General features: G+C 35.7%; 1 protein-coding gene across 2 annotated transcripts; it reads left to right on the top strand.

The window, feature by feature from the left end:
- The first annotated feature begins 513 nt into the window (after window positions 1-513).
- Ccdc34 (coiled-coil domain containing 34) lies at window positions 514-32477 on the top strand. 2 transcript variants are annotated; one of them, XM_076844284.1, is made up of 6 exons: window positions 514-894; window positions 5925-6060; window positions 13051-13158; window positions 28832-28990; window positions 29540-29681; window positions 31682-32477. In XM_076844284.1, the coding sequence occupies exons 1-6, from the start codon at window positions 548-550 to the stop codon at window positions 31891-31893; spliced, it is 1104 nt and encodes a 367-aa protein (XP_076700399.1). In that variant the 5' UTR covers window positions 514-547; the 3' UTR covers window positions 31894-32477. The 2 variants fall into 2 exon arrangements, with proteins under 2 accessions (XP_076700399.1, XP_076700398.1); XM_076844283.1 differs by having other exon boundaries at window positions 5922-6060.
- The last annotated feature ends 28471 nt before the right edge of the window (window positions 32478-60948 follow it).

The following is a 60948-nucleotide window of genomic DNA, read 5'->3' as shown; positions in this document are numbered from 1 at the left end:
TTACCACTGAGCTACATCCCCAGGCCACCTAAACCTGCTTTCTTGGATACACTAGTAAAGTTAAAGTTACCCGCCCTCAAAAAAACATGACCTGTTCAAGGAAATCAAGATTGGTGCCTATAATCCTGACCTTATGTGTGTGGGTTGGGGGTCGGGGGTGAGGGCGGGGGATGGACGTTAGTCCTTAATTCTGCCTCTTTCCCTTTAAAAGGAGTTGCTTTATTCAGTAAGAACGTTATTTCAAATACCAAATGGTTTGCAACAAAACCTCAAAAAAAGGCCAGGCCCCCGAAGGTGTCAGCTGGAAGAGACGCAGAGTTAGCTGAACAAGTTCACAAGCAACAGGAACCTTCCAGACACAGGAAGAAGGGCAGACGGAGAGGAAGCCACGCTCTACAGGCCGGGACAAAGCCCTCGCGTCCTCCTCGCGTCGCCATGGCAACGCGGCATCGGGGCCGGCCCGGATTGGCCGGGCCTAGCGCGCGCGGGGCCTTCTGGGAGAGCACGTCCTCGCCGCAGCTCGGCCGGTTTGAAGTTGGCGGGCCAGATGCGGGCTGTGGGGCGGTGGAGTGTTGCTTCTTCCCCTCCCGGCATCCTGTTCTCCGCGGACTGCAGTTCCGAGTCGCAGCCCTCCGTGGCCTCCTTCTCCGTCCTCATGACGGGTCCCCGGGGGCAGAGGCTGGGGGCGGTGGCGACGTCTATCTGTTCGTCGCCGCCGCCTCAGAGCTGCAGCAATTCTACCATGTCACTGTTGTCTCCCCTCGGCCACCAGAGCTTCTCGTTTGACGATGAACATGGTGACGGAGAGGATGAGGAAGATGTGGACGAAGATACCCATGACGTAGAGGCCGAGGTGTTGAGCCTGAGAGGAACGGAGGTACCGGGGCGCGCCAGGTAAACCTGAGGCTGCCCGACCGATACAACCGGTCCCAAGGTTCCTTGGACCCTTCCAAGTGCCTTCAGCAAACCAAAACAATCTGCTGTCTTCCACCTTAGAGGCTGAGCAGGCGCCTGCATCCTTAAGTGCAGCCCTTTCTGCAGAGAGTCCTGGGCCATTTCTTAAAGATGACGTGTTTTCTGATTCTTAGCCCTTTAATTGCTGCTATCTCAGTTTCCTTAAAAAATGGCCCGTATATAGTCTCGAATACGCAAAACTGCTTCTATTTCAGGAGTTTTACGAATCCTCAGAAATCCAGATGGTGAACTGAAGAACTCTTGTCCATAATCTTAGTTCCAAAATGTGTTTTATGTAGTAGGTTGTAATAGTGTAAAGAGCTGAAGCACGAAGATTAGTCCAGCATGCAGAGGCAGGGTTGTGTCTGATCTGAGGACAAACTTTCAGTGGAATAGTTATTGTTGTATCAAAGAATATTTGAAGCAAAGGGATTATTAAAAACCATCATAATGTTTATTTCTACAGTGATTCAGTCAGCAAACATCTGTTTTGCCACATATTAGTTTAGATACTGGGGACCATAAATAAGATATACAAGATTTTATTAAATTAAAGCCCAGCTCGGTCCGCTCATTTTACAGGTGATAAAACTGTATCACAGAACACAAATAAAAAGTCTGACTCAAAGGCATACACCAACTTATTAGCAGACCTGGGCCTAGTAGTGAGGTAAACTGATCAGGTTCCCTCTTATACAGCATGACTATTTTTGGGTGTATAGAAATAGAAGCAAAAGGCCTATCACTGAAGGAATATGTAATAATGTAGGTCTGTTTTGGGGTAAACATCTTCAGAAGCCAATTTACAAGTTTCTAATCATCAAACTATATAAGGAACAATACAGGAGATCTAAAAAATGCAGACCAGAGAACCCTTATGTGTAAGTGACAAGATGGCCCCTCTCTGTATAAGGAATGAATGAATGGAATGTGGAACCATCTGAAATGACCCATACATGGTTACAAAAGTTATTCTTTTAAAGATGAGAGGTATGTTGGTGGGAATGGAAACCAGGAAGAGTAACCACGCAGGCTGTCCAGGCTGCTTGAAAAAACAAGAAAGAGGCCATCTCGTATTAACCCCATAGACTCAGTGGTAAGAGTTAGGGTTTTAGGAGACCATTTTCATCTATGCTTTGTAGGGACTCTTTAGGACTTAGTGGGTATTAGATATTTTTAAAATGAATTTTAAAGATGTGTGAAATACCTTCTGAGCATAATTAACAGGACTAAACAATGTGGACATAGTTTATCAACCTGAGGAATAAATGCCATGAAAAACTGCAGCTCAACTACTGAGACCCTGCATTAGCTTCCACAAGCCAAAATGCTAATCAAACGGATCCTGCCAAGGGAGGAGCCAGACCTATCTATGTCTCACCCAAAGCCTGAATGAGCTAATAGGGCTAAGGCTGCCTAAGCACATTTCATTCCCCATGAGTCAAAAGAATACTGAGGATATGGGTCTAGAAAGAGAATTTGTTAGGTCTTGTGTGTGGCAAGTGTCAGATTCTTAGGTACTCAATAAATGTGTGTTGAATGAATTCCTGTTTCTCCTTCCTGGAGAATAGTTAGATACCATGATTATTTTCAAATGGTTCAGAAAAACTAGCACTTCTTTTCTTTTAGAAGATTACTGTGTTCCTTTAGTTGTTGTTCTGGATAGCTTATATGGGATGAGATGAGGGAAGGCAGCCTGAGTCATAGCCCAGCCATTGTTTTGGGCTATCAGCATCCTCTGTAAAGAGAAACCAAGAGCTCTGGGATTTTATGCCTCTCTCTGTCCCTTACCAGCTACATCTGATTGTGGCATACCAGTAGAGTAAGGCTTCTTTGAGATAGACTCAGGCATTGGCTGCACATCTCTCTCTATGTGCTCAGATTTGTGTGTGTGCTGGGCCTCATATATGCCAGGCAAGCATTATGCCACTCAGCCACACCCCAATCCCTCAAGATAATTTTCAGTACAAATAGACTTATGCTTAAAAGATGGATTGACCTTCAAGTGTATTGGCTGGGATTGAGAAGATGATCAAAGATGACCTCAAGACAAGATAATGAAAAGTATTTTTCTGGAGTCTTTTATAATATGCTTTGGGCCTACTGCTTATCTATTTAGTTCTTTTCTGACTTTCATATAATTACAGTTAGGAAAGTTGTGCCCTAATAAGTTTCTTGTCATAAATAGCTAATTATGAAGCCTTTCTTTATTATGGGTATACCTGTAGTTTATATGTTATACATTTTGAACATGTTTACTAAAAATGTTAAGGCACGAAGTATTTAAAGTGTTATCTAAAAAAACCCAAAAAACTGATTTGACTAATTTCTTCTTTCAACAGTGTTTCATAATCTAGACCCTCAGTCAAGACCTATTTGGTTTTCTTCTTTCCTTTTTTTTTTTTCCAGTACTGGGGATTGAATCCAAGGTGCTTTAATCTACAGCCTACTAATCTACAGCCCTAAACCTTTTAATTTTTCCAGGCTGGCCTCAAACTTACAATCCTCCTGTCTCAGCCTCCTACATTGCTGGGATTACAGGTCTAAGCTATCACAACCAGCCATGTTCTTATTTATTTATTTATTTATTTATTCATGTTCTTTTCTTTAAGGAACTCATGGCCTGTGGCAGAGGGAGACCAGTGACAGGAAACCCAAGGCAGTTAATCCAGAAGTTTTTAGAAAGTTTCCCAGACAATATAGTATCAGAATAAAATCTTGAAGGAAGAATAGGAGTTAGTTATAGTAATAATTGTAATAAATGGCATACCATATACTTACTGAGGACCCAGAACTATACTAAGTGCTTTAGCTTCTTCATGCAGCTACTACTGTCATCTCCATTTTATAGATGAGATCTCTTTTTTAAAGAAATTTAAATATGTGCACAAGCTAGGAAGAAGCAGATACAGATTTTATCCCCAGGCTGTTTTACTCACAAAAGTAAGCTCTTAATCTGGCCCTATGTGGAGGTAGAGGAAAGGCATTTCAGTTTTAGGCGAAAGCTGCAGAGCCCAACACCATAATGCATTTACCAACCCATAGAAGTTCAACGTGACTGAAATGTAGAGTCTGGATCACCCATTTATGAAAAGAAAGACAGGAGTCAATTTATGGATGTCAGGCTAAGGAGTTTGGATTTCATCCTGTGCGCAAATGGGCCCCTGAAGAACTTTGAGATGAGAAGTTACATGATAAAAGGATGCATTGGAGGGGCAAATCTGGCAACAGGTTTAGAGAATGATTTAAAAGGGAAGGCTAGAGATTGTTTATGTTTGGAATGATTGAAAGGTTGGAGAAGAGAATCATTTGAGAAAATTGAAGGATGTAGAATTGACATGACTAGTGATTATATGGGCATGAGGAAAGGGGGAGTCAGATCTGGATTTCTGGATTAGGTAACTGGGTGGATGGTGGTAACATTCACTTAGGATTATAAGAGGAGTAAACTTTTTCTTAGTGGGGAAGAAAGAAGGGGGTGGATGCTGGAAAATGCTTAGTTTTTTTTTTTTTTTTTCAACTGACTGAGTTCAATATCATGGAGCTGTCTATCAAATGGTTGGAAATAAATCTGGAACTTAAGATAGAGATCTGGCCCAGAATAGCTGATCCAGATATCACCAGCATATAGTGATAGTTGAAGCTGAGAACAGATGAGATCATAATGCAAGACAGAAAAGGAAAGATGTGCCTAAGAAATAATATATTAACAATGTCTCTTTTCCACTTAGAATACAAGTTCTGTAAAGACATGAATGGATGATTAAATAACATAACCCCTGCCAAAAAATTAGGGAAACTGAATCTATGAGGTAGAAAAAGTCGTACAAAGCAGTTGTAAGGCAATTGTTTGTTAGAAGGAACAATGTTGAAGATACACACACCTGAGTCTATATAATAAACTTGCCCCTGGAGCTATGTTGGGTACTGAACAATCTTCCTATCAGTGAGTGCTGATTGTTAAGTTTTCCATAAGTTTTGTGAGGCTTTTTTATCCAGCCAAGTCCTTTTGTTCTTTATTTACTCATATAGTTAATTTTCTGTATACCCGGAAGAGTAGACTGACAGAAGGTACAAAGTGGAGATGAGGACAATAAGAGATAACCAGATTGGAGAGTCTTGTATACTCTAAGAACTGGCAAACGGTCGTCAAACAAAATATTAAATGTTGAAGGAGAGAAGGGCCACAGCAGTTGTGGGTGTAGTTTAGTTGGTACAGAGTATACTTAACATGCATGAGGCTCTGGCTTCAATTCCCAGCACTGAAAAAGAGAAGGGTATATTTTTTCTATAGCTTTCTATTTCAAAATAATTTCAAATTTAAAGAAAAAAGAATATAAAAAACTTCTGTTCATTCTTTACCCAGAATTCCTAATTATTAAATTATCTGCTTTTCATCATTCTCTTGGTATATATGTACACATTACTTTTTTTTCTATGCTATATAAGGGAGAGAAAGGGAAAGGTCTGCCCCAGGATCTGATTAAAGTTATGTGTGTATGTGTGTGTGGTAGTGGGGCTGAAGATATAGTACAGGGGCATGTCCAAGGCCCTGGGTTCAACCCCTGGTACCACACACACACCTACAAAAGATTATGTGTACTAGTAATAATTAGTGATTACTTGTATAGATAGAATTTTTAGGAATAAAAAAAATAAAATTTTAGAAATAAATAATTTCCTCAAGTGACCTTGAGGCACATAGGTTGGGCTCAGGTTATTCCATTGGGGTTTTAAATAATTTGGTTTTTGAAGGGAGTGGCATAACTAAATGAGTAAAGTCATTCAAAATTAGATTTCCTTTTCCTGATTTTTCATATTTTTGCTTTATATAATTGATTCATGTTTTTAAAATAACAGTATTGAAAATATGATGTTAGATTTTGTTTTCATTGTATAGTTAAATGATTTTTGACTAGTAGAGAAGTATTTCGTGTACAAGTTCTACAGTATCCTTTCTTTCATAGCAGTAAAGTTGAATCAGAAGATAACCAAGAAGAACAGAAACAGGTGCACTTAGGAGAAAGCAGCCTGACACCATGGGAGGTGTGGTTTGTTGGCAAAGAAAAAGAAGAACGTGACCGGCTGCAACAGAAAGCTCTAGAGGTACAACTAGACAGTATTCTTTCTATTTGATTCTGAGCTCACAGAGTAGAGTTGCTGTTGTAAATTAAAATGTTAATCTTGTTGTTCCTGAAAATAATGTGTGTGCATTTGTTTGTATTTGTTTACTATATCAATTTTAATAAATCTAATTATAGAAGCAGTATGTTCATTAGAAGAACATTCAGAAAATATAGCTAAATATAATTAAGAAAATGAAAAGCTCTTTTAATTTCACCACCTAATAATAATCTTTGTTAATATTATGGAATATAGCCTTCTAGACTTTCTTCTATGTAAATTTTTAAAAAATAAAAACAGTCATCCTAAGTATCCAAGAGGTTTGGTTCCAGGACTTTCTTGGATTCTAAAATACTCAATGCTCAAGTCTTTCTATATAAAGGCATTTAACGTATATATCTCCCCATCTACTTTTAATCTTTTCTAGATTACTTATATCACCTAATACAATGTGAACACTACTTAAGTAGTTATTATACTGTATTGCTCACAGCATAATGACAAGAAAACAATGTGTCCCTGCTCAGTATAGGCACAGTATTTTTTTTTTTTTTGGCATATTTTCAATCTATGCTTGATTAAATCCATGATTGCAGAACCCATGGATACAGAGGGCTGATTATATGTACAAATGTATACCTAGAGAGACATATAATAGAATTTTGCACTTAACTTAGGTAAATTCAACTATATACTCAGGAAAAGTTTTAAGAAAGAAGAGAAAAATTGAAATAGAGACAGGAATCTATTCTACCTACCAAAGAGCATGTGCCCTAGCAAGTAAATAGATTTGGGTAACTTGCCATATCCTAAGCTCTCCCTATCCAGACTCATTCTCTGATTTCTTTTCATCACAGAAATGGGGAAAGATACTTCTTGTTTTTAATGAAATAGTTTCAATCTTTTTCAATCTGTTTTTTTTGCCTGTTATATTATTAATATATTTCCATGTGATTTTATTTTTTGGAGTGGCATTGGGGATCTAACCCAAGGCTTTGTGCTTGCTGGGAAAACACGCTACCACTGAGCTATACCCCAGCCCTCAATAAATATTTTTCAACATCACTTTAAAATGATTGCTTATTTTTGGCTGGGGATATAGCTCATTTGGTAGAGTGCTTGCCTCGCATGCACAATGCCCTGGGTTCAATCCCCAGCACCACAAAAAAGAAAAGAAAAGAAAAGAAAAAGATTGCTTATTATTAAAGTATATTTAAAATATGTTAATATATATTAAAATATAGTAAACTGGTATACTATGGTTGGATATTTTAGTTTATTCTAGTCTGTTAGTAACCATGTTATTATAAAAAATCATGGGGACTAAAGCTTTGTACTTTCTTTGCCCTTTATGATCTTCCTTGAAAATTTTCATATTGCTTTTGAAACTAGTTGTTATTTTTGTGATGGGTTTCTACCAGGTAGGCAATCATCTCTTCAGGAGACTTGGAATTATTGTATAAATTAGTATATTCTGGCATTTCCCTTTTACATGAAACTTTGTATTCTAGAATACAAATTTATTCCTGGAAATGTACACTGTGAGAGCAGTACTTATTTCCTCTTAGCAAGCACAGGGCTTGAAAAAGACTTTGTGGTTTGGTTTCAGCCAGGCTTAATAAAAGCTCTAGTTCTAGTCTTTTTACTTGCTGGGTGATCTTAGCCAAGTTATTTAGACTTTTATACTTCACTTTCCCCATCTGGACAAGGTGGGAAAAATAGTACCTATCATAGGATTTTTGTGAGGATTAAATGAAACAAAGTATAAAGATAGCTGATTTTGTTTTTTATTGGTATTGGCATTTCTATCATTGCTAGTCATAGCCTTTGGAAAAGGTTTTTTTTTTTTTAATTTGTTTTCAGAATTAATGTTTATTTTTGAGATCCCAAACTCTTCCCTTTACCTCAACTTTAGATTTTAACATTACTAATTCTTTTAACATCACTAGTTCCAATGTTTAGTGTGGCTTTTATTTTTCCTGCTTCTTTTTTTCTTGGAGTGCTAGGGGTCAAACCTAGAGCCCTGCACATGCTAGGCAAGGGTTCTACCACTGTTCATCAGTCCTTGTGTAGTGTTTTTGAAAAATATTTGTTCACAGTGAGAAATCTATTTTTTTCATGTTGAACATAAATATAAACCTATGCATAGGTGTATATATACATATATATTTGAAAAAGTATCTTAATTTATTCAAAACATAGTATTCTTTTTTATGAAAGTCAATTATAATCTGTTAAATTGATTTTAGACTCACAACTTGGAAAACACTGGTAGAGTAAGTTAGTGGTAAAGCAGAGTTCATTTGCGTTTTTTTCTAGCTACTATAGAAGTCACTTGTAAGGAGAGTCACTTTATCAGGGAAAGGGGGAGAATAATATTTACCTCTTAGTGTTATTATGAGGTCTAAATGAATATCAGGATATGGCCTACTATATAGAAAGAACTCAATACGAGTTAGTTATTACATATGAAAGTATATAATAACTACTCTGAAGATTTGTTTCAAGAACAGATTAAAATAATAAATATAAAGCCCTTACCACAACCATTAAGCATATAGAAGGGTATAATTATTTGTATGGATTAAAGCCTTTTCATGTTTTGAGTAATTTGACATTTCTTATGACTACTTCATTATTTAACTTTGAAGCAATTTAAGATATTTTTGAATGAATCTTGCCTAACAGTCATGCCAAGGAATTGTACCTATCAATCATAACATATGGGTCATCTACTCAATGTTTTCTTAGCTTATTTTGAGCTGTTATGGTCTTTATATTTTATTTCTTTTGAGTGAAAACTTTAATTTTTTTTTTCTGTTAAAGAATACTGCTGAAAACTATCATAGCTTTCTGCAGAAATAATGTTTAACTTCTGTCATCCAGAAAGTGTAAATTGGAGGTACTTCCATTGGAAGTAGGATCAGTTTGCTTTGCAGGATATACGAGAGACATTTCATGTTGCGGGACTGATGATATTGGTAGAAAACAATGCAGAATTAGAAGATGGCTTATCATATAAACTTCAGCCAAAATCTATTTGGCTTTTCATGCCTTTCTCTTTATTTCCTAAGTCATGCTTTCCCTTATTTTTCTGTCCTTATTTACTCTATTCCCTAATTTGCTTACAAACCATGTCATTAAAAGCACAGATTTTTTGACCATAAGGAATGGTTCATTTCAGATCCTTATAAAAGCTAAGAAGCATGAAGGCCAGAGAAGTAACTTTGCCAAGGTATTGGTTAGTGGCAGAGCTGGAACTGGTATTAAGTTCTTTAGATTTCCAATTTATGTGCTTTTTCCACGATATCAAGAAATATTTTAGAAATAAATAGATCAGACTTAGTATTTGCTTTTGGACTTATTCTTGCTTTCTTATTTTTTTCCTTTAATATTTAAAGGAAATTTTTTTTTTTCAGTACCACGCAGTGGCACTTAACCACTGAGTCACATCTCCAGTCCTTTTTTGTAGTTTATTTAGAAACAGGGTCTCACTAAATTATTGGGGGCCTCACTAAGTTGCTGATTGCTTTGAACTAGTAATCCTCCTGCCTCAGCCTCTCGAGCTGCTGGGATTACTGGCAAGTGCCACCGTGCCCCACTTAAAGGAAAACTTAAAGGATAGTTGAATCATTAAAAAGCTTATTTCATTCATAAATTTGATTTCAGTAACAGACATTTAAATTTGTTTTAGACATCTCTGAGATTGAGTTAAAAAATTGTTTTAACCCTTTATAGTTACCCTTATAAAAATGTTATACATTTGTAATATTGTTGAAATGATAAACATGGTAAACACTGAAAATTAACATTGACATTATGCAAGCTAGCACATTGGTTTTGTAGGTTATTAAATATATTTATGTTTTTATTATTTAAAATAATTGTTGAGAGCCACAGCCGAAGGGGCCCCAGCAAACTTTCAGACTGCCAGCTGATGAGCTGAAGGGGCCCCAGCAAACTTTCAGACTGCCAGCTGATGATTGGCTCACAGCGGCCCCAGCAACATCTAGCTGATTGGCTCCTCTGCGGTGATGCTCATTGGGCTGTTTCCCTGCCCTTTCAGACCACGGAGCTGCTCATTGGAGGACTTTTTTGGCTCCGCCCATGGGACTCAGCCAATCGGCCTCAAGAGCAGGAGGATTGTGGGAGGAAGAGGCTGGGTTGGGGGGTGTGGCTTGTGGGAAGCCGGTGGTGGCAGTTGGGCTCTGAGGGTTTTTTTCCTGAGGAGCTGTTTTGTTTATCTTGCGTGGTTCTAAAAATAAAGTTAGTTTCTTTTGACAAGTGGCTCCTGAATTGTGCTCAGCCAGACTGCGGCAAATAATTCTTTAATTCTTCTAAGTTCTCTGTGGTCTTTGGCTAATTCTAATTTTTAACATTTGACTTAATATAATCTGTTCAAAATTATTAAAATTATTTATTTTGTGACTAGTCCAGGTACTTTTTTCCTGTTTTTTTTTTTTTTTTAACCTCACCATTTAATCTTCAGCTATTTAATTTATCAGCCCTTAAGGAAGGAATAGAGTAGGATATAGAATTGGTGAAACTCAAAATTGTCAGTTTGTTTTTTGTTTTTGTTTTTGTTACCTTTAATAGCAAAATATTATTTGAAAATAGGCAAATGTATTGAAATAATGATGCATGTTTAGGACCCTCTTTGGAGTTTGGTTTTCCATAACCAAATGTTTACTCTATGGGAAAATAGCTATAATCCTGTTGAAATTCAGTGGTGTACCAGAAGACCACGCAGGGGCTTTTGGAAAGAAGACTCCTGCTGTATCCTGGAGGAGGCCTGCCTCGGTGGTGAACAGATGGAGCCATTCAGCATGGGAAATTCTAAGAGCTAGCCTTGGAAGAGAGGGTAGTGTCTGAGAATGTGATGTATATTCTGGGTAGGCAAATACTTAGACATTCTAAGAATACAGTACTATTCAGGTCAGTGGTAGCATTTTCTAGGTACTTTTGGATCTTTTCTTTGTTATCCCCTATATCAACATTAACTAAAATTTGGCATTCATAAAATAGTAATGCAACATCTTAATTTTCCCCCTTTTGAGTTACCGGAAGACTCTTAAAAAGTATATAAATATAATCAATTATGCTTAATCATACATTTAAACTTTTCTTTAAAAGAAAATTTAGAACTAGTTTGGAAAATTTCGAATGTATAGTTGTCAGATTTATATCTAGCCTTTTACTATATGTATATTTATACACATGTATATACACATACATACACACATGCATATCTGCACACCCACACACACTCTGTGTGTGTTTCTCCTTTTACTTGTTTTCTGGCACAAGTCCAGACTGTCTTCCCCTTATAGAGTATATTGTAGTAACCTTCTAGTCAATCTCCCTCAAAATAGTACTGATCATTTCAAACTCAGCCTTCAGTCTTAATAAGAGCTCTAAATCATCTCTTTTGACTTGTATTCTTCATCATAGTGTTCAATTTACTCTGTCTTCAAAAAACCTCTTTCTATCTAAAGAGGAAATTAGTACCACACTTTAAATTAATTATCATTCCCACCCACATCTTTCACTTCTTTTAAAGTCTTTTTCTCTCACTATTTTAAGAAACTGCTCATTTCTGACTATCCTGGTTCAAACCATTTCTCTTTGTCTTCCCTTTTTCTTCTTTTCTCCAAACTCCTGTTTTTATACCCAGTAACTCACAGTGTAGCACTTTATTCTTTGGTATACAGAGAAAAGATTAGATGAGAGACTTCTACGATTTCATCTGTGTGTGTGTGTGTGTGTGTGTGTGTGTGTGTGTGTACGTACACAACCACAGTTCTTGTTAGATCAATAGCAGGCACTCAATTAAAGTGTATTGAGTGAGTAATGAAGGAATAATAGCTATGAGGTAGTGAAGAATCCTATCAAGGTGGATATTTGTTTTGTGGGATATGGTATTTCAAAGTTTGAAGATTTTCTAAGTGAAATAGGGCAACTATTTTCTTTGCAGTGGAATTTTAAGATCAGAAGTCATGGTAAACAAGTATCTTTTGATTAGTTATTCTAAAGTGCAAAAAAATATGTCTTGGTGTAAAGTTTTATCTTCATTTAAGACCCTGGAATTAACCTGAGAGTTGGAAAATTGCCCATTGAGGTAAGTGTTTGGGGAGAAAGGAAAGATGGGAAGGAGAAAGGGGGACCAATGGAAGATTCATAAATGTATCTGATTATTAGTATCTAAGGAAGGAAGAAAACTAACCAGTAATTATGATTGTAGAGTCCTAGAGAAGTCTAGTTTGAACAGCTTTCTCAACTAATGCCATAATTTAGCTGATGAGTGACAGAGTGGTGGCATTCAACTTGCAGTTTTATTTGGCCATACCTTCCACATTCTTTCTCCTGAGGAAATGCCCAGACGTGTAGATTCTGGTGACAGCAAGGCAGTTAAATAATCTGGGGTATGAATGTGGTTTTGTTTTATATCCCAGCAGCTATAAAATCTGTGAAGAAAACTCTGATTCTTTTTTTCTCTATGGAAAACTGAATACCTTCTTTACATTTCTTCTTTGGTGTAACTCTGAATTAAAATTTTAATTTAGGGATTACTTAATTCCTATTCTTTATCTTCAGCAAGAATCTTGAAGCTTTTTATAACTGTAAAATAAAAGTTGCAATTCTCTTGAGCTACTGCCAATAGCTTACAGTGGTGCCAAAATTTATGTGTGGGAAAGTTGATTTCAATGAGGGTAATTTAGCTGAAGTTTAGTCTAAGAAACTAGTGTTTTGCAGCCAAGCAATTATTTGCATTTCTAAAAAATGACTTATACTTTTTACCAATGCTTTCTTTCATTGTAGACTAGTTACTTAAGTAAGTTATTATCAGTAGTGGTATATATTATATAATGGAAACTATATTCTTGTTTAATTTGGTTAAGGTCAGCCTTTTTTAAAATATGTGATTTGGGTACTTCCATTAAACATTGCCTTTTGTTTAAATGAAATCCACAGGAATTAAATCAACAACTAGAAAAAAGAAAAAAAATGGAAGAACGTGAAAAAAGAAAGATAATTGCTGAAGAAAAGCACAAGGAATGGGTTCAGAAAAAGAATGAACAGGTAAAAAGGAAAAAAAATGCATATACATATCCTAACATCTCTTTTCAAAGTCTTTCTTCCAATTAGTCCTTAGCTAAGTTTTTCTTATATTTCTCTTAGGTTCTTTCTTCTTTGGGGTTTTGCTTTTGTTTTTCACCCCTACCCTCATGAATATTTATCAAGTCTCTGTCTTCTGCCCTTTGCCCTTTACTCTTCTTTTGTTTTTGGTACTAAGGATTGAGCCCAGGCATGCTTTACCACTGAACTACATCTCTGCCCTTTTTATTTTGTTTTGAAACAGGGTCTCGCTAAGTTGCTGAGACTGCCTCTAACTTGCCATCCTACTGCCTTAGTCCCCTTGAGTCACTGGGATTAAAGGCATGCACTAAAGAGCCTGGATGCCCTCTAATTTTGTTCTTTTCTGTTCCTGTGACCTCTACTAGTGTCTGCCTGCATTCAGCAATTCTAAATATTTTTTTAAAATATTTTTTTAGTTGTATATGGATACAATACCTTTATTGTATTTATTTATTTTTATGTGGTGCTGAAGATGGAACCCAGCACCTCACATGTGCTAGGCAAGTGCTCTACCACTGAGCTACAATGCCAGCCCCACCAAGTCTGAATCTTTAGACTTGAATTTTTTGAGTCTTGGATTTCTATCCATTAGATCAGCAGGCAACTCCAAATGTATACACCTAAAAAAAAATATCTTTGCCCCATTCCTCTTCATAGACTCTTTCCTATTATTTCTTTATTTCTATTACTTCTACTGTCTTCAGTCACTTAAGAATAATAAGAATTCTGTTGCTCCAAAACATCCCTTCCTTTACTATATATAAGTGCTGCTTCTCTTTTATTTTCTGAATGGTCTCATTATTTCCTTCAACTTTATTGTTTACTTCTCCACACTAGGATATAAGTTCTTATAAGATCAGGAATTTTGCTTCCTTTTTTCAGTTCTTCAACAGCTTATCCATTACCACACATTAGAGGTACCCAGGAATACTTGTTAAATGAATAAACCCTTCCTGTATGTCTCTGCCAGATTAATCTCTGCTGAATAGATCTGACTGTCATTCCTTAAGTCTAAAAAATTTTTTTCATGTTCCACACCTGTACTGTCTTCTGACTGAGATTTTAACAACTCTAGACTGACTGGTTAAAGAGCCTCCACTCTATTCCCTGAGCCAAAGTACCATTTCAGCCATGTCTATTATCTGTTTTCTCTTTATTCTATGCTGATTCTTTTTACTGGGATTATTTAGGGAGCACACACAAGATAATCACAGCCACCTCCCATCTTCTTGGAGTATTAGTTTTACTGGAAATTTTTTGAGAGGAAAATGTTATATTTTTATAGTAAAGCAAACATAGGTATATAAAGAAGTAGACTGTAAGTTTTATTTTAATTTTATTTTTCAAAGTGTTGATGATCAAACCCAGGGCCTTGCATATACTAAGAGAGCACTAAATTTTTTTACGTTATTTTTAAGATACAAATAAATTTCCTAGAAATCTTGAGCTTTCGGCTGTACTGCCCAGGCCTCAAGAGTATGTATTCTTGAGAAATTTTGAGAATACTTATCTTCTTACTATTTTTAATTTCCTAATTTTTACATATGGTATTTTATCAGGATGGAATCTCATCCTCTGTTCTACTTTTCCATTTGTCATCTAACTCAGATTAATTCCTACATGCAGATTGGCTGTTCACATGTTAGAGATTCTTTCCTGTGAATCTTTGTTCAATTTATATTAACTTTTATAGCACTTTATCATATGATGCTTTGTATTTTGTGTATGTTTTATAAAAAAGAAAAAAATGGCTGTTTTGTAGTATGTACATCCCTTTGCTTTCCTTGTAATTTTAAGATCCTTAAGAACAATAATTCTTTTTTATATTATTTTTTATCCATTACAAGGTTTATAATTCTTTGTATATAGTAAGCATTTGTTAATTGAATGAGTGAATGAATTTTCTTTTTTCTTTTTCTTTTTTGCAGTGCTGGGGATCAAAACTAGGGTTTCACTCATGCTGGGTTTTACCACTGAGCTATATTCCTGTTCTTCCTTTCTTATTGTTGTTGTTGTTATTATTATTATGATTATTACTTTTTAATTTGTGGTGCTAATTGAACCCATGGCCTTAAGCATGTTAGGCTAGCATGCAACCATTGAGCTATCCTTCATATCCCTACTTTCAATTTTAATACATTCTTATTTGGATCACACATTAGAAATTTTTTTAAAAGGTCTTTATTTTGTTTATTTTTATATGGTGCTGAGGATCGAACCCAGTGCCTCACATGTACAAGGCAAGTGCTCCGCCACTGAGCCACAACCCCAGCCTGATACATTAGAAATGTTAAAATAGCTGGGCATGGTGGCACATGCCTGTTGACTCCAACTACTTCAGAAGCTGAGATGGGAGAATTACAAAGTTGAGGCCAGTCTGGCAATTTTCTGAGACCCTGACTCAAAATGAAATGAAAAAAGGTCTAGGGGAGGGTGTAGCTCTGTGATAGACTGCTTATCTAGCATGCATGAGGGCTTGAGTAGAATTCCTAATACTGCCCCCCGACCCCCATTTAAAAAAAAATTACTCTGCTATCATTTTGTTTTTTATTGTGATTTTATATGTTTAGAATGATACCGATTTTATTATTAAAATATAACTATGAATTTAGATAAATGCTCAAATTATAGGACAAAGTTTTAAATTTTTAAATATAGTTTTTGTCCTTACCTATTGTTGATGCCAAGTGATATTATTATGAGTATCAAATAATTTCAGTAAGTTGAAGATAACATAACCTTCATCATCCAGGCATCAGAAGAAGGAAATTGGTTAGAGAGGTGTCTGTGTGTATGTGTGTGTATGTATTATAACCATAAAAGTATTTGATCCTTACTTGGATTGTGTTTGTTTAGAAATCAATTACTATGGATTGTGTTTGTTTACTTCATCCCCAAAAGAGTACTTTGAATAAATGTCACAATCAAAATAAGTCTATATGACCATTACAAAAATTTGGGTGATACTTTTTTGAAGTTTATATGAAAATAGTTCTCCATGTGTGGTATGCTCTCTCCTCTAGAAGCTTCTCTTATCTTCTAACTTCATTAAGCTAATTTTACCATGCCAATCAAACATAATTGTTGTTTTTCTAAGAATGTAAGATACTACTGAGGGATATATGATATATATTCACTGTTTTAGTTAGTGGTAGTAGACCTAATCCAATTATTTTTGAGGAAAAAATTCTTTTGGAGTAAGTGGCTTGCCATGACATAAATCACTAATTATTGAAAGCAAGATTTCATAAGGTAGAAAATGATTCAGAGATGAACCCTGAAAAATTAATTTACCTATTCTGCAGCATTCTTGTTCATGTTAAAGAATAATTGATCCCTCCTTTTTTTTTTTTTTCCTTAATATCAGATTTCTTATTCAGCCATAGTTACATTTACCTGTATTTGTAAAGACTGCTCTCCTGGTTCTTCTCTTCCTGTCTGGCATCTAGCTTTCTGTTTACATTTCATGGTGTGTGGTCCTCTGCTGCCTCCAGCTTCATTTTAGTTGTATCTTGGGCTGCTATTTTCTCTAAGTCATTTTCACTGTGTTTTATCAAAAAATCAGACAAAAGAATTTATGTATACATTAGCAAGATTGCTTTCTTCTAATAAGACTGTAATTGTGAAATCCTTTTAAAACAAATGGCTTATCTCATTGAGTACACTTAATATTTGTGTTGCTATGCTAATTTATTTTCCAGATTAATTTTTTTACACATTAATACAAATGTTGAAAAAGGCCTCTACTTTCAGTGTTTTAAAAAGTTATTTAAAAATAAAATTGTTTTTAATTCTCAAAACACACTGATATTTTATTTGAAAGACTTAATTCAAATCAACAAGGTGTATGATTGATAGCACTGTTATCAGTGGTATCATTCATGCTTTCAACAAATGTTTACTTAGCTTTTTCTGTGTGCCAAGTAGGCCCTATTAGAGGAATTAAAGTAAAAAACTTAAAGTAGCCAGTTGTTCATTTCTTTTACTTGTAAGAAACAAAGGTTCTTTCAGGGCACCATTTTAGAAAAGGAAGATTAATTGTTATCCTCTGTGATATAGAACCAGTGTGCTAGAAAATCCGAAGCCACTTAATGGCTGACTGCTCTCTCAGTAGCAGTGACAATTCTGACTGCCTGCTGTGCAATAAAATACATCTATTTTAAGTTTATGAGTTTGACAGATGTACGTACCTGTATAATTAATAAGCACCAGAGTCAAGAACATTTTCATCACTCTGGAAAGTTCCCTTCGCATCCAACCCCCATTCCCTTCCCATAGCCAGCCCCAGCTCCAAATATCCTGGGAATCTTTCTATTCTGTATATAAGATTGTACTTTTTTTTTTTTTATTGGTTGTTCAAAACATTACAAAGCTCTTGACATATCATATTTCATACATTAAATTCAAGTGGGTATGAACTCCCATTTTTACCCCAAATACAGATTGCAGAATCACATCAGTTACACATCCACATTTTTACATAATGCCCTACTAGTAACTGTTGTATTCTGCTACCTTTCCTATCCTCTACTATCCCCCCTCCCCTCCCCTCCCATCTTCTCTCTCTACCCCATCTACTGTAATTCATTTCTCTCCTTGTTTTTTTTCCCATTCCCCTCACAACCTCTTATATGTAATTTTGTATAACAATGAGGGTCTCCTTCCATTTCCATGCAATTTCCCTTTTCTGTCCCTTTCCCTCCCACCTCATGTCTCTGTTTAATGTTAATCTTTTCCTCCTGCTCTTCTTCCCTGCTCTGTTCTTAGTTGCTCTCATTATATCAAAAAAGACATTTGACATTTGTTTTTTAGGGATTGGCTAGCTTCACTTAGCATAATCTGCTCTAATGCCATCCATTTCCCTGCAAATTCCATGATTTTGTCATTTTTTAGTGCAGAGTAATACTCCATTGTGTATAAATGCCACATTTTTTTTATCCATTCATCTATTGAAGGGCATCTGGGTTGGTTCCACAGTCTAGCTATTGTGAATTGTGCTGCTATGAACATCGATGTGGCAGTATCCCTGTAGTACACTCTTTTAAGGTCTTCAGGGAATAGTCCGAGAAGGGCAATAGCTGGGTCAATTGGTGTTCCATTCCCAGCTTTCCCAGGAATCTCCATACTACTTTCCAAATTGGCCGTACCAATTTGCAGTCCCACCAGCAATGTACAAGAGTACCTTTTTCCCCACATCCTCGCCAGCACTTGTTGTTGTTTGACTTCCTAATGGCTGCCAGTCTTACTGGAGTGAGATGGTATCTTAGGGTGGTTTTGATTTGCATTTCTCTGACTGCTAGAGATGGTGAGCATTTTTTCATGTACTTGTTGATTGATTGTATATCCTCCTCTGAGAAGTGTCTGTTCAGGTCCTTGGCCCATTTGTTGATTGGGTTATTTGTTATCTTATTGTCTAATTTTTTGAGTTCATTGTATACTCTGGATATTAGGGCTCTATCTGAAGTGTGGGGAGTAAAAATTTGTTCCCATGATGTAGGTTCCCTATTTACCTCTCTTATTGTTTCTCTTGCTGAGAAAAAACTTTTCAGTTTAAGTAAGTCCCATTTGTTGATTCTTGTTATTAACTCTTATGCTATGGGTGTACTATTAAGGAATTTGGAGCCCGACCCCACAATATGTAGATCAGAGCCAACTTTTTCTTCTATCAGACGCAGAGTCTCTGATTTGATATCAAGCTCCTTGATCCACTTTGAGTTAACTTTTGTGCATGGTGAGAGGAGGGGATTCAGTTTCATTTTGTTGCATATGGATTTCCAGTTTTCAACACCATTTGTTGAAGATGCTATCCTTCCTCCATTGCATGCTTTTAGCCCCTTTATCAAATATAAGATAGTTGTAACTTTGTGGATTAGTCTCTGTCTCCTCTATTCTGTACCATTGATCTACCCGCCTGTTTTGGTACCAGTACCATGCTGTTTTTGTTACTATTGCTCTGTAATATAGTTTGAAATCTGGTATCACTAGATTTGTGAATCACCGCCTGATTCACACTTCCTGCTTAGAATTGCTTTTGCTATTCTGGGTCTTTTATTTTTCCATATGAATTTCATGATTGCTTTATCTATATATATCTGTATATTGCTTTATCTATATATCTATCTATATATATCGCCATTTTGATGATGTTAGTTCTGCCTATCCATGAACAGGGTATATTTTTCCATCTTCTAAGATCTTCTTCTACTTCTCTTTTTAGGGTTCTGTTGTTTTCATTGTATAAATCTTTCACCTCTTTTGTTAGGTTGATTCCCAAGTATTTTATTTTTTTTTAGGATATTGTCAATGGAGTGTTTTTCCTCATTTCCGTTTCAGAAGTTTTGTTGCTGATGTACAGAAATGCCTTTGATTTATGCGTGTTGATTTTATATCCTGCCACTTCGCTGAATTCATTTATTAGTTCTAGTAGTTTTTTTGTAGACCCTTTTGGGTCTTCTAGGTATAGAATCATGTCATCCGCAAATAGTGATAATTTAAGTTCCTCTTTTCCTATTTTTATGCCTTTAATTTCTTTCGTCTGTCTAATTGCTCTGGCCAGTGTTTCGAGAACTATATTGAATAGAAGTGGTGATAGAGGGCATCCCTGTGTCTTGTTCCAGATTTTAGAGGGAATGCCTTCAATTTTTCTCCATTCAGAATGATGCTAGCCTGAGGCTTAGCATAGATAGCTTTTACAATGTTGAGGTAAGTTCCTGTTATCCCTAGTTTTTCTAATGTTTTGAACATAAAGGGATGCTGTACTTTGTCGAATGCTTTTTCTGCATCTATCGAGATGATCATATAGTTCTTTAAGTCTATTGATGTGGTGAATAACATTTATTGATTTCCGTATATTGAATCATCCTTGCATCCCAGGGATGAATCCTACTTGATCATGGTGCATAATTTTTTTGATGTACCTTTGTATCCGATTCGCCAGAATTTTATTGAGGATTTTTGCATCTAGGTTCATCAGAGATATTGGTCTGTAGTTTTCTTTCTTTGAAGTGTCTTTGTCTGGTTTCGGAATCAGGGTGATGTTGGCCTCATAGAATGAATTTGGAAGAGCTCCCTCTTTTTCTATTTCCTGAAATAACTTGAAAAGTATTGGTATTAATTCTTCTTTAAAGGTTTTGTACAACTCCGCTGTATACCCATCTGGTCTTGGGCTTTTCTTGGTTGGTAGTCTTTTGATTGCTTCTTCTATTTCATCCATTGATACTGGTCTGTTCAAATTGTGTGTATCCTCCTGACTCAGTCTGGGCAGATCATATGACTTAAGAAATTTATCGATGTCTTCACTATCTTCTATTTTATTGGAATATAGGTTTTCAAAATAATTTCTAATTGTCTTCTGTATTTCTGTAGCATCTGTTGTGATATTGCCTTTTTCATCCCGTATGTTAGTAATTTGTGTTCTCTCTCTTCTTCTCTTTGTTAGCATGGCTAAGGGTCTGTCGATCTTATTTATTTTTTTGAAGAACCTTTTAGTTTTGTCAATTTTTTCAGTAGTTTCTTTTGTTTCAATTTCATTGATTTCTGCTCTGATTTTAATTATTTCTTGCCTTCTGCTACATTTGCTGTTGTTTTGCTCTTCCTTTTCTTGGTCTTTGAGATGAAGTGTGAGCTCATTTATTTGTTGTTTTTTTCTTTTTTTGAGGAATGACCTTCAGGCGATGAATTTCCCTCTTAAAACTGCTTTCATTGTGTCCCATAGATTCCGATATGTTGTGTCTGTATTTTCATTTATCTCTAAGAATGTTTTGATTTCCTCCTTTATGTCTTCTGTAACCCATTGATCATTCAGTAACATATTGTTCATTTTCCATGTGATGTAGGATTTTTCCTTCCTTCTTCTATCATTGATTTCCAGTTTCTTTCCATTATGATCAGATAAAATGCATGGTATTATCTCCACCCCTTTATATTTACTGAGGGTTGCCCTATGGCATAATATATGGTCTATTTTTGAGAAGGATCCTTGTGCTTCTGAGAAAAAAATATATCCACTTGATGATGGTTGATATATTCTATATATGTCAGTTAAGTCTAGGTTATTGATTGTGATATTGAGTTCTATAGTTTCTTTATTCAACTTTTGTTCGGAGGATCTGTCCAATGGTGAGAGAAGTGTGTTGAAGTCACCCATAATTATTGTGTTGTGGTCTATTTGATTCTTGAACTTGAGGAGAGTTTGTTTTATGAACGTCGCAGCACCCTTATTTGGTGCATAAATATTGATAATTGTTATTTCTTGTTGGTGAATGGTTCCTTTTAACAATATATAATGTCCTTCCTTATCCCTTTTGATTAACTTAGTCTTGAAGTCAATTTTATTCAATATGAGGATGACCACCCCTGCTTGCTTCCGAGGACCGTGTGCGTGGTATATTTTTTCCCAACCTTTCACCTTCAGCCTGTGTATGTCTTTTTCAATCAGGTGTGTCTCCTGGAGGCAGCATATTGTTGGATTTGTTTTTTTAATCCATGTTACCAGCCTATGTCGCTTTATTGGAGAGTTTAAGCCATTAACATTTAGAGTTACTATCGATATATGGTTTATACTTCCAGCCATGTTTGATTTATTTATCTTTTTTTTTTTAAATTTAGTTTGTTTCTCCATGATTAGCTTTCCCCCCCACCCTCTGTCTTTATTGAGGTACTTCCCACTGTTGGTTTTGGTTATTGTTTTTCATTTCTTCCTCGTGTAGTGTTTTGCTCAAGATGCTTTGCAGTGCTGGTTTTCTGGCTGCAAATTCTTTTAACTTTTGTTTATCATGAAAGATTTTTATTTCGTTGTCGTACCTGAAGCTTAATTTTGCTGGATACAAAATTCTTGGTTGGCATTCATTGTCTTTCAGTGTTTGAAATAACATTTATTTTCCAGGATCTTCTCGCTTTCAGAATCTGTGATGAAAAATCCGTTGTTAACCTTATTGGTTTACCCCTGAATGTAATCTGCCTCCTTTCTCTTGTAGCTTTTAATATTTTCTCTTTGTTCTGTATATTGGATATCTTCATAACAATGTGTCTTGGCGTTGGTCTACTGTGATTTTGTATGCTCGGTGTCCTGTATACATTGACAATTCGTATATCCGTTTCCTTTTTTATTTCTGGAAAGTTTTCTATAATTATTTCATTCAGCAGGTTGCTTATTCCCTTGGTTTGAACCTCTATACCTTCCTCTATCCCGATGACTCTTACGTTTCGTTTTTTATGTTATCCCATATCTCTTGGATGTTTTTCTCGTGATTTTTTTACCAGCCTTTCTGAGTTGGCTAGACTCTTTTCAAGATGATGTATTTTGTCTTCATTATCTGACGTTCTGGCTTCTACTTGCTCCACTCTGTTAGTGATACTCTCATTTGAGTTTTTAATTTGGTTTATAGTTTCCTTCATTTCTAGAATTATTGTTTGATTTTTTTATAATCTCTATCTCCTGATAAAAAGATGCTTATTTGCTTCTTTTATCTGTTTATGTAATTCATTTTCAATGTGTTCTTTCACTGTTTGAATTTGCTGTTTCATATCCTCTTTAAGATTCCATTCCATCTGTCTAAGGTTTTCCTTGAGTTCTTTATTTGGCCATTTTTCTGATGCCTCTAGGTCCTCCTGAATATTTAGGCTGTCCTGCATTGTTTGTACTCCTTTTCTTCCTTGCTTTTTCATGCTGTTCATGTTACTTCTTGTTCTGTTTGACTGCTGAGTTGCTGTTTACTCCTATAAATTTATTTGATGCTTGGGAGGAAAGGTATTAGAAGGGAAGGGAAGAAGTCACTAAAGAGAATGAGAGTAAGCAGGTAGAATTCAAGGAAGGGGGAATAAGGAAATTGAAAAGAAATGAAAAGAAAAAAGAAAAAAATAGAAAATAAAAAAAGAAAAAGAAATTAAAAAAAATTAAAATTAAAATTTAAAAATTAAAAAATTTTTTAAAAATTTTAAAAAATGAAAATGAAAAAAACCCAAATTAAAAAAAATTAATAAATGCAGTCTTAGAGTTTGATTAACTTCTCTTCCAGTTGGTGGAGCTGTGCCCACCGGGCCAAGCTTCTCCTCTCAATACACGGGAACCTGTCACTGTGCAGCAGCTCCTCCTCCCAGACTGGGCGGGTCTCCAATCCTGAGTGCCTAGGGCCTTCTCTTGTGTCTAGTCACTCCCCCACTTTTCCTCAACGCAGGCCCTGCTCACCAGTGACGGTCACCACAATACTGGCTATATGCCAGGTCTGCTGCTCCCGGGAGCCCTATTTTCTTGAACGACTGGGCACACTCTCCCCGTTTGCCATTCCCTCAGACCCTAAGTTTGTGGAGCTTGGGGCTAGGAACCCTCAGCGAATTTTGCTTGCCCTCTGATGTCCACACCCTGGATAGCTGATGCAAGAGACCTCAGTTGTCAGCGCTGGTGGGAGCGGTAGCCGAGGGTTCCACACCGTGGGTCCCGCGCCACTCCTGATTCCCTCGGTCTGACTATCCCGTTCATGGGAGAGCTGGGAGGGGCCCTTATGGGAGAGCTGGGAGGGGCCCTTTAGGTTTCCCCGCTGTGTGGAGAGGAAGGGCTAGGGGGTTACACACCTGTCGCTGCAGGTTTCAATGAAGCTATCTCCTCCGCTGCATTCTGGTGGTATCCCATGCAAATGGCGACAGTTCGTTCCCTTTGCCGAGTGACCAATGCAACGGGTGGGTCCTGACTGGCTCTCCCAAGCCCCTCTCAATCCTGTGGCCACTGCCTATGAAGGCTCGGTTGGTATTAACCTCTGCAGGTTCAGATGGGCCGACCAGTTGTTTCAGCGGGATCGTTTAGTGCTGAGTCACAGCAGTTTGTCTGCGAGACGCAGGCAAACGGGAGCTTGAATTCAGCTGATCCGGGCTCGGTGTGTGTTCTGAGAGGCCCAGACTGTTCGCCCCAGATCCATGTCAGCTCAGCATTGCCTAGTTATCCCGCGCAAACAGCATTTAGACGGATTACGACTCCTATGCCCGCGCAGCTGAAGAGATCAGAGACTTGATTTCTCCGCGCCCACCGCCATGTTGGATCTCCTGCCTAGGTCCTTCTCTATACTTTCTTAAAAGCAGAATGAAAGAATGTGTTGAACTTCTTTGTGTTGGACTTCTTTTGTTTTTAAATATATCCTGATATTTCATATATTGTTAATTCGTTTTTTTGATGAGTAGTCTCCCATGGAATAGCACAAATTGTTTATCCATTCACTAGTTGATGGTCAGTGGATTGTTTTCCATTTGGAGATATTATGAATAAAATTCTATGACCATTTATATATAAGTCTTTTGTGGACATTTGTTTTCATTTGTTTTGGGTAAATGTTTAGGAGCTGAATTGCTGGGCTATGTGGTAAGAATGTGTTTATGAGAAATTGCCAAAGTATTTTCTAAGGTGCTTATACCAATTTATATTCCCATAGCTATTGTATGAAAGTTCCAAATATTTTACATCTTTGGCAAACCTTATATTGTCAGTCTTTCGTTTTAGTTCTTCCAGTGTGTGTATAGTATATGCCATTGTTTTAATTTTCATTTCCATGAGATCTAATGCTGTTTCGCATCTTTTTATAAGTTCATTGTATTAGTCTTTCAGGGATGCGTAACCAAATACCCACAGACTTGGATGGTTTAAACAACAGAAAATTTTCTCACATCCCAGAGACTGGAAATCAAGATGAAGGTGTCTGTAGATTTGGATTCTCTTTAGGCTCTGGCCTGCAGATGGCTTGTCTTCTGGCTTTTTCTCTGTGCACACACATCTTTGGTGTATTTTCCTCTTTTTATAAGGACATCAGTCTTATTGGATTAGGACCTCATTTAAGTTTGATTTACTCTTGGAAGGTCTTATCTCCTCACACTTGGGAGTTAGGCCTTCAACATAGGAGTTGAAGGGACACAATTCAGTTTATTATACTTATTGACCATGGTAGGCAAGTGCTCTACAACTGAGCTACATTTGTTGTTAGCTTCTTTTGGATTTGTTTTGTGTCGATTTAAGTCTTTTGCCCATTTTTTGAAGGGGTTATATGACTTCTTATTAAGATATAATAATTTGTAAGTATTCATGGTTGAGTAAAACTTAGCGGCAGAGAGCATGCTTAGCAGGCTCTGGATTCAGTCCTCAACAAGCCTCCTCTCCCCGCCAAAAGACATGTAGGAATTATTCTTTCTTTCTTTTTTTTTTTTTTTTTTTTTGAGATGGGGATCTTAGTGATATCACTTTGTTACCCCGGTTGGCCTCAAATTCCTGGGCTTGTCAGGTGATCCTCTTGTCTGAGCCTCCCAAGTAGCTGGGAATATAGGTACATGTGACACTGGGTGAATTTTGTACATTTCTCTTCACTTTTTCTTTTATTTTTTTAATGTGGTGCTGGGGATTGAACTCAGGGCCTCACTCAGGCTAGTCTAACACCTACCAATGAGTAATCTCCAGTCCTAGAAATCTTTATATATTCAGACCACAGTCCAATGTCAGATAAATGCACTGCAAATATTTCCTCCCATTTAATTTTTTTCTTTCTTTTTTTTTTTTTTTTTTTTTTTTTTTTTTGGTGCCAGGGACAAACCCAGGGATGTTTAACTACTGAGTCACATCTCCAGCCAGTTTTTTAATTTTTGTTTTGAGACAGGGTCTTGCTAAGTGGCTTAGGAGGGCCTTGCTAAGTTGCTGAGGCTGACTTTGAAATTGAGATTCTCCTGCCTCAATCTGCTGAGTCATTGGGATTACAGGTGTGTGCCATCACTCATGGCCCGTTTAATTTTTCTGAATACTGTATTTTAAAGAGCAGAATGATGTTCTTTCCTTCCTTCCTTCCCTGGGGATTTAAACCATGTAGACTTTACCACTTAGATACATCCCTATCCTTTTTTTTTTTTTTTTTTTTTGAGACACTATCTTGCTAAATTGTGTAAGGCCTCCCTGAGTTGCTGAGGCTGGCCTTGAACTTTCAATCCTCCTGCTTCAGCCTCCCTATTCACTGGGATTATAGGCACAAACATCTGTGCCCAGCTTAAAGAGCACAAGTTTTAAATTTTGACGATATTCCATATTTCAGTTTTTTCTTTTATGGTTATGGTTTGTATGTCTTTATTTAAAAAACATTGTGTAATTCAAGAGTATAAATTATTCATTGTTTTCTTCTAGAAGTTTTATAACTTTAGCTTTACCTGTATGTTTATTTTGAGTTCAGTTTAATGTCTTGTTGAGTTAAAGGTTGGGGTTCATTTATTTGCATATATATATTCAATTGTTCCACTGTTAATTGAATAGATAATCCTTTCCTTATCAAATTACCTTGACACTTTGTTTAAAATCAATTGACCACACACACACACACACACACACACACACACACACAGATCTATTTCTGAATTCTATTCTCTTCTATTGATATATATCCTGTGTCAGCAGTACTGACTTGTTACTACAGCTCTATAATTCTTGAACTTATAGTTTTTAAAAAATAGATAATATAAATCAACTTTTGTCTTCTTTTCCAAACTTATTGTAGTTCCTTTGCACCTTTCTATATGCAATTCAGCATCTGCTTATCAGACGTGTTAATTATGCCTGCTTGAATAGTGCTTGGCACTTTTGGGATTTTGTTAAATGTGTAGATCGTTTTGGAGAAAATGGCTCTTAGTAATATCAAATTTAAAATCTATGAATATGTTTTTTCTTTCCATTTATTTGTCTTATTTCTCATCAGTTTTATTTAGTTCTTAATGATGGTATTATGCATCACTTGTTACATATATTTCTAATTATTTCACATTTTGGGCTATAGAGCAGTTATCTTGCCTTGTTTCTGATATTATCTTGTAACATAAAATTAATTTGTGTAGTCATTTGGTATTATTTCTTCCTTAAATGTACATTGCAAACTACCAATGAAGCTATCAGAAGCTAGAGTACTTTTTGGTAAATTTTTAAATTTTGAATTGTTTTATAATAAATGGTTATCCAGATACTATTTCTTCTTGAATTAATTTTGAGAAGTAGTATGTTTTAAGGAGTTTTGACATTTCACTTTGGTTTAAATTTTTTGGCATAACATTATTTTTAGCATTCTTCCATTTAAAAGTCTTTGTGATCTATAGTGATCTACTACTTGCTGTGTGATCTTAGGCAAATTACCCTCTTGTGCCTTCCTTTCCTCCTTTGTAAATAGGATAATAATAGTACCTACCTCATACTGGGATTGTAAGAATTAACTGATGGTCCATATATATAATTAAGTACATAGAATAGTGTGAGGTATAGATACCAATGAAGTGTTAGTTTCTTTCATTGAAAACATTATAAGGACTAGATGATTTCTTGTTGGTGAGGTTAGGCAGGAGAGTCATAAATCACACAGATTAAGAGAGATATATTCTAAGACCATTTTCAGTTTGTAGATTTTCTGCCAGTGAGGAGTAATTAAAATCCGTTATTGTTCCAGTGGTATTGAGGTTTTGTTATGAAAAGATTTCCTTTCACAACTATTGGCCGCACAGCAAGAAAGAAATATATCAACTTGAGGAATGGTGTAAGCCCTGATTTTCAAAAACTTGCTTGTGCTGCACAGCACTGAACAGGACATATATTGTATGTAAAAATTGGGTGTTAATTTATATTACAGTATTTTACAAGATACTTTCAGGGAAGGAATTTCTCTTTTTGGATCATCTTTCTTTGCTCCATGAAAACTGACATTATATATATTTGTATTCTATATTCCTTTTATACCTTTCAGATTAATTTCTAAAACTTTGATAAAGAGAACTATCCATGCTATTATTTATTTAGAATTTAACTACAGTTGGTAGATTATCATTTGAGTAAGGAGAAGAAAAACATTGAGTTATAGTCTATGTAAAAAATTAATTTTTTTTCTGAAAAGGGCCAGATCTTAAATATCTCAGGTTTTCTACCCATGCAGTCTCTGTGGCAACTATTCAACTTTGCTCTTGTAGAGTAAAAGAAACCATATGCAAATATATAAGCAAAATGAGTTGGCCATACTTATATAAAATGTTTTTTTCAAATACAGGTGGCCTGTGGGCCGAATTTGACATTTAGCCTTGTTTGCAAGCCTCTGATCTATATAAAACAGTATACCTAAAGATTTGCTCAATTATGTCCTTATATGCAATCTTCAGCAGGCATTGTTTATTTGAACTCTATAACTCACTTATGGTGAATGCTTATCCAAGTATTTGTATTGACAAGTTATCTATCTAGGAAATGTTTATATACATGAGGGTAAACATCCATTAAAAATACTAGGATTTAGCAGTCTAACAGATAGTAATATTTATTCACTAATTTATTTAAAGAATATTTATTGAGCACCTATTGTTTACTCAGCACTATCCCAGTTGCAGGTATACGTTGGTGAGCAAGATCTTTGTCAGTGTCCTAATGAAACTTACAGCCAAGCAGTAATACCTGTTATTGACATTGAACAGGTAATTGCAGTATGTTATATATTCTCATAAACCACATTGTGCCAACCACTGTTACACCACTTATTTTAAGAATAATAGAAGTTTAGAAAATTATTGCATATAACAATCCTTCCTTATGTGAGAATAATTACAGGTATTTCAATTAAAATTTCTATTTTTATTTAAGAAAAGGAAAGAAAGAGAACAAAAAATGAATAAAGAAATGGAGGAGAAAGCAGCAAAAGAACTAGAGAAAGAACATTTACAAGAAAAAGCAAAAGAAAAATATCAAGAATGGTTAAAGAAAAAAATCGCTGAAGAATGTGAGAAGAAGAAGAAAGAAAAGGTATTTTTATTAAAGTAGCCAGTTAGAATATATGTTTTTGGTGTTCATAGGTGCCAACTATATTTTAGAAAAAAGTATATGATTAGAGAATTGACCGTATCATAGCATAAAGATATGAAACTACCCTTACTTATATTATGCTATGTTTAAGCTTCAAAATGAATATGTATTTTTGGTTTCCTTACATTGAGTAATTTCAATAAGCTTATATATTTTTTCAGTCATTTTCAAAATTGTTGTTAGTTGTTTTAAATATTTTTCAATATACTTTTATATAGTCACATTACTGTATAATAAATTACTTTAAAAAGAAGGTGGATTGCTTTCTTTTTTCTTGGGTTTGATGTCTTATTGTTTAAAGGAAGACACATTAATATCACATCCCTGATCATGTTCAATTTTACTCTCAAATTATAGAAATATAATTCAGTATTGTGGCCAGTAAGCCATTGAGAGAGGAAGCAACTGGGAGAAAAGACTCAGTAGAATTTGAATGGAATGTTTAGTTATAGAATATCCTTGGAAATGCTTTGGTCTTGTCATTTTAAGGAAAAAGAAAAACAACGGCAAGTCGAATTACAAGAGAAAAAGGAAATAGCAGATAAAAAGTTTAAGGAATGGTTGGAAAATGCAAAAAGTAAACCTCGTCCAGCTGTAAAGAGCTATGGTTATGCCAATGGAAAACTTACAGGTTAGTTTTTATGTTATGTGGCTTACATAAGTATGGTTTGCAGAAGCAAATTTTATACATTTTGTTTCTTTTTCACAGAAATAGAAACTTATAAAATTTATTTTTCTTTCAAATTACTGTCTTTTAGAAAATTATACTATGTTGGTAGGAATTTATTCATTCTCCATAAATAATATATAAAGGTAATGGTTGTAAAACTGCAAACTTATACTTTTAAGCAATGATTTCTAACATTAGGAAATAAGTTAAATTCTCAGGGATGGAGCTGTAGTTCAGTCATGGAGCATGTCCTTAGCATGCATACAGCCCTGGGTTCAATTGCTAGCATCCCTGGTAGTGCTCTTACATTCTTGAATGAAAAAGCCTTACTCAGGATGTGTTTAAGGGTTCATCTTGCCTACCCTTTTTCTAACCTTCTCTAAGGCAGGGCTTCCAGTGTCTTTGGCACATTCTTTTTACAGGGTGGGATATAGATAGCACATGACCAAACAGAACCAATTGGCCTTTAGGCTTGGTCTGATGATAAATGGCATTGCATGTTTTTCTTTGTGCTTTATGTTGAAAGCTCATACCTTGATGACAGCTGCCTTCACTTGTTTAAATGATTTATTATTAAAAATACTCCCATTCTGTTTTGTTCACACAATGGAACATATTCCAGACTTTGTTTTGACCATCTTGGTAAAGTGTGTGTTGACATATTATGCAGTCAAAGTGGGCTGCCAGGGTCTGAAAGACACATTCCTGCTGTCAGGATTAGGCCTCTCTTATATGTCATAGAGGTCATCCATTATATCTATTAATCCATTTTAGCTACTGAGGATGGCTTCTTCCTCCTCCTTCTCCTCCTCCTCCTACCCCCACCTTCCTCCCTGCCACCCTCCCTCTCTCTCTTTCTTGCTTAAAAAAAGGTCAATAAGCAGTGATTTTTACCTAATGATTAGATAGTAAAGCTAAGACTTTAGGTGGGAATATACATATTGACTAGAAATTAATTGCTAAAACAATGGATTATTTTATTAAATTACTTTGCTTTTTAAATGAGTTTATCTTTTTTATTTTACTGGTTCTCTTTAATTATACATGACAGTAGAATTCATTTTGATATAACTGCACAAATATGGGACATATCTTATTCTAATTAGAACCCCATTCTTATGGCTATACATGATGGTGTATTTATATACATTTATATGAAAATTATTTTGAATTCATTTCACTCTTTTCTTTTCCTATCCCCATCCCTTCCCTTCATTCTGATAAGCAACATATTTGTCTGCATGCTGTACTTCCCTTAAGTCTTTATTCTTTATCCTATCATTTTTATAAATTATGAAATAAAGGAATTTGTGTGCCTATAATGACGAAAGGATTTGAAGATAATTTACAGAATGTTCTTCCTTTACATAGTTATTATTGTCAGGCATCACAATTTTTAAACAGTATGTTCATCAAAAGATGCTCCCTAATTAGTAATAAAATTACACTGATTCTGTGAAATCTTATTAACTTGAATAACAATAAATCAAAATTCCCTGGTTCTAAACAAAAATCTTGATTCACTTTAGCTGTATAAGCAAAATAAATTTTTCTGTAAATTTTAGTCTCTGACAAGGGGAAACTGGTTCACAAATAAGTCATTTCCTAGACAGGGTTAAGAAATGAAGGTTTTATTCAATTTTATGGTTCTGAAATTAATTCCATAGTAAAACCTTTGCAGGTATTATTATACCTTTGCATAGATTTTAACAATATTATTTGGGTTCTCAGCATTATTTTTTGTATATGTTTTAACAATATTTTTTGGCTTCTCAGAATTATCTTTTACTACATTACTATATTTGAAAGTGTTAGTTTTTTTAAAGTATTCAGATTAGCTTGATGTGTCAGTGATAGTTCGTCTTTTTGACAGTTTAACATTTTCTAGGAATTTTAAAATAAGTAATTGTTCTCAAGAAGTTTAGTTGTTTTGTTTTGTTCTGATTTTTCAATGATTGTAGGTTTTTACAGTGGAACTTCCTATCCAGAACCAGCCTTTTGTAATCCAATTCCATGGAAACCAATTCATATGCCACCTCCCAAAGAAGCTAAGGATCTATCAGGAAAGAAGAATAAAAGACCTGTGATAAGTCAGCCACACAGGTCATCTCTGGTAATTCATAAAGCCAGAAGCAATCTTTGTCTTGGAACTCTGTGCAAAATGGAAAGATAGTATATGTAGAAAATACTATGCTTTTACCTGAAGCTATTTAATTTTGAAATCAAAAAGACTTTTTACCTCTCAATCAGCAAGTTAGTACTTGATGTGATTATTGACATACTAATTTTTGTATTTTATATGGAGTTGAAGGATTAATTGAGAAGGGTATTTTTTATATTTTTTATATTTTCTTTTAAGATTGATCTTGGCATATTGTTTTGCATGATAAATCTAACAATTGTGCTTATGTTTAGCTTGTATTAAAACCACACTGTAATACCCATAAAACCAAAAATTTTTCCTGTATTATTTCATACTCTATATTGTTTGCTGATGTTTATGTTCAAGAACATAACATTAAGATTAATTTGTCCAAATATGCATTTCTAAACTGCATGCTTTTCTAAATGGGTTAGAAACCAAGAATAATCAAAAACAGTCTTTGTTGATGGCTTTTAGTATACTTTTCCCATTTAGATATTTTAAAAATAACTGAGTAAAGTTTATTTTGTTACAGAAATAAGAGTTGGGACTTTCAAAGGAAAATCTAAATACATTGTTTTACACTCTGCATCTTAGATTGATGTGTTATAATCTTGAGACCTTAGTAATATTGTGCTTTATTTTGTAAAAATACTTACACATTAATTGTACTTCCTTGTTAGCTTTGAAATTAGGATTGTCATTACATTATTTTTTAATATTGAAATGTTAATTGTTAAGTTTTATGTTGCTGAGGTTGAAATCACACATCTTATTAATAAACACATTTTAAGGATAAAGTTGAAATGATTACTAAAATAGCACACAATTTGTATTAAATTTAATTAAATATGCTTTTTAGGAAAAGCCTATTATCTATTTTAGGGCCTGAGAAAGAAATGTAAATTTATTCATTTTAAAGTGATTTCTATTTAGAATATATTCCATATCTTTGTCAGATTAGTCACTGGCCAAGTTTCTGGTGATCAGGTAGTATGTTGGACAATGCAAGGACAACAGAATTTTTAAAGTGTATTCATATAAACACAGCTTTAGAAAAATGCACTTCTAAGCATAGAACAATTTGTTAGCAATCAGTAGGGTTTGTTTAGTCAAAAAGTTGGTGAGATTTAGGTTTAGTTTGTTTGTTTGTTTGTTTTTATGCAGTACTAAGGATTGAACCTAGAGCCTCACACTCACTGAGCTATGCTGAGCTATGTTTCTGGCCCTTGTGACCCTTGACCATATTTCTTAGAACTCCTGAAATAGTGAAACTTCCATATAATCATTCTATTTGAGTAAATTTGCCTTTATAGAGAAAATGTAGAATTTTTCAGGGTAGCAATATTTTTCTGTTAAAAAATATAAGTGAATTTTCTCTATAAAAGCAATTTTGGCTTTATATAAGTCTCTCTGTGTGTGTGTGGGGGGAGAGAGAGGTGTATCTGAATTTCTGAGGGTTTCACATGTAGTAGTTATATCTAATAAACATTCTATTTCACAGCTGAGATTAACTGTTAACTATAACTATTCTAGCAAGACTTTTCATTCAGTCATGAATCATTTTAGTGTATATCCTGAGTTCAATAGATATCAGTAGTTTGAATTTTATTCTCTCTTTTTTTTTAGTACTGGGGATTGAACCTACAGGTGCTTTACTACTAAGACACATCCACAGCCCTTTTTATTTTTTTATTTTGAGACATTGTCTCACTAAATTGCTTAGGGCCTCACTAAATTACAGAGGCTAGCCTCAAACTTGTGATCTCCTGCCTCAGCCTCCCTTGTTGCTGGAATTACAGCTGCCCACCACTGTGCCTGGATTTAATTGTAATTGCCTCTGAAGATTTTAAACAGGGAATTGATAAGGTCTGGTTTATTCTTTGAGATTACACTGGCTGCTCTGAAGAAAATTACTTAATTGGGGGGAGGGGAGAATGGGAGGAGGGAAACGTTTAGAACATTTTTTATCATCTAGCAAAGAGATCATGATAACTTGGATTAAGATGGCAGCAGTAATAAGAAATAGAGATGTATTTGAGTTATATTTTTGAGATGGAGCAAACAGGGCTGCTATTATTTGGAAGATTAAGAAGGAGGAAGAATCAGATATGACTTCTAGTTATTTGGCCTGATAACTATGTAAATAGTGATAATTATAACAGAAATAGAAAGATTTATAGAGCAGATTTATGGGCTGAGATGAAGAAAGAGGGAGGTCTTTAAGAATTCAGTTCTGGATTTGTTAGGTTTTCAGAACCAACTAAATATCCTAGTGGAGATGGTAGTTAAATATATGAGTCTGATGCTCAGAAGAAAGCCAGGATTGGAGATATGGTTTGAGCAACATCAGCACATAGATGGTATTTAAAAACATGAAACTTGATCAGAATACCTAGGAAGAGTTTAGATAGTAAGAAGGGTGGGCTGAATATTCCAATTTTTAGACGTTAAACAGTCACCAAATCCTGAATCAGCAGCCAGTAGAGTAGAAGAAACCCAATAGAGTGTGATATCACAGGAGCCATGAATGGAAGTGAGTTGTGAACTCTCTCTACTGCCTCTTGAGAACTAAGATAAGGAAGAGCCTTCATTATTGGATTTGGTAAGATGAAGGAAGGTTCTTGTTGATCACAATAGTGAACATGTATTGAATTATTTCTACAGTCCTGGTATTCTTATGCTTTCTTTCTTTCTTTCTTTTTTAAAGAGAGAGAGAGAGAGAATTATTTATTTTTTAGTTTTCGGTGGACACAACATCTTTGTTTGTATGTGGTGCTGAGGATCGAACCCCGGTCACACGCATGCCAGGCGAGCGCGCTACCGCTTGAGCCACATCTCCAGCCCTATTCTTATGCTTTCATATGTGCTATTTAATCCTCACAACAATATTATGAGATAGTTACTTTCATTATTTTCATTTTATACTTGAGGAAACTGAGATACAGAGAAGTTATATTGCATTTATTGATAATAAATCACAGAATATGGATCAGAGCCCAAGAGATTGTTTCAAGCTTTACAATCAGATTTGTTTCCTTTCCTATATAATAAATATGAAGAAAAACTGGAATGAAACTATAGTGAAATAGACTTCATCGAGAATCAGAGGTAAGAAAGCAGAGCCCATAAGTTAAAGCCACTTTTTCCAAAGTTTTATAGTGAAAGGCGAAGCTAAATGGGATATGGGCTGGAAAGGAATGTAAGGTCAAAGTCACTTTGTTTGTTTTGTATTAGATGGGTGATATTAAGTGTGTTTCTGTTGATGGTAATGCTATAGTTGAAAGGCGACTTGAAGATTTAGGAGAGATTAGGGATGATTTGAGAAATGCAGTTCTTAAATAGCAAAAATGGTGGCCTATATAGAAGTAAGGAAATTTCTTCTATTTTAATAGAGAGCACATTGTTCATAGATTCAAATGTGGCTGGATTGAGAGTATTATGGGAAGTTGATGTAGGTAATTCTTGTCATATGGTTTCTTGCTTCTCTGTGAGGTATGAAGGAAAGGCAAGATCATCTGCAGAAAAATTGAATAGGTTATTATAAGTTGGAGGAAAAGGTAATAGAGAAATAAGCATTTTGGAGAGGGAAAAACAGAATTTTTAGAGATATCAGAAGAGCCAGTTGGCAATGTGCTTTCCATTTGATATTTTTGGTTATAGGGTAAAAACAATTAGCATTGTTCTATCATGTTTTTCTCCATTTCTGGAGAATAGTTTAGCTATGTGGATTTAGGCCCAGAGTAAGGTTTATTCAGAATTAGATAAATAGACAGTTGGATGGAGAGAAAGAGGAACAAAGCAGTTAAAGAGTTTTCAGGGAGTGATTATAGTTCTGGAACATGATGTTTCACAAAGGATGATGGGTAAAGAGGGGTGAAAAAGAGGAGGAGATCTTTAATAGAAAAGTGTTTGTTAAGATGTCACAAAGGTTGGATGAACTGGAAGGAGGCTGGAGAGGTAGGAGCTTGTGGTAGAGAATGGCAGTGACTGTATCCAAAGTATAACCATGACAGTGGATGGTCCAGATAGAATATATATATATATATATATATATATATATATATATATATATATATATTTGGGAGAGAGAGAGAGAGAGAGAGTTGAAAAAATTAAGAATTTGGGAGGCCACAGTATGAGGAAGAGGATTATTATTTTTAAAGATGGGTACTAAACTGTGCTCTCCTTAGTTCTATAGGCCGAGTTAGTTGTTCTTCTCCTCCTTCTCCTCCTCCTACTCTTCCTTTCTTCTTTCCTTTAGTAATCAATGCTTAGAAAACTTTAGATGGTTAATGAGAAAAGCAAGGAAAAAGGCACCCAGTGGAAACAACTAATTAAAAAGAAGAAAAAAGCAACTATTGTAATGTCTTTAAAGATGAGAAAAAAATACTGCATTCATACTGACTTCTAATTCAGACATTTCACCTCTATCTGCTTTCTTATAAAAGTTTGTTGGAATTTTTAGTTAACCACTGTATTCTCTTCTGTTCTCTTTGTCCTTGTAAATTTGTATATTTTTCTTCAGGAAATTTCTTAGCTATCATCCTAAGGAATGGGACAGAAAGGATATACTTGTGTGTGATTAATCTGCTATGTTTAATTGGACTTAAGTTTCATTTTGAACATATTGCTATAGATATGCTTGTGGAGATAGAGATTTGTTGCCAGAGTTGAGAAATTTCACTTAGTGATAGATATTTAGACCTAATCAGATTAATATAATTATTGAAGCATATCCCAAGGAGTCTGAAGCATGACATTATTTCATTTATTCACTCAACATGTAACTATCAAGCATCCATTGTGAGCTGGCAAGAAGATGGCGGATTAGGATGGAATGTGAGGAAGGAGCATAGAGGTAAGGCAGAGGGAAAAAAAGCCATTGAAGAGCACCAAAAGTGGTGGGAGGAGGACATGAAGAGAGTTCTTCTATAGTGAGAGTGGGTACTTTCAGAAAGGGTGAGCAGAAGGTGTTCTGTAGCATCAAGTAAAGTTCAGGGAAAATGAGTGAGAACTTCTACTATTTACTGAATCCCCAACATGGTGCTAGATTCTGGGTGAACAAGACTGTCTTAATCTGAAAACTGAAAGAGGTTATTACATGCCAGCAGAGATAACAACAATTAATCTTATACTTGCCCTATGAGAAGGTGGCCCTCAGAGTGATTAAACAGACTCAGGATGAGCCACTCAACTAAACAGAACTTCGAAGAATTAGGAATAGACTCAGAACTCAGGTATATTTCCACATATAACCTTTTTTTTCTTTCAAAGAACAACCAGAGGTGATATGTTAGCTTTTGAACAACTAAGGGATTTTCAGAGAGTTTGCACACATTGACACATTAATACAAAATTATAAAGGAAATTTGAAAATTCTTAGTCATTTGTAAAGAAAATCTTAAGCATTTCATGGGAAAATATACTTTGAGGCTTTTGATGTTAAAAAATAGTATATTTTGTAAATATAAATAGTATATTTCTGTGACCTCAAAGTCTGAGGTGACAAAAATGGGCTATTTATTTGAAAAACAAATCGCCAGTGAACTAATTGGCAATTCAGTGTTACACTCTCATCGACTTGCTTATTATGATACCCATGGCCCAGGTGAATAACAAAAGTATGGAGTAGTTTACACCAATTACACTTTATAACTAAGAACTAAATTTTCTTTATTCAAACAGAAAACAATATTTGTGTTCCTACTATTGCCCATTAATATCCTAAATTAAATGGAATGTTGGCTTGAGAAAAACATGCCCCCCCCCCACCGCTCACAAAGCTACTTTACCTACCTACTGTTAATAATGGCAGTCTGCCTGAGAGAAAATATTTTTCAGAAAGGACAGCAGTGTCATGGATTTCCTCTTAAAACAGAGAATACATTTAATTATCTGTCAACCATAAGAAAGCTGTGCTGTATGTGCAGGGGCAAAAGTTGGCAAGGAACACTACCCTTCTTTTTTTCCTAGAAACTGCAGAGCCCTTCCACCCACCCTGTTTCCCTTTTCTCCTTCATGTTCTTCTAGCTGATAGAATCAGCACAGAACTTAGAAAAAGGAGAAGCCTCTCCAGCCTACCTTTTATGGCCCTGGGAAACACCTAAGGGCCAGAGGGAGATGGAATCTCTCATTGTTCCTTTTTAGTGGCAACACAGGGTGGTGTGGGAGTGGAATGTTTTCTTAGTTTGAATGAATTTACCAAAACAACCACCTAACACCTACCTGTCTACAGCTCCCACTCCCTCAGCAAAAGGCTTTCCTCCCTTGGTGTAGGCTGAGATGCAAAGTGCTCACACAGATAAATCTAAAAGGTGAAACAGAGAAAGTGTCTCTTAGTAAAATGCTCAGCAGTTTTATCTGTTCAATAAAGACCCTATCCTGGTTGATCTTAAAACCTCTTTTGTATGCTAACACTTTATTATTCTGAGTGATTAATTTTTATAATTTTAGGATGCAGATGTTGGTTACTAATCTCTACTAAAGGACAGTGAGAGCAGCATCATTTCCTTTGTAGAAGGGTATATGTGAAATAAAAACAGCTTCCTTTAGGGAGTCTTCCTATGGGCCATGCCCAGCTCCTGCTGAGAGGTAGCAGGACTCAGGAGAGCAGTAGTGACTCACCAGAGTTTGAGTACATGTTTTGTGGGGACTTAGACAAGTCTGAACCCCCTTAAGCCTCAGTTATAATTCTTCTAAAAAAATGTGCCCAATAAAGCTTAGTCCATAGGTAGATGCAAAGATTAATCATGTAAAGTACCTAATACAATGTTTGGCACATGGAATTGCTTATTATGTCATTTGACTGCACTTATTAATAATGGAAGTAGTATATGCCCTTCTTAGTTTGAATAAATTTACCAAAACAACTACCTAACACCTACCTGACTATAGCTCCCACTCCCATCAGCCAAAGGCTTTCCTCCCTTGGTATAGGATGAGATGCAAAGTGCCCACACAGGTAAATCTAAAAGGTGAATCAGAGAAATTATCTCTCAGTAAAATGCTCACCAGACATACCTATGTACAATTTTCCCAATATTTTGTGCAGTTACAGAGAATTCGCCATTGTATGACACTAACATTTTCTTCACTCAATTGTAGTGTCATTTTGCTGTTGTTTTGTAAAACATTGGATCTTTGGAAGTTGCATGATCAGATATCTATCTGAAAATAGGTGATGCTTTATGGATTGACTATCTTTTAATGATGTAGATAGAACATTCAGTATAACCAGTTTCTTTGTTTTTATTTTGTAGAACTCTTCCATTTGAATTCCATGAGGGAATTCAGGCACATTTTGGTTTTCTCTGGCTAGGTTGTTTTACCTCATTAAATTTGATGCTTGGTTAATATGTTTCTTGGAAACTCATGTAAGTTGTCTTTGGTGAAAATGATGGAAAATTATTTTCCACATTTCATAAGGATGAATTAGAAAAATTTCTCAAAAGTTATCACTTTATTATGTCTGATTCAATCCTCTAAGAAACAGACATTAAAATAATATTAATCATGCAAGAGGTTATTTGGGTCATCGCCTGGGGGTAAATGGGAATGAAGCCATTGAATGCCAAGAGACCATGATGCAAGTCTGGCCCCTGTGAAAAAGAGAAGAGAAGGATTACATTGGGTAGGAAGAGTCTTATTACAGTGCAGTTCTAAGAAAAGTTCCACCAGTCTGATGAGTTTTCCAACCAAAATTGCAGAGGTGTCCACTTGCAGTTATGGGCCTGCTTTAGAATCCCTTATGTGCTGAACCACAAGCTAGAAGTAGGCCACTGGCAGGGTGGCCTCAGATAAAATACAGTAGTGGATTCACCACACATCATTTGAGGCCTTTGGACAGTTATGCTTCTGCAGTAGATATGAGACTCCCATTTCCATGGCCACTACACTTTTATTGATTCCCATAGCCTATGTTACAGTCTTATGTTCTGTGTAATTAATATTTTCTCAGCTATTGGTTCACAAAATTATTGAGATACTTGACAGTATTTCAAAAGCACTTATGATTGCAAACTGAGGTTGGGTCCACTCTGGGATCAGGAAATAAAGGGGCAATTTCTGTGTAGAGAATTTGAAAGTAATAAAGCTGACTAAAATATTCTGGTCTTTTTATTATCACCATGTGCTGGCAATTCTAAGTGATGTCACTGATATATACTTCACCCCATCAGGACAGACAACTCCAGCCACCATGCCCCCAACCTTTAATGTCACTGCCAGGCTTCCTTTTTCTCTTCTTTTTCTTTCCAGCCATGAAAGTGCGCCCAAAAAAGTTGTATAGTTTTTCTCTCCGGATTCCTGAGAGGAATGTACTTAAGAGCATCTTTGGGAATGCTAGATACTGAAGGGCTTTAATGTTGCAGTACTATATGGTTTCAAAAAGTAAAGACATTACTTTTATTTATTTATTTATAGTTGTAGTTAGACACAATACCTTTATTTAATTATTTTATGTGGTGCTGAGAATCGAATCCAGCTAGATGAGGGCTTTTATGGCTGAGCCAAAACCCCAACCCCAAGACTTTCTTAAAGAGTGGCCAAGGAAGCCCTCAGGCACTAGGCTTAGATTTTGAAAGATGGTAGATTTTGGCTTGGCAGAAAAAGGCACATGGTAGACTTGCAGGGTATAGGTAGAGTATTTAGGGCTCAGAGGATAAGGAAGTATAAAATATATTTGGGAAATTATCAAAAAAAATTGGTGTCATACTGGGTATGATTAGAAAATAGGACTAGAAAAGTAAGTTGGAATCAGAATGTTAAGATTTTTGAATGCCAGTTTGAGTAGTATGTGCAGACAAGTTTAGAAACCACTGTCTTAAAATTTTTCAAATATGACTTCTCTCCATACCCAGTACTATGACACTAGTCACAGGTCACTTGAATTACTTCCTGTTCAGTTACTGTGCTTCTAATCACCCCTCATAGTTATCCTCCCCACAGCAACCTGGTGATCTCCCAGCAATACAAATATGACCATGTCAAATGCTTCTGCTTCTATCTTTTCCAACATCTTCAATCCTTTTTTACCTCCTGGCTCCACAACATTTACCAGTATAACACAGGCAGGTCCTTCCATGAGTATTGTACACGGTGATTTTCAGCCTACTTGGATGTATACTCTGTGGTACAGTGTTTAGAATCTTGGGAAAGAAACTCTTTGTTCTCCCCACCATTTCTTTTTTTCCCTGTCCCCTTTTCTCCATTCTGAGACATATTCTTCTACCAAAGGGCTTGACCCTTAATATGGAATACAAAGCCACTTTATGAAGTAGCCCTGTTTCTCTAATCTCATCTTTCACCAAGGTCTATTTCGTTACTTTAACTTCTCATACTCCAAACTTCTGAAAATTTCCAGAAGAGACCAATTATTCCTAAATTATGTGCCTATGCTTAGTTCTCTCCTGTCTTTTTAGAATGCCTCACCTTTTTAGCTTTTCTAGTGCGCGCGCTCTCTCTCTCTCTCTCTCTCTCTCTCTCTCTCTCTCTCTTTTAGTTGTAAATGGACCTTTTATTTTATTTATATGTGGTGCTGAGAATTGAACCCAAGGTCTCACACATGCTAGGCTAGTGCTCTACCACTGAGCCACAACCCAGCCCATTCCAGTGCTCTCTCTTAAAAAAGAAAAAAAAAAAATTTTGAAGTTTTGAAAGCAATCAGCAAATCTCTCAATGTGGGGATTATCTCTTTGGAGATTTCTCTGACTCCTTACTCTGCTGGGTTAGGACTCTTATTATCAAGGTTCCTGTGTATTTTTCTTACTAAGCTTGCTGTGTTATACTATAATTAATTGTTTTAATAGGTCTATAATTTTTACCTGTGTCCTCTAGATTTGAAAATTTTATAATACTTTGATTTCATTTAGTCTTTTGACCTCAAGAAATTCAGAGAATTATTCTTAACAGAAGCTAACATCAAAATACGTCAATATTGAAAAGAATTTCATATATTTTTAAAGAAATTATAACTGCTACATAAAACCATATATATTTATGGGGTACCGTGTGATGTTTTCATACACACACACACACACACACACACTCTTTGTATCATGTTCAAATGGAGGTAAACATATCTATTCTTCAAACATTTACTATTCCTTTATGGTGAAAACATTTAAATCTTCTAGTTTTTTAAAATGTATAGTACATTATTTGTATAGTCACACTACTATACAATAGCACGAGAATATCTTTCTCTTATCAAATGGCATTTAATATCTGAAACTTCCCCATCCTTTCCTCTCCCCAACTCTCCCTGGCCTCTGGTAACCACCATCCTACTATCACCTTCTATGAGATTAGCTGTTTTAGGTTGGACAGACCTAACACAAAAGTAATTTGTTTTGTTCAATCATAAAAGTGTGTTTTATACTTGCTGAATTTGGGGAGGGTACCATCTATCCAAATGGAAACATTGCAACATGTTTTAAAAATATGAAATTACACTACATGCTGGAGCACATAATTTAAAAAAGGTAGGTGAAACTCCAAAAATAAAGTATGTATAGGAAGAACAAAGGACTGAAGACTAATCATTAGGGCAACATCTGCCTTCAAAAAGCAGAGATTAAGGAGTTAAGTAGACAAAAGATTTGCAGAAGGAGAGCCAGCATAATGTATAAAAATCAGAAAAAGGAGTGTTTTGAGAAGCAGAGGTGTGATGGAACTAGTATTCCAGGTGACAAGGGGTCTTGTGAAGTTTCTCTCTGGTGACACCTACTCTGGGAAACAGCATCCACAGAGCAGGAACCAACATCTCCAGGAATCAAACTGGATAAATTAATGCCATAATCTAAACCCAAGTAGTTCTTGGCCTTTTTGAGACACACAACCTTTTGAAAATCTCATGAAATCTAATGACTATCTATCCTTAGGAAAATGCACCTGGGTACACATACATATGCAATTTCACTTATAATTTCTCATGGTTTACTCTACCACTACCCCTAAACCACCCCCACTCAAGGTTTTAAATGGACTTCCACATTACAAGCATGGTTCCACCATCAGATCACAAACAATGCTTGGATTCTGAGGACAGGTGATATGCTTGAGGATTAAGAACTATTTTCTCTGTTCAGCCCTTAGTAGGTTTAAACTCATGGAGGCCTTAGGTGAAATCCTCTTTTGCCTTACTCTTCTAAGGAGCAATGGACTGAGAAGAAGTATCCCTTGGTGCCTGCTAGTCTTTCCAGCCAGCCGATTGAGCATTTTCTGGATTTCTACCTATTGACTAACCAAGTCACTAACTTAGGCATCTAGCTACTGTGGTTCTGTAAGCCTTGGCTTCCTAAGAGGTCTCCTTTAGAATTTTAACCAGCAAATAATTTACCTCATCCATGTCTGGCTTTTGACACCCCTTCTTTTAAATGACTCACCTTCATTTATTCCCTTTTTGAATTAAGGAATTTAGGAAAGCAATGAAACATTCTGGCTTCCAGAAATAGAAAAATAGTTGTTTAAATTTTTAAAGGAAAGGGGAGCAGAGTCATAGTCAACTTTTGTCAATCTTAGCTCAAGGAAAGAGCAGTGATGTGGGAAATTCAAAGAACTGGACAATAAAAAATATTATCTTTGTGATTTATATTATGAAGTTGTTTTAGTATGTATTTTCTGATTTTATTTTCTCTGAATTAGCAATATTTTTGCAATAACTATTTTTAGAATGAAATCAGATGTGTTGGGAAATTGTTTTGGGATTCTAAGTGTGTTTATTTGATCTATATGTGTCATTAGTGATTAAGTCTTGATATCTCTTCAATAGAGAATTTTAGAATTTCATAATGGAGATTCCTTTAAGTGGAATATGATATTTTGTGAAAAAAAACTAAATGTAGTGAATGTGAAAGAATATTAGTCTAGAAATAATTATTATAGTCAATTTTATATTTGGTTTTTAAAAAGATAAAGTGTTTACATAAAAATCCTGCCCCATTGTATAAGGGGGCTTGTGGGTGATGGGCTAGTCTGGTGCCATGCTGTTGAATTACATGACTCTGCATTTTTCAAAACACATAGAACTTTATACCCCAAAAGTACTTTTTCTTGCATGCAAATTTTAAAAATTAACCAGGATGGAAAGTAGACTAACAAATGGATCTAACTGTATTACAAAAATAACCTCTCTGGAAGGGGCATGGAAGAAAGGACTTAACCTAAATAACTTTGGGAAACAATGTTTCATCTAGATAGTACAAAGAATCCAGAAGTAAGACTAAGAAACCATCACAGATCAAAGGAGACTTAGGAAGAAAAAGGCAGTGTAGTATCCTGGGCTGGGTCCTGGAGTAGAAAAAGGCCATCGATGGAAAGACTGCAGAAATTCAAATGAAGTCTGTAGTTGACAGTGTTGTGCCATGTTAGTTTCTTAGTTTTGATAAATGTGCCTTGGTTATATAAATGTTTATACATGGTTGTGTTAATGCACCACGGTTATAACTAAGAGGAATATGGGTGAAAGTGCAGGGAAACTCTCAATAATAATATGTGCTCAACTGTTGTAAGACCAAATTTATTTTCATATAAAAAGTTAAAAAGTGCTGCCTCAAAATCCATAAATTTAGAAGTTAGGCTTTGTTGATTCTAGTAAATACTGGATATTTTGATATTCTTTTAATATGATAAGTTGTCATTTGGTAGAAGACCATTTACACATAGATATAAATGGAATTTATTTAAAGAAAGAATTTTATTTTTAGGTCTTAAATAGAACTAAAACCAAACTGAATAATTTATCAAGGCTAATACAGGTTATGAATGTGCATGGGTGACTATGTTTCATCCAGCATAATGCTTTTGCCAAACAGAACTAGTGTTTGAAATATTTCCAATAGGATATTATTCATAGAGAACAATGCATGATTTCACATTAAATGCATGAAAAGAAACTATAATTTCATGGTGTCAGTGGGGGAAAAAAACAGCCTATTGTTTATGTCATGGTATCTTCTATTTTAAAAAACACAGGGCTGGTGATATAGTTCAGTGGTAGAGTGCTGGCCTAATGTGCACAAGGCCAGAGTTTCCATCCCCAGCCCCCCACACAAACACAGACACACAGTTCTTAACACTGCCTGTTGCCTCCCATCCAGGCAGTGATAATTACTTTATCATCCTGCCCCTGTAAGCTTATACATTTACATTATCTGGTCTGCTGTTATGGTTTGGATCTGGAATGTACCCCAAAAGCTTTTGTGGTAAAAGCATGATCCCCCATGCAGCAAGGTTCAGGGAAGGGTTTTTTAAGCAAAAAGAAAAAAAAAAAAAAAAGATTAAAAAACTATCTGGCCCTGGTCTCTTCCTCCTCCCCGACTTCTCCACTCCCACCACCTCCTTGAGCTGAGCTGTTTTTCTCCAATATACTCTCCACCTGATGTTTCTGCCTTGGAGCTGTGGGCTGAACCTCAGAAACCATGAGCCAAAATCTTTCCTCCTCCAAGTTGTTCTTGTCAGGTATTTTGATCTTGGGGATGAAAAGCTGACCAACACACCTACATAATGGGAATGGGCATAACTGTTTCCCTTTAATTCCTGCAATTTTGTTCAGTATAAACTTAATAAAAGTTTTTACTTAAATTTACTGTAACTTTATTTTAACTCTACAATAAATTTGGTTTTTTTCCTCCCTAGAAGTGGTAATTTTCTGATAAATACTGAGAACAAATGAGCTTTGTTTAAATTTTTGAATTTAAAAAGTTGTACAGTTTCAGATCCAAAACTAGAGATAAAGCTTTGTCCCCTTTATACTAATCAATGACTGTATATATGTCTGGGTTTGATTATAGTTGGCATCTCTGGATTCTGAGACAAAATATGCATTGCTGAGATGTCATGTCTTTCTGGCAGTCCAAAAGTATAATCACTCAAATACATAATGACTCCTCCAGCTTTTTTGTAACCTGGTCTTAAGGTCTGCCTTACCTCCCCCTCTCTGCCCCCATACTCCTAGTACCCTCTCTGATTTCTCATTACTTACCATTTAATCATTTACTCTAAGTAACACGACTTAACTTCTGTATGGTTGTTATCTTACCTCCCTTATTAGATTGTAAAGGCCAACTGAACAGAATCAACATTTTTGTTTATTTTTTAAATGTTTTAGTGCAGAAAAATGGAATATGTGCAATATTTGAATTAGTGACTCACCAAACCAAAATATGGCCCTTTACATTGTGCCTAATTTCTCAGTATTAAAAAGTTGAACAAGTTTTAAAGTCTTTATTTTTCTAGTATAATACTCACAATTAGGATCAATAAACAGTAAATTGGAAAAACAAACTGTTAAGGCAACTAAATTATTTTTCAAATCTAATCAAATGTATTCGTGTATGTTGATGATTCTAAAAATCTTATAACTCACCTGCATCTGTATTGCCTTGGCATTGTTTAAAAATGTAGGATCTTGAATTTCAACTTTGAATTTATACTCTTAATACAAGAATCTGTATTATTGGTTGAGCCCAGAAATCTGTATTTTAAAAAACTGGAGTGGAGCCTTTATGTATTCTAAATTTTGAGAATTACTGGGATTTTTGAAGAAATTATACCTTAATTTGGAATGATTCAAGTACATTAGAATTTCAACTTAAGTTGTACAGGGGAAAATAAACAGTATAAATTATTAATGAATAATAATTTCAGTTTGATGTTTGGGAAGTTAATATCTTTATTAGTCTACAAATGAAATTCACTGATGTTATATAGTTTTAATGATGTAGAGTTAAAATCCTAGAAATTTGACAAATCCCACCTAAGCTGAGAATTACTGAGATGAAACAATAAAACCACTGAAAAGCAGCTATATATGATTAACATATAAGTTACTCCTAAGAACATAGAGAATAGATAACAAAATATTACTTTCTCTTCCAAAGCTGAAGGTGTAATTGAAAAACAATTACTGCCTAATACCTTCTGAGTTAGTGTTTACTAAAGTTAAAAAAAATACTCTATATTATTTGTTGCTATTATAAAAAAGTTCTGCAATGGGTTGAATAGGCTTTTCAAGGCATTGATTCAGGTATTGCAGACTTTAGTGTTAAGCAAACCATTAATAAGTAATCCAGCAGTATAATGAAATTATCATGAATCAAAAATGCCATAGTACATTGATTGCTGGTAGTAAGTAATTGAAATGAAACCAGATTGTTATAACTTGCCATAATATAAGACAATAAGTTGCAGACAATTTAAGAAGGGCTTTTGGTTAGAAAAATCAAGAGTTTTCTGGCTGTTTTATCCTCATGTACTTGTTTTCCTTGCTCTTGACCTTGTGATATTTTGCACTTCTTCAACATGTTACTTTATATAGGTTGTCATTGGGTGGTAGAGCACTGATGTTTTTTCTTTATTCTGCAAAGATGTTAAAAATATTTATCTTATGGGATAATATTAAATTCTTATATAAAATAATTCACCATGTGACTTGGCAGAGGAAGCATTTCTTTCAACCTCAAGCTTGTGTAATCAAGCAATTATACAAAATTCAATACAAGCCAAGCCCTAGGCTGAGTGCTTTGTCATACCATCTCATTTAACCCTCACCATGACCTGCTTGTATGGAAAAGAAACTGAGGGTACAGAAGGAGTAATCCACTACAGATCATCCAAAATCCATTTGTTCATATTTTGACATTGTGTGGCCCTGCTGGCAGGCACCAGTAAAGAAGATTCTTCCACTCCCAATTGCAATTTTTCTCCCTCACTTAATGACAGATGTAAACCACAAAGGTTGCAGGCTTAAAAAGGAAATGTCTATTTAGGTTGGTGGACTGGCATATAAAATCTCAACTCTTGATGAAACTGAAAGAGCTGAGGACAAGTTCAAGGTAGAAAATATGAACTGCTCTCCTTGGTTCTTTAAGTCAAATAGTGTGGCCTCATTTTTTTGTTTCAATTTCCAATTCCAAGAACTCCAGATAACACCCAAGATCAAATGCAAATATGAAAACGCATTCCAAAATTGAATAAATGATTTTTGGATTATCTGGGCCACTGGTTGCCTTTGCTAGTCTTTACAGTCAAGAGATGATAATGCCATGTATGATAAGCAATCCTTTGGTGAAAGACTGGATACTTAAATTCTCTTAAGGGTGTAGAATTTTGCGTTTTAACAAGAACTATTTTTACAGAATGCCCTGTTCAGTCTTTTGGGTTTTAGAATGTCATTTGAAATTCTTAGCCATTTAAGACATGGAAGGCGAAGTCATATTTAGGGTGGAGGGAGGAGTCCTACTGGGAGTAACAGCTTGAGCCTGACTAGGTTTCATAAAGTATTAATTATAACTGTTGAAATAACAAGTTAGCATTCATAAACGGGACTCCTATTAAGAACGAAGCAGTCACTCTCTTTCTGGCCCCCACTTTATTCTTTTCTCTTACATTCAACTTTTACAATGCACTTGTCAGGCCAGTCGTTAAATTCACATTTGTATGCTGACTATGAATACTGTCCTGGCTTCCAAGTTGGTCAAGTTGAACTACTTTGAAGCTAGTAATCTGCTGAATTAGCTGACTTCTTTCATGGTATTCCAGAACAAACAGATCTCCTTTAAAAAATCCCTACTTTTGTTATTTCAGGTGGTGTGAGTCTGTTATTTTTACATAAAGATGTTAAGATTCTTCCAAGAGAGGTTCAAAGAAAAATTTAGAAATGAAATGTTAAACACATTAAAAGGACCTTTAGCATAATGATCATGTCACTGGGTGAAAGATGAGGTTAAAATTGGTCATCACTTGACTGTGTAACCATTTTTTTTTTAAATTTGTATAGACAGTCTTAAAATAGCCCTAAGTTCTACAAAGGAATGTCATTAGGACAAACTTCAGAATAATAATAATATAGTGAGTGCTTTCTCTAATGGCCTTGGGAGGTAGGCACTGCTATCTCTGTTATAGATGAGGAGATAGAAGCACAGAAATAAAGACTCCCTGTCCAAAGTAAGAATGCAATCTATCAGATTGGGGAGGCAATGCAATGGAATAGGGAGCATGAGCTTCAAAGTATGCAGAAATGGGTACCAAGTCTGACTCTGACCCTTATTTGCTCAATAAGTAAGCACAGTCCTTACACTCTAAATCCCAATGTTCTCATCTGTAAAATGAATATGTCAGCTTCAAATAGTGGTTTTGAGGATTAATTTAAATAATAGAAAATAATAATAGTTCTGGATACTTATTATTTACTATGTATCAAGCATTGTTCTAAGAATTTAATGTAAATTTTCACAACAGCCATATTTTTCAGATATTCTTATTATCTGTATTTTTACCAAGAAGAAAACATTTGCATAGAGACGCTAACTTACTAGTTAATAGCAAAACTGGGTTTCAAAATACCTAACATAGTATATAAATTAGATATATGTTATTAGATATATATATATATATATCATATTAGATATATATTACATGTATTATACAGAATGACAATCTTTCATAATTCTTTCCTTTTCTCATGATACCTTTACAAATAAATATTGGAAAAGGATAAGGGTACAAAATATATATGGGTTCATAGGGCCTATCTGGGGTCATCTAAACTATGCATCAGAGTGAAATCAGAAAGGAATAAACTAATTTTTGGCACATTTGATTTTAACCCTGTTGCAATGATACATTCAAATAGTTACTGCTACTTTTTATCAATGGAACAAGTCAAATGGACATATCTCAGCAAAGTATGGGGAATAATATACAATTATTTCTGGATATGTATCCACATGTTTGTGTGTAATCAGGTTTTGTTGTCATCTAAATGAATTTAGAATCCTAAAATTATGTTTTAGGGCTGTTTTTCTTTTGCATGTTTTACTATCTTTTCTGATGATAAACGATTGCCATGTGGGTTTACTTTAAAAATATAGCCAGTCCTCTAAGATCCACTTTCTCTTTTCCTCTCCTTTGTCCTCAGCCCTACCTATGACTTCCCCACACACAGATACACAAAAATAGGCTTTTAAAACTCCACCATTAAGCACAATGAGGCCAAGGAATGTTTGGAACCAGTATGTTGGAGCCAAAAAGGTTTATCACATTCAAAAAAAGAATCTTTGGCATTAATGAAGAAACCAAAACGAGTTGTAAAACATAATTACTGCACAAACACACAGTATGTGTGAAGCTATGATCAGTCCTTTAATCTCTCATAACAAAGAAAAATCTAGACAATGTGTCTGTTGTTTCAATTCCCACGCACACTCCTACCATATCCTGCTGAGACATTGCCTTGCTTATACATATATTCATACAAAGCGTATTTAAACATCCAAGCTCAACTTGTAGGGTTTGAGTTCTTGAAATAGTTTCAGAGTTTTGGCTCCTTATCCAGGTAAACAAGGAAGGTCACATAGCTCATGGCTCCAATTTCAACAGTCAAATGGTCTCATGCAAATGAATGGCTGCCTTCCACTCTCAAGCAACATCTGCTACCTAGGAAAGCCATATGGTTATCTCACTTTTAGGAAGGAAATCCCCTTTTTTTTCACATTTGTGAAATGAACTTCCTTGCAGCACGTTGTCTTAAGGCTGTCTCAGGTTTCTTCCTACCACTCGAGGGGTTCTGTAACCTTCACAAGCTTTTGTGGTGTTTCATAATATAATTACACAAATTAATAGTAGTGATTATTGTGATAGCTAAAATTAGTGGGATATTTACTATGTTCCAGGCACCTTGCTAAATCCTTAGCAAGGTTATGCATAGCTCACATAATTCATCCTTACCACTGTTTGAGGGTGGGGTTCTAATTTTTAAATTTTCTTTCTGGTGATTTCTCCCCACTCCCATGTCAAATTTGTTTAAACACTATCAAATAGCTCTTCAGTTTTAGAGGAATATTCTTTCTTGAGAGTCATTTGAATTATCATGCTTCACTTATTAATTTCCTTAAAATGTATTTTCACTTATTTACCACATGGTTTTAGGAAGAAACGTAGGGGAGGGATGAAAGGTATCAAGGCAAACTGCTGGATGAGCTAATGTCATGAATTGGAATTTAAATGACAAGATTCACACAGATAAACAAAAGAGCAAGCAATTTGTGTGAAGTCATGTGGGCGTGAAACCACTTTGGATGTGTGTGTATTTGTGTGTGTGTGTGTATACACAAGTGTATATACATATTCACACATATATACACCTGTGTGTGTGTGTGTGTGTGTGTGTGTTATGTGTTGTGAGCAAGGGAAAGCAAAGAAAATAGGTAATCTGGTTGTGAATCGCCAAGGAGGCAGTACTAAGATACATAGACTGTATTCCATAGGTGGTGAGATTGGAATTTTAAGGATAAAAGAAAAGCCTATTTTTAGAAAACTCACTTCGGCAGCTACTGTGTTACTCTAAGCAAGAAATAAAGCTGGAAATTTAAATTCAGGAAGCGTGAAATTAGAGATATGGGAAAATTTGAGAGACATTTAGGAGTCAAATTCAGCAGTATTTGTTTGGTTTTGGGATCAGGGAAGAGTAAAGAGTCTAGGATGACTGAGGTTTAAGAATTGAGAGATGTGCTAGTTGGGCCTTGACTTCTTGTTTCCAATATTTCCCCTCTTCAGAAAAAGAGAGTTAAACAGTGAAGTTTCACTTCTCATTCCTGAAGAGTCCAGAAAACAATAGTTCTGGCTGATTTGGCTCCAAGGGTCAGTAAGGGCCTATGCTCCTGTCTTCCTGCCTTATCCTTTTTGGTGCATAACTTTCAACCCCAAAGTCATCTCTTGTTCCAGTACAGATGCTGAAGCTCTGGTCATCATGTCCATGTTGCAGGATGGAAGATAGATGGAAGAGAGAATCATAAAGAGGTGTCCCTTCAGTAATTCCCATTTATAACTTAGCCAATGATCCTCTTTAGCACTCAGAAAATATTAAGGACTTTTATAAATATATAAGATATAGAAAAGTGGTCAAAATATATGAACAGGCATTTCTCGGGAAAGGAAACACAAACGGCCCATAACACAGCAAATGCTCTGCCTCATTAGTAGTCAGAGAAGTGCAAATCAAAACCACAATGAAAAATGTAACCAATAGGAAAGAAATTTAAAAGTTCATTTGTTATCAAATTACCATGTCTCTGGAACAATGTACCTTACATTTTCTGTTGGTGGGAATATAGATTTAGAGTTTGCCATTGGAACATTTTGTCATTACCTAGGAAAGCTAAAACATGAAAGTGTTTTGCAGACCAGCAATATCACTATCCTGGGTATGTAAAAAAAGTTTTTAAAATCAGGTTAGGTGAGTGAACCAGCAATAAAAAAATAAATAAATAAATAAAAAGGAACTAGAACAGAATATTGAAAGGCCTAAGTGGTATAGAATAGAAACAGAAAATATCATAATGAATTGTTAATAAGTATGTGCATTATTTTGTTAATCTTTTGGGTTGCTAATAGGTTTTTATTGTTTTATTAATCTTTTTGGGTTGTGTTTAAAAGGTATATATTTTTTCTTTCTTTTTTTTTTTTTTTTTTTTTGGTATTAGGGATTGAACCCAAGGGCACTTTACCACTGAACTAAATTCCCAGCCCTTTTTATTTTTTATTTTTTGAAACAGGTTCTTGCTAAACTGTTTAGGACCTTACTTAGTTGCCCCGGCAGGCTTTGAACTTGCAATCTTCTGGCCTCAGCCCCCAACTCATTGGGGTTACTACAGGTGTGTGTCACCATGTCTGGCTAATTTTTTTGTTTTGTTTTGTTTTTTAGTTTTAAGTGGGAATTTTTTCCCACATTTTAAAAAATGATGCATTACAGTTGTACATATTAATGGGATTTGTTGTTACATATAAAATGTATTTCTTTTTTTATGTGTTCTAATACATGATAGCAGAATGCATTTTGATTCAGTCTCTACAAATGGAGAACAACTTTTCACTTCTCTGGTTATACACGATGTAGAGTCACGCCTCATGTGCATTCATACATATATCTAGGGTAATGATATTCATCTCATTCCACCATCTTTCCTACCCTCATGCTCCATCCCCTTCTTTCCCTCCCCTTTGCCCAATCAGAGTTCCTCCATTCTCCCCACGTCCTGCTCCCATTATAGATCAGCATACATTAATCAGAGAGAACATACGGCCTTTGGTTTTTTGGGATTGGTTTACTTTGCTTAGCATAATATTCTCCAACTCCATTCATTCACCTGCAAATGCCTCTTTTAATGCTGAGTAAAATTCCATTGTGTATATATACTACAGTTTCTTTATCCATTCATCTGTTGAAGGGCATCTAGGTTGGTTCCACAATTTATCTATTGTGAATTGAGCTGTTATGAACATTGATGTGGCTGTGCCACTATAGTATAAAATGTATTTTTTATTGTGAGTTGTATTCAACAATTTTTGAAAGCCACCTCCCAAGAGAAATGCTCATATGCACCAGGACACAATTATAAGAATGTCTATTATAGTATTGCTTTTAATAACAAAAAGCCCAAAACAGCTCAAATATCCAACAGCAGTAACATGATAAATTGTGGATTAATCATGTAATGAAATGGTCTACATAAATGAAAATGAAGGAACATTGTGAATTAGTCATGAAATACCCAACAGAAGTAAACTTGCTAAACACTAAAATGAAATAAACTGCAAAGCACAGTATTGAGAAAAAGAAACAAATTCCAAAATAAAATCAATATTATTCAATTTACATAAAATTTAAGACTAAGCAAAAGTAAATGAAGATATCAAGAGTGTTTTATAAGGTGATGGACATACATGCTCTTATATTTTTCTTATTATTTAATTTGACAGATATGTTGATATGTTTTTCATTATATATTTCACAATTCAAATTAAGATAAATACAAGCAAGAGGGAAGTTGATTTGTAGAGTAGGATCCTTAGGGCAATACCTTGGAATAGGCTGCAGAATACAAGGGAATTACATTTCTTGGACAAAAAGAAGGGCTACTCCACCGCAGAGCAGAAGAGAAAGACACAAGTTTGGGACCATGTGAAGGAATGCTCTGAGGTGTGTCTATGGGATGGGAGATTTGGTGAGGGGCAAGTTGAGGAATCCAAGTCAGGTGGAAGTGAGGTAGTCTGCTGAGAATGAAGGAGTGGTTAGAAGGCATGAAGAGGGTGTTGAGGCTTAGAAGAGTATTTTGCAAAGTGAGGCTATTATGCTATGGATATTACTTGGGGGGTGATTTTCATGGCCATGTAGATAAGAGTTGTTTTCAAAAATTTTAAGTTATGAATTTATTTCAATGCATTTTTTCATTTTAATAGTTTTGTATTTAGTACATATTGGGAAAAAATAACATCTCCAACTTAATATTTTATGAATATTATTTACGAAAGTGATATTTAAAAAAAAAACTGAGTTACTTTGGGGCCGGTGTTGTAGCTCAGCGGCAGAGCACTTGCCTTGCATGTATGAGGCTCTGGGTTTGATCCTTAGCACCACATAAAAATAAACCAAATAAAGGCATGCTGCCCATGTACAACTACAAAAAATATTTTTAAAAACTGAGTTAATGTAAAGAAATATATTCAGTAAATATTAACTCAGTTGCTACTTAGCTGTGGCAAAAATCATGAAGATGGCACCCAAGCACCTAAACTTTGGAAAAATTTGATTTAAATAAGATATCCAACAGGATGACTGGGGAAGAGGAGCACTTTGGGTGTAAGATCTGGTGAATGGTATTTGAACCCCAGCTATCTTATTGCTCAGACCCTCCTAGTTCATGGAGAAATCTCTATGCTTCATAAGGATGTTGATGGTGGTAACTGCTGAAAAAAAACTGGATTTGACAAAATCAAGAAAAAGTATGGCTTTTGGCCAGAATTAAGAAGAGAAAAATAAACTGAAGAGTGAGAGGCATATAAAGGGTCCTGACTTACTATAGTTTGACTTAGATTGTTTGACTTTATGATGGTGAGAAGATAATGAGCATCCATATTTTGAATTTTGATCTTTTCCCAAGCTAGCAATATATGTACGATGCTCTCTCACAGTCAGCCACTACGGTAGACTGGGTTGTGAAGCTATGATGTTGGTAGGTGTAGTTAATGCATTTTCAACCTAAGACAGTGTTCATCTTATAATGGTGTCATGGCTTAAACCTCATGGTTGATAACTTTCTTTTTTCCTCCCCTCCCTTCTCCTCCCCTCCTTTCCTTTTCTCTTTTTGAGATGAAGTCTTACTATGCTGTCCAGGCTGGTCTTGAACTCTTGGGCTCAGGTGGTCCTCCTGCCTCAGCCTCCTGAGTAGCATGTGCCACTATAGGTCATTTTTTAATTCAGCATCTTCGACTTCTCTTATTAGACTTACTGCAGTATGTGGAAGTAGGAGGAAAAGACATAAATAATCATGATCATGTCAGCACAGTCATAAAGGTGTGAGCTCCGCTATAGAAACAGGTGGGAGCTGGAGAAGACATTTCTTTTTTTTTCTATTTTATTTTTATTTTATTTTTTTCCCCTTTAAAAAAATTTTTAAAAAATATTTATTTATTTATTTATTTTAGTCATACATGACAGCAGAATGTATTTTGACATATAATACATACATGGAATGTACATACATCAATCATATTGTCTATTCTATCCTGCTGCCCTTCCTATCCTCCCTACTCCTCCCCTCCTCTCCCATCCTTTCTCTCTATCCAATCTAATGTTACACATTTTTTTTCTTTTCCTCCTCACAACATCATACATTATTCTGTATAACAATGAGGTTCTCCTTCCATCTTCCACGCAACTCCCCTTCTCCCTCTTTTTCCCTCCCACCTCTCTTCACTATTTAGTGGTAGTCTTCTTCTCATGCTCTTCCTCCCTACCCCATTTTGAGGCACCCCCCTTATATCAGAGAAGACATTCGGCATTTGTTTTTTAGGGATTGGCTAACTTCACTTAGCATAATCTGCTCTAATGCCATCCATTTGCCTGCAAATGCCATGATCTTGTTATTTTTTAGTGCCGAGTAATATTCTATTGTGTATAAATGCCACATTTTTTTAAATCCATTCATCTATTGAAGGCCATCTAGGTTGGTTCCACATTCTAGCTATTGTGAATTGTGCTGCTATAAAAATTGATGTGGCTGTGTCCCTGTAGTATGCTCTTTTTAGGTCTTTTGGGTATAGTCGGAGAAGGGGAATAGCTGGGTCAAATGGTGGTTCCATTCCCAGCTTTCCAAGGAATGGAGAAGACATTTCTGAGGTGACATTTCACTAGGTGGGCAGTGTCTATCAGAAGCCTGAGGGAAGTGATCTGATCAAAGCTCAGACACAGAAAGGCAAACTGAGTAAAATGGGTTTAGGTAATTCAAAATGGCTCTCCTAGCTCTGGGGAACCCTCAGCATTCTGTCTCGATGCTGAAATGTTCTTTTAGTCATCAGAGTCTGGCATTTTTACACGCTTAAAAATAGACCTTTTGCACCACGATACACTTCCTGGGAGGTTTAAGGCAGGAAGCTTTTATGATTGCTTATGTGTGTTTGGCACCTAACTGAGACTTCAGGAATGGGTCTCAGAATAGAGAATAGGGCTTTTCATCAGGTTGGCCAAGTATCCAGATCCTGAGGCTGCCTGAGGAGGACTGGAGGAAAATGTCCCAGGTAACCAGAGGCCACTGATTATTTGGGGGCAGGGATGAGCAGGTTCCCAGAGGGGCTGGCTCAATAAGGACCATTGGCACAGTCATTCTTTAAACATTTGGAATGTACACTACTGCCAGAGGCAGTGTTGGGTGTTTGAAATGTGACTGAACAATGTAGATGTGGTCCCAATCCTCATGGCACTGTTGTGAAAGAGGCTTATGTGAATTAGTAAGCCATGGCTGTTCATTGTGGCTTTTCCAAAGCCATTGGAAATGCCAGAATGAAAAGAGGTAAGAATTTAGAGACAGTACTGGCTTTTGTTCACTGAGAAAACCTCTTCTGTATTCACTATGTTGCTTCTTTAGGCATTTCACTGAGCCAGCCAGTTAGACTGTGGTGTGCTCTTACATTTGAAAAAAAAAAAGCTTCCAAATTGCTACTTTCCTAGAAACATCCCAGTTTGCCACTAATCCTAGGCATGCCTGTGGGAATGCTAGAATGCCTTGGTGGCAATATCCACTAGCTTTTTCTTAAATGTTAGCAAATATATACTAATTTGTTTAATCCTTTTAAATACTCTGGATAATGGGCTGAAGGAATAACTACATAGGCATGGAAAACATTGTAATTAAGGGAAAGAGTAAAGAACTTCAAAGTTCATCTTCTTTGGGTTCTTGGTGTGTGAAGATTGTATCTAGTATGTGTCCTGGTGGCAGGGTGTGGGTGGGGCAGTCAGTAGCTATCTTTTAAGGTGGTGCATGAATTTCCTTAATATTGTATGGAAACATTTGCTAAATATGGCTTCATAATTCTCATCTTGAAAGTGCTTCTATGAAGGTGAAAAGAGTAGTAGCATCAATGAGAATATCCATGTACAGCTTTGCATACTTACTGTAGGACATGAGACAGTGCTGCAGAATACCTTCCTGGGTGTGGGAGTCACGAAGTCTGGACTCCAGCCCTAGTTTCTTGTCACCAACTTACATGATCTTGTACAAGGCTCGGCCTCATCTCAGCCTCAGTTTATTTAACTTTGAAATGGGAGGAAACTATAGTTCATAAAGTTTTTGTATTAAAAAGTCAGATCTATGTGCAAATGCTGTAGAAACAAGGTGTTACCTAAAAACAAGAGGCTTTAGAACATGTGTGCTCGCCATACCTGTACTTGGTGTATATTCTTGGCCACTAGAGGGAGCTTTAGGACTCAGGGGAAAGAGAAGTTAAAGATGTCTATTCTTGAAAGCTTGAGGCCTCAATGAAAGAAGGTGATGGACATCATTATACAAAATACATGTATGAAGATGTGAATTTGGTGTCAACATACCTTATATACAAACAGAGATATGACAAATTGTGGTATAAAGGTGTATTATTAAGAATTGTAATGCAAAAAAAAAAAAGAGCGCTCATGTATAATGGCATAATTTGGCATGAACATACATTATATACAGAGTTACGAAAAACTGTGCTGTGAAAGGATAATTATGAATGTAATGGATTCCACTATTGTCATGTATGTAAGAAATAAATAAAAAGAATTACTTCTTTAAAAAATTGCATTTTATAAATACCCATTTAGAATTTTTAAAATTTATATAAACATATAAAAAAAGAAAATATGATCACAGTTCCTTGTGGCAGCTTTTTCCACTAATTTACCCACAGGATTCCTCTTTATAATTTTCTCTATGGTAAATTTAGTTCATAGGAAATCTTAATGTTTATGTTAAATCAATTTTAATGTGGGGGGGCGTGCAGGGGGAGGAGAAAACTCAACTATCCAAAGGACTTCCTAGGAAGAAACTATTTTTCTTGTAGCAAAAATAATTCATTATAAAATCTGACCCATGGCAATGTTGTTTGAAGATTTTTGTACCCAGGCAGGACGGAGAAGAACATTATCTAATGTTGGCTTTAGGTTTCCTAATGGTGCCATCTGAAGTTCTTAACTGGTGTGCTTTTCTCATGCTAGGGTTAGAGTGAAAGGAATTATGACTTAATACCAGGGATGCCAGAATGGTCCCAAGGAGGTGGTGTAACAGGGTGAAATGTTCTGAATTTGTATGTCAGGCAATCTGAATGTTATGGATTCATTGTGTATTTTGAGAACAGTATTGGTAGCATTTGGGTTTTGGTTTCTCTCTCTGATTCTGAACATCATCCTGTTTCACATACAAACCCGTGGTCTTGTTGGGCTTTCTTCGTCAAGTGTGGAACATTTGGTACCTGAACTCAGGACCTGCATCATGAAAGGCAAAGTTCTGTTGGCTCACAAATTCTTACATTTATCCAATTTTCGACCCAAGTTTATTAGGAAAAATTGGAGCCTTGATGTTTCTCTTCCATATAGCTCTTAGGGTTGTGTTTCAGTCCTGTAGTCAAACGAATGTCTGCAGAAAACAATGAACATAATTTTTTTTTTTAAACAGGCATTTGCAGGAAGCCATGTAAAAACTAAATTGCTAATATACATTAGCAAACTGGCCAGTGAAATTGTCAAAGCATTAATCTACTAAGTTTTCCTGATTTTAAGATATACTCCCACAAACCTTGCCCTCACTTTGTTTAACTTTTTGGAAAATATGGATATATCTGCATTGCATTTAAAGAAGCATTGGCCACCCCTCCTGAAAAGCTGTTGTGAAATCCATGTCATTTCCTGCAATCAATGGTCTTTCTGAATAGAGAAAGTATTCTAGGAAATACTTTGTTTGGTATATTTCTCAAACCTGGATACCCCTAAAGTTCCCCTTCGTGGCTAAATTCAGGCTTGAGCTTCCACTGCAGCTTTTGGTATCTCCAACATCACCACAGCAGGAAGGGATTTCTCTCTGTTGACAGAAAGGCAGGAGTTTTCAGGTTACAAATGCTGAAGCCCTCCTAGGCTTGTTCATTGCAGTTTATGAGAAACAGCTGCTTTTCCTTGCCCAGACTTGGGTCTAAGGCTCTCCTCTCCATTCCCCCAAAGTCTAGTAACTAACTGAGACTAATCAGCTGATTTGGGTCACAACAGCAGAAGGCTCTGCCAGCCCATGTTAAACATGGCTGTACCATGTTAGCAACAGGACAAACAGGACACTGATTAAGACAAACACCTTAATCAGTGATTCCATGAATGATTACAATCTGAGTAATTTTCTCCTCTTCTTCTTTTTTTTTCCCCCAGAAATTGCTGCTGCTTCTTAAAGGCTTTCTTTCAGGTGGTGAAGGTTTGAAGGTGGGCAGCAGAGTCACTGTTGCTTAGTTTTGAACTTCTCAAATTTGAATACGTACAGAGATCACTGGGGATCTAGTTAAAATGCAGATTCTGATTCAGTAGGTCTGGGAGTGAGGTTGGAGATGGAGGAGCTGAGATTCTGCATTGCTGAGGCTCTCCCAGATGATGCCCGTTGCAGCTGGTCTTTAGACCACACCGAGTGGCAGGCCCTACGTAATGTATCTCTATTTCCCATTTCAGGCTGATGCATAATGTTAGTTGGATGAAGAATTCCTTTTCTAATCTGATCCTCTATTACTCTCAGAAATGAAGAATGAATAAGTAATGATTTCAAAGCCCATAGAAAATCATGAGGTCACAGATTGTGTCTTTTGAATTAATAATTAATTGGTAAGCCGTGTCTTTGAATTCTAAGTTATTGCAAATGAATTCTAATGTATTGCAAATCAAAATATTGAGACTAGATCTCTAGAGCACAGACATACAGAGAACAGAATTAAACAGATCTGGTTTTTCTCATGAAATTACCAAGCAACTGTTTATTCGTGGTTATTTATTGTTGGCAAGCATTATGCTCTGTCTTACATTTAAGCGGGAACATTATGGAGACTGCATGAGAGTCTGTGTGCCAATTTTTCTTTTCTTCTTCTTTTTCTCCTCCCACCCTGCCTTTCTTTTTTTTTTTTTTTTTTTCCAGTACTGGTTATTGAACCTAAGGCCTCATGCATACAAGGCAAGCTGTCTATCACCGAAACTTTACACCTCATCCCCCATATTTTGGCTCCACATTTATTTAATCTTTCTTCTCACCTCCAGGAACCCAATCCAATTGCTTTTGCAAAAGAGTGAAACTTCTTTAAGTGTGGAGAAATTTCAGGTTTTTATCAAATATTTTTAGGACTGCTGCCTTTTGGAATTTCTGTACTATTTTTAGACCATTGATTTGGCTCATTTTCTGTAGCTTTGGATCCGTCATTATGTCCACAGTTTGTTTTCTTGGTTAAACTTTAAGTTCGTTGTAGTTGAAGGTCACATGTTCTCCTTTATAGGACTGAAAAATTGAAAGTGAACTTTAAACTCAATGAGTCACATTTCCTCTTTAGTATTTGTGTTTCTGTAAGTTGCCTTTGCTTGAAATACATCTGGTGATTTGGATTTTATACTTATATATTTTCTTCAAACAGCTTTGAGTGTTAGAATGTCTTTCCTAATACTGACTTGCAGTTGTCTCTCTCATGTTGTGTCCACTAGCCCAGTTTTATTCACGGGAGGCAATTCCCTTGTCTCAAATAGACTATAGACAGTACACA

This window comes from Callospermophilus lateralis, chromosome 2 (genome assembly GCF_048772815.1).
Source record: "Callospermophilus lateralis isolate mCalLat2 chromosome 2, mCalLat2.hap1, whole genome shotgun sequence".
NCBI classification, from domain to species: Eukaryota; Metazoa; Chordata; class Mammalia; order Rodentia; family Sciuridae; genus Callospermophilus; species Callospermophilus lateralis.
Note: the sequence above shows the minus strand (reverse complement) of the source record. Positions and strands in the feature narration are given on the sequence as shown.

Excerpts from the sequence above, each read along its gene's own strand:
- Ccdc34 (XM_076844283.1), top strand. The coding sequence starts at position 548 with ATGCGGGCTGTGGGGCGGTGGAGTGTTGCTTCTTCCCCTCCCGGCATC. Across the intron at positions 895-5,921 it reads GAGGTACCGGGGCGCGCCAG|CAGTAAAGTTGAATCAGAAG; the intron begins GTAAACCTGAGG and ends TTTCTTTCATAG. Across the intron at positions 29,682-31,681 it reads TGCCAATGGAAAACTTACAG|GTTTTTACAGTGGAACTTCC; the intron begins GTTAGTTTTTAT and ends CAATGATTGTAG.